The 68,433-nt window shown below is 40.2% G+C and overlaps 3 protein-coding genes and 2 long non-coding RNA genes across 15 annotated transcripts; 4 read left to right on the top strand and 1 right to left on the bottom strand.

Annotated features, from left to right (window-relative positions):
- Positions 1-7,732: 7,732 nt before the first annotated feature.
- On the top strand, positions 7,733-17,865 carry LOC103703374 (vacuolar cation/proton exchanger 1a-like). The gene is made up of 11 exons (XM_008786211.4): positions 7,733-9,274; positions 11,222-11,289; positions 11,386-11,414; positions 12,083-12,279; positions 12,397-12,615; positions 14,370-14,501; positions 14,606-14,722; positions 14,809-14,862; positions 14,962-15,078; positions 17,368-17,458; positions 17,572-17,865. The coding sequence occupies exons 1-11, from the start codon at positions 9,005-9,007 to the stop codon at positions 17,631-17,633; spliced, it is 1,356 nt and encodes a 451-aa protein (XP_008784433.1). The 5' UTR covers positions 7,733-9,004; the 3' UTR covers positions 17,634-17,865.
- Positions 17,866-26,170: 8,305 nt separating this feature from the next.
- LOC103703372 lies at positions 26,171-28,173 on the top strand. The gene is made up of 2 exons (XR_603435.2): positions 26,171-26,814; positions 27,214-28,173. It is a non-coding gene; the product is annotated as an uncharacterized LOC103703372 (long non-coding RNA).
- Positions 28,174-31,564: 3,391 nt separating this feature from the next.
- On the top strand, positions 31,565-39,784 carry LOC103703373. 11 transcript variants are annotated; one of them, XR_005512832.1, is made up of 9 exons: positions 31,565-31,878; positions 32,359-32,484; positions 35,064-35,171; positions 35,398-35,442; positions 35,610-35,741; positions 37,714-38,023; positions 38,245-38,269; positions 38,397-38,503; positions 39,354-39,784. It is a non-coding gene; the product is annotated as an uncharacterized LOC103703373 (long non-coding RNA). The 11 variants fall into 11 exon arrangements; XR_005512843.1 differs by having other exon boundaries at positions 39,332-39,784; XR_005512836.1 differs by having other exon boundaries at positions 37,609-38,023.
- Positions 39,785-40,516: 732 nt separating this feature from the next.
- On the bottom strand, positions 40,517-42,949 carry LOC103703371 (aspartyl protease family protein 2-like). Its single transcript, XM_008786210.4, has one exon. It carries the CDS (start codon positions 42,619-42,621, stop codon positions 40,906-40,908), a length of 1,716 nt encoding a protein of 571 aa, XP_008784432.2. The 5' UTR covers positions 42,622-42,949; the 3' UTR covers positions 40,517-40,905.
- A 15,854-nt stretch (positions 42,950-58,803) lies between these two features.
- LOC103703370 (60S ribosomal protein L18a-like protein) lies at positions 58,804-65,061 on the top strand. The gene is made up of 4 exons (XM_008786209.4): positions 58,804-59,103; positions 61,673-61,751; positions 61,957-62,071; positions 64,795-65,061. Exons 1-4 carry the CDS (start codon positions 58,887-58,889, stop codon positions 64,852-64,854), a joined length of 471 nt encoding a protein of 156 aa, XP_008784431.2. The 5' UTR covers positions 58,804-58,886; the 3' UTR covers positions 64,855-65,061.
- Positions 65,062-68,433: the final 3,372 nt, after the last annotated feature.

Here is a 68,433-nt window from a genome sequence, read left to right as displayed (position 1 = left end):
TACTCAAGGAGGTCTCACCCTAACCCTAAGTTTTGAACTCTATTAGAATTGAAGAGCAGCATAGGCTCGGGAATAAAACCTCTACTGGACACAAGAATAATGCATATAATGTAGAGGCCCCACCTAAGAAAATCCAGAACTGACCCTTCCGTAAGAATTTCAAAAAAAATCCTACAACCCTAGAAACCCTAACCACCACTACAATGGAAAACCTATTCAATCCCAGGAGCAGAAGAAGAAGAAAGAGGAAGGTGGTGTTCGTTTCTGTTATGTGTGTAGTTGGACCAACCATTTATCTCCCCAGTGCTTCTGTAAGAAGACTACACCTCTTCAATTCAAGAAGAAGGGTCCACACACAACCAGTGCTCAAGTCAACATGGTGACTTCCAGCGCTGACTCCTCCGAGATAGCTTTCAGGTCTGTTTCCTTCACTCCTGAAATTAACATGACTTTACAAGCACTTGATTGGTGGATTGATACCGGAGCTGGTATTCATATTTATTCGGATCACTTCTGGTTTTCTTCTTATCATGTCTCAAGTGGAGGAACTGTGATCATGGCAAACAACTCAGAGGCACGTGTGCTAGGAGTGGGACGAGTGGACTTAAAACTTACCTCTGAAAAAGTCTTGTCCCTGCACGGCGTCCAACATGTTCCAGTTGTTAGAAGAAACCTCATTAGTGGTTTCTTGTTTGTCCAGTAAGACTATCGTCTTATTTTGAGTCCAATAAAGTTATAATTTCTCATAGTGTAATGTTTATTGGAAAAAGGATTCCTAACTGAAGGATTGTTTAAGTTGAATGTAATAGCTCCTTCAATGAATGAAAATCCTTTAATTATGAATATAGAACCTCCTTCTATTTGGCATGGTAGATTAGGTCATATAAATTATAATTTAATTAAGCAACTTATGAACCTAAATTTAATACCAAAAAGTGATCTTAAGAACAATGAGAAATGTTAAATTTATGTAGAAGCCAAACTCCCCAAGAAGCCTTTTAAATCTGTTAATAGGGATTCAAATCTATTAGAGTTGATCCATAGTGATGTTTGTGATTTTGGTAGAACTTCTAGAGGAGGTAACAGATACTTTGTGACCTTCATAGATGATCTATCCAAGTTCTGTTATATCTACCTAATTAAAACCAAGGATGAGGTGCTTAGCAAATTTAAGATTTTTAAGATCGAAGCTGAGAACCAACAGGAGAAGAAAATTAAAATTCTTAGATCAGATCGGGAAAGTGAATATACGTCAAATAACATAACTCAATTTTGTGAAGATCATGGAATCATTCATTAAGTGACTGCACCCTATTCTCTCCAATCAAATCGAGTAGCAGAAAGGAAGAATAGGACTTTAATGGATATAGTTAACTCCATACTTATAAGCTCAGGAGTATCAGAGAATTTATGGGGGGAAGCTTTAGTTTTAGTCTGTTATATCCTCAATAGGATTTTCTTTAAAAATAATGATCTAACCCCATATAAAGTTTGAAAACATAGAAAACCTAATCTTAGCTATTTGAAAGTGAGGGAGTGCTTGGCAAAAGTGAAAATACCTGATTTTAAAAAAAGAAAATAAGACCTAAAACAGTGGATGCGATATTCATAGGATATGCAGCCAATAGTAATGCCAATAGATTTCTGGTGATTAATTTAGAAGAAAATGATATTAGTAACAACACCATCATAGAAGCTAAAAATGCAAAATATTTTGAAGACATCTTTCCACTTAGGATTAGAGTAGATAGTGGTATAGCTAGTAGCTCTAATAGAATAAGGACAAGTGAAATAGAATTAGAAGCAGAACCTAGGAGGAGTAGAGATTTAGGGTAGAGAAAATATTTGGAGATGACTTCTATAACTTTTTTTATAGAAGACTCTCCAACTACCTTTGAGGATGCAATGAAATCCTTGGATTCATCTTTTTGGAGAGAAACTGTGGACAATGAGATACAGTCAATTATCCAAAATCATACTTGGGAATTGACTAATCTTCCTCCTGGCTGTAAAACTATAAGGTGCAAATGGATCTTTAAGAAGAAACTTAGGCCTGATGGCTTTGTAGATAAATTTAAGGCTAGATTAGTTGCCAAAAATTTTACTCAAAGATCTGAGGTAGATTTTTTTGATGTCTATGCACCTGTAGCTAGGATTACAACTATTGAGGTCCTTATAGCATTAGCCTCTATCCATAGATTAGTAATTTATCAGATGGATGTCAAGATAGCTTTTCTAAATGGAGACTTAAATAAAGAAATGTATATAGACCAGCAGAGGGATTTGTAATTCCAGGCCAAGAAAATAAAGTTTGCAGACTAGTCATATCTCTCTATGGTCTTAAACAAGCACCCAAGCAAGGGTACTTGAAATTTGATGAAACCATAATGACATTTGGATTTGAAATTAATAGCACAGACGAATGTGTATATCATAAGAGAGTTGGATACAAATTTGTAATCTTGCGCCTCTATGTAGATGATATACTGATCTTTGGGACAGATCTTCAGATAGTTGATGAAGTAAAACAATTCTTAAGTCATAAGTTTGATATGAAAGACTTGGGACAAACTGACTTAATTTTAAATACCAAAATAATTAGAAGTGCAAATAGAAATGAGTTATCCCCAAGTTATTATGTTGACAAGATACTCAATAAATTTAATTATTCTGATTGTTTGCCTGTCTCTACTTCCTTTGATCCCTCTACACACCTTAAGAAGAACTTAGGAATTCCTATCCTTCAAAGCCTATATGCTCAAATCATAGGTTCACTACGATTCCTAGCAAACTACACCAGGTCAAACATAGCATATGCTGTAAATAGACTTAGTAGATATATTGTTAATCCAAATAGAGATTACTGGACAATATTAGAGAGGATCCTTAGGTATCTTAAGGGTACCAAGTTCTATAATTTGCACTTTAGTGGGTTTCCTGCTGTTCTAGAAGGCTATAGTGATGCCAACTGGATCAGCGATACTTTATATGTTAAATCCACCACAAGATATGTTTTCTCCTAGGAGGTGCTGCTGTGTCTTGAAAATTTGTCAAATAAATCCTGATATCTAGGAGTACCATAAAGTTTGAACTAATTGCCTTAGACACCACTAGCACTGAGGCTGAGTGGCTCAAAGATCTACTAATAGACCTTCCTGTAGATGAGTCACCTTTACCACATGTCTCCTTACATTGTGACTGTAAATATGCAATAGATAAGTGCAACCAAGAAAATATCAATGTAAAAATGAACAGGCACTTAAAAGTACGTCATAAATCATTAAGATACAAAATGAAAAATAACGTTATTGCTTTAAATTTTGTAAAATCAGAAAACAATTTGGCTGATCAGCTTAAAAAAGGTTTATCTAGAACAGTGATTCTAGAGTCATCGAGGGGGATGGGGCTTAGCCTATAAAGATAGATCACTATGGTAGGAACCCAACCTTAAAAGGTTCAATGGGTAGAAACAAACCGGAGTGTAACTAAGAGGAGCACTGTTTTATGTTTTTCTCATCCCTATAGCGCTAGTGCTCATAAAAGCAAGCGGTAGGATGAGTTTATTTGTATAACTTTTAATAAGTCCGAGACCCAAGAGGCAGGAGCTTCCTTGCTAGTTTTCTTATTAGGACTCACCTATATATGCAGTCGTGAGGCCGTGGTTATGGAAAATGGATGATTTCCTAAAAAGCACATGAAAGATACTTGCGCATGGTCATAATAACGCAACCCACTTAGAACCCAGATTGGGCTGTATTATATGTGTTGTTGATTTAATCTGAACCATGAACTGAGGTTCAAGGTTAAAACCACCTTGACTCCACAGATGTAATCAATTGTTACTAAGTAAGGCTCAAACTGAAAGGTACCTACACCTATTACATAATATAAGATATCCAGCATTTTATTTTAATTTTAAAATTACTTAAATTTTTGTGGGGATTGGTGGAAAAATTTAAATGCGGACACGACCCAAGACTTGGCCACGTGCGCATTTGAAATTGGAAACGCCCGTTGGGCGTTTTGATGGGAATAAAAGCGGGCATTTGTGAAAACATCGCGGGCGCAGACGCATCTGCTAAAAGACCAAATTGCCCCTGCTTAAAATCCCTATAAATACCCCTTGATTTCATCATATTCGGGATACGAAGAAAAAGAAAAAAATATTAAAAAAAATCTAAAAAAAAAGTTCTTTCTCCTCTTAGTTACTTGTGATTTTTATTTTTGCTTTTTTATATTTTATTTTATTTTATTTATTTTGTTCTTCGCTGGATCTGCAAGTTCGATCGGGTTCGTTTTGACTTCTTCCGAGACGTACTGAAGAAGAAGTTGTAGGATCGTCGTATCTCAGAGAAGGATTGTTGGGAGACCCGTACGTGGGGGCAAACACTTCTTTGGGACGGCGTCTATGCACTTCGACCTGCCTTCAATCAGGTTATTTTCTCTAACTTATATTTTAAATTTAATATTAGTAGATCGGTAGGATTTGCAATTTTGTGATTTAATTTTATTAAATGAATAGATTTATTTTGTGCTAGAATAGATTTCTTTTGTGTTAAAATAGAATTATTTTGATGTCGAATAATATTTCCTATATATATATATTATTCCCTATAAAGAATTTCAATTAATTGTAATTTTAGATTCATTTGTTTATTTAGGTGATATATTGCTAACAACCATGATAGCACGATCTTGGACGCCTCGTGGTAGATCCCCACTGGACCTAGGAATTGGAGCTTCTTCGGCTCCAGATCCATGCTAGGGTTAGGATTAAGGTTTCCCTGTGTGGGGAGATTGGGAAAGAATTGGGGGGAGAGAGATATAAGGAGAGAAAGGAGGAGTATTTTGGGAACAAAAAGGGAATGGTGGCAGACTTTGGATTTGAGGGATTGCCCTTAGCATTCTATATAAATTACGAGGGACTGCGGCTTTATTATGTTTGCCAGCTTGTAGTATAAGTCGTTTGATATCAATCTAATGGCTAGCAAATTTTAAGCGGTTTGTACTATCGGCCCACAAGCTTAAATAATTTTACAGATTCAGATCTGATCAAGTCGGGACAGGTCGTAGAATTGAAAATCCAAAATTACCTAAATTTTAAATAGGTCGGGTCAGAGCAAGCCTGAATTCAGTAAATCCATATCTGATCCAAAATATAAAGATCCGGCTCGACCCCATGGGTCTTCCAAAATGGGTCGGGTCGGATCGGTTGAGTCACGGGTCAACCCGACGGATTTGCAGCCTTAGTCTCGCCTGACGCCTTATGAGTTTGGTTTTCATTGTTCCATTCTTAATCCACGGTAGAGAGTAAAAACAACTACCAGAGATTGATATAGACGTTCTTAAGGACACTGTAGCGTTTGATTAGCCCTATGAAATAGTGCAACCATCATAGATGTAGCTCATGATATAAAGAATGTGGACCAAATGGATTTTGAGTGTAAAAATCTAGACAAAATGCTTATGTCGGCAACGTATATGGTAGAAGTATGGTGGCCTTAAGATGACTTTTTCTATGTTATTTTTTTTTGTTTTTTAAAGAAAGATGGAAAGGGGCGTGCGTGGGTCTAAGTGGTTGGGAATTGTTCCAACGAGGACTTTGAACCCGTAAGCTATGCTGGAGTCTGCATGTGGGGTCTTTTAGAATATTTGAGAATGCCGTGTAAAATGACTAATGAAGTGGTCAAAAACATGCAAATATTTCTCAGAAATTATCCTCCAACTTGATAAAACTTAAAGAAGAAATATTTTAGAAAAGGCCAGGGAAGAAAGAAATCTCATGGAAAGTTACACCTGTTGAAAATTATGACCACCTTTTTTTTTTACCACTTATTTCGTTTTGAAGACTATAACCTCTTCTTATTTTAATCTTTTATTTTCTCTCCGGTTAGGCTACACGGCCTACACCACGGTGGTCGAGTAGGCCCTCCCATCCCACCGCCCACCCAAAAACATTAGTTTAATAAACCTTGACAAAAGCATAATGGCAGAAATTGTCTCATTTTCTATCTTTCGTGTATAACTTGTATTCTCTCAACTACATATTAGGAAGCCTTACATTATGTAGTGTAGAGTATATCATCGACAAAAAATTAGATTGCAGCAGATTAGTTTCTTCCTTGCAAATCAGATTCTAACTTCAAACATTAGGAACATAGCTGAAAATGGGCTCGAACCAGACTTACTTCATGTCAGGCTATGAGCTAAATTTGAAAAAGTTCAGATCAGATTTGAGCTTAAATATAAAGCCCATTTATTCTTTGGGCTGAGCTCGAGTATGTTATTGGCTCAGCTCGAGTCGGAGCTCAAACAAGATCCGAAACGAAGCCCAAATTCAGGCTCGAATTCAAGTCCGGATCAATTTATTTTTTTATATTGTCATTTAGAAAGAATAATAAGAAGTGAAGAATAAATTTAAAAAAAAAAAACTGAAAATAATATATTATATATCATTTGCTTGTACTATAGAAAAGAGTCTAATTTTTAGCTAGCAATATTATAAAATATTAAATTTTAATTGAGTTTGGGCCATATTTCTTTTTGGCCCAAAAAGATAATTTGAGCTGGGCCAATCAGATTCTGGTTGGGCCCGGGCTCAGATTTAGATTATGGGAGCTCAACTTAGGCTTGAAATTCAAAAAAGATCAGGCTGGGTTTGTATAGGAGCATGGCCCGGCCTCACATGATCCACTTCCGTCCCTAATTGAGAAGTATCTCTTTTTTTTTTATAGATAATTTTAATAAAGTGGAAAAAAAAGGGAAATAACAGTTTTCTAGCGGGTGAACTACAGAAAATTGCCTTAAGATTCCGTTACCGCGAGAATGGGGTAGTTCTATATACACCCCCCCTATTGCTCAGGACACCCCCCAAAAACCAAAAAAAAAATACCCAAACTAACCTTTAGTGTAATTACCATATTGCCCTTGAAATTTTCTCATACACCCCCCTTCCTCCTCCTCCGTTTCGTTTTGAAAAGAAAAAAAAACACCCCTCAAACCCCCCTTAAACCCCTCCTCCCCCGTTCCCCCTTCTCCCTCTCGTCGCCGGCATTCTCCCGATCTCCGACCACCTCGCCGGCTTCTCCCGGAACCACCTCGCCGGCTTCTCCCGAAATTTTTTTTTTTCACGGTTCGTACTCCGTTCGGCACTGGATCGCCGAACAAAAGGCTTCTGTTCGGCTGAACAGTGCCGAACAGAAGCCTTCTGTTCGGCAACCCTCAACCGAACAGATCTGTTCGGCTGCACAGTGCCGAACAGAAGGCTTCTGTCCGGCACTGTTCAGCCGAACAGAAGCCTTTTGTTCGGCGATCCAGTGCCGAACGGAGCACGAACCGTGAAAAAAAAAAATTTCGGGAGAAGCCGGCGAGGTGGTTCCGGGAGAAGCCGGCGAGGTGGTCGGAGATCGGGAGAATGCCGGCGACGAGAGGGAGAAGGGGGAACGGGGGGTTTTGGGCGTTGGCGAGGTGTTTTGGAGGGGAAGAGCGGGGTGGGGGGGGGGGGGATTTGGGGGGTGTAGAGAGCAATTTAGGTGAGGGGGTGGGGAGAGTGGGGGGTAATTTAGAAATTTTTTATTTTTTAGGGGTGTCCTTGGCAAATGGGGGGGGTGTAGAGAGTATTTAATTTTTTTTTAATTTTTGGGGGGTGTCCTGAGCAATAGGGGGGGTGTATATAGAACCACCCGCGAGAATGGCACCTTTCATGCATTTACCATATTTTGGACGCTTTTACCCCGTAATTATCGCCCGACTTGATGACTCTCGCCCGTGGGCCCACAAATCACCGATCCGAGTTAGACCAAAGCTGGAATTCATAGGCGGCTGCTTCTCCGCCACCGTCTCCCCCAACGGTCACCACCTCCTCGAGCCTCCAAGAAGACACCGTCACCGCCAGCCGCCGCCCGCTTCACGAACGACAACAACTTGGGTGGCGCTACCTCCTTCACTGACCCCAGCATCGGATGCGACGCCCACGGCCTGTCCTCGATCGCGGACGCGGCTCATGGCTTCCACAAACTCCTTATCTGTAGAAGCACGAGCCGCTGCCACCTAATCGGCGACCCCCTCCCACTTCCTCCTCCACAGGCATTCGGGGTGGACGGCGGAGTTGCTGAAGAGGAAGGAGACCATGGAGAGATCCAGCTCGGCCTGCAGACCTAGCTAGACTTCCATTCGGGGGAGGGATGGGGTTAGAAACCCTTGGAAAATAAGTGAATAAATAAGGAACGATATCTCGCAAATACTACCAATTTTATAGTGACTAGCAGGAAATTCAAAAATAGGTTTTTATTTTTTTTCCTTTTTTCTTTATTTTTTTGTAACTGTGAATGAAGGCATACACAGGACAAATAAAACAAAGTAGCAATGGAAGAGGACACCGAAACAAGGACGGTGAAGTTTTGTTGAGGGGAGACCCCTGGAGTCTCTCTTCACCAGCCGGACTAGCTCCTCGCTGATAAGGACCCTTTTTTCTCTTTTACGTATAAAAGATTTGTCAATTGGGTCCAGTTCTGGGATGAAGTTTCCTGGAAGGTGCGCTCCCTTGTTTTTGTTTAAATTGCAGTCTAAGCGCAGCTGACGTGACCTCATTCGGCGCCCACCGCTTCAGCGGCTCCCACCAACACCATATTTTTCGCTGCACTGGACTTGCTGTAGCCGTATCGGAAATCAGCGTTCTCAGCCCGTATCGGCCCACTCTTCCTCCACGAGATCCGTGAGGTTGGTGTTTTTGGTCGCATCGCCGATCGCTGGTCCCGAAGCTCGCAGATCTCCCTTGGCCTTTCCTTTGGCAAGGGCCATGCGTAGGCTTGCGAGGACGCCACCTCACACGGACTCCATTCCAAGGCGAATTCGTGACCCCTTGGCGAGACCTGTTCCTATTGCATGATCCAACCTGTCTCCCCCCCTCCCTCCCTAAGTTTGAGAGAGCTGCGGTGGTGCTGGAAGAAGTGGGGTGTCAAGAAAAATTAATCATCGATTACTCTCGTCTTGCGGGAGTCGAGCGATGGCTTCGGTGGAAGAGGCGACGAGGAGTTTGGAGGATGGATTTCGGGGAAAGGAGGCTGTGCTTCCCCCGCGGCGGACGGGCCACGGTATGTCGTCCTCGTCGCTGCTTCGGAGGAGGTCGGATCGGTCGGTGCTGTCCAAAGTGAGAAGCGAACCTCTCAGGCGTCTGCTGGCCAACCTCCAGGAGGTCTTCCTTGGGACCAAGCTCTCCCCCCTGTTCCCCGCCGTGCCCCTCGCCGTCGCCGCCCAATGCTTCGATTTCGGCCGAGTAAGTTCCATCCTAAAACCATTCCCCTCTCTCTCTCTCTCTCTCTCTCTCTCTGAGTGTTTGTTGGTTGGTAACAAAAGCCCTACCGTCACGCCGCACGGATTGGGATGTATGATTAGATACCAAACGGAAGCGACCACAACCACACATCTAGAGCTACAGGCGTGTTAGATTTTTTTGCCTCTTCCTTCAGAAACAGACTCGGAGCAGCTCCGGTCTTGGATTGCCGTGCCGTGAGTTCAGTTTCCAGCTCGCTCCGTCCTAGTTTGTGGAGGATGATAGATTGATAGTGGTACATCCGGCCAGCTCTAACGTGACTCGATTTTATAGCAATTAAAGCCACTTAGCGGATCGAGGCAATTTGGATGCTTGAACGCATCCGTTTGGAGAACTGATTTCCGCTCTGCAATGTGTTTTTAATCCACGTCCTTGATTAAGCACAGAGGTTTCAATTCTGAGATGCTGGGTCCATAGGATAGAGATGGCTGGAAAGAGAATAGAAATAGCTGGTTTTTGTTTCATCCGTTTGATTGAAAATTTTTTCATTTTGATTCTGATTTTAGGTTAGGAGAGAATGAAAATGTTTCAATCCCTAAAATCTAATTCCTCCACTCTTTTAGTATTCAAATTTTGTTATTCTATACAATTTTCCTAGGGTACAGGTTTGATAGTACTCAAACAGGTGGTAGGTGGAACATGGATTTGTATGATGAAATGAATTAGAGGCGCCAAATTAATAAGGGAAGACTTCAAAGAAGATAATCACGGGTTAATCTTGGCAATAGCTTCCCTAAATATCATCAATAGTATTTATTATTTCACCATAAAAATATAATATTTATTACTTCTTATAGTAATTAATTGTAGCATTGATGAATTCCCAGTCAAATCATAACATTTGCTACATTGATAGTTGATGACAACTTACCTACGAGTCCCGTCAAGGCCATGTCGGTCCGGGGCATTCGCTGTCTAATCGTCCTACTGCAAGGCCTTAGACCCACAACTGCGGTATATTTATAGGGCATATTACTAGAGGCGCCGCGGGACGGCCCCATCATTCCTAACCACCAGCTACCAGAAATTTGTACAGCTTGGTACATAAGGATCTTGTTGTTGTTCTTGTTATTATTATTATTTATTTTTTATTTTTTTAGATTAGAATATAAATGCATTTAATAAAATTAAAAAATAAAATATTACGAACTGTCTGAAGCATCTTACAATTGCCGGTCATAAAATATTTTCGGAGTGAGTAGCTACATAAGCGGCCACCTAATTCACAGCCTCATTAGCTTTTTAAAAAATATGCTTAATCTGGAAAGCTCTTTCTTCATCGTAGTCTAGGTATTACGGGGCAGTAGATGGTCTCACCTCTTGGCCCTCTCTCCGGATCCAACTGACATTTAGAATTTACTTTAAACCTTTGGTCGTCGTGCAACTAATGCTCGATCAAAAGTCTCGTTGTTTGGCCTATTATAAGTAGACGTGTGTTTCAGCTTAGGACACACACAAAGGAATTTTTAACTGCTCTTCTTTTTTTTTTTTTTAAACAGTCAATTGCTAACTTCTCAAAACTCGAACAGATGCCACGGCAAACTTATTTCCTCGTCAACATAATGCAGAAAAAGAAAGTTAAATCAAAATGACAAGCCTGTGTGCGAGATCCACAGGAACATAGAATAGAAATGATCCAGAGTTTGTGGCGTCCATAGAAAATGTAAGAGCGTCGTCCGTCTGCTTGTCGTGTGGTCTCTTATTCGAATCCAAAATCACATGCCGGATAATGGGGAAAGACGTGGGTGAAAAGAAAGAAGGTTGACGTTTAGTGGGTGTCCTTTTATTCCCCTCTCTCTATTTCTCTAGCATGTAGATGCTATATTTTTGTGTATTAAATTACTAAGTTTGGTCTTCTTTTTGACATAATAATTTAAATGGAGAAAACAGGCTTGGGTCTTTGCGTTGAGTATGGTAGGCCTCGCTCCTCTTGCCGAACGGTTGAGCTTTCTAAGCGAGTAAGTTTCTCATCCCTTTCTCCCAAGACAAAGAACAATCTCCTTTACATTATTTGTTCTAATTAATATCATTTAACTTTTAATTTTGCAATCCAGGCAAATCTCGTATTATGGTGGTCCAACAGGTAATTCCCTAATAACTAGTTTATAGTTTGTCATTTCCAGAGCTATAATCTAACCTTTGGTGCAATTCATTTAGGATATAATTAAATATATAATAGATAATTTACAGATTATGTCTCGTACGGTATTCTCCTCTAGTGAATGAGCTGGATCAAATATTGCCCTAATCCAGCTTCAAAGAAATGGACCGATTTTTTTTCTGATTTTGTTAGTTGTACATACACTTGGCAAATATGAGCTGCCATTGTACCCAAAAAAAAGAAATGGAAAGAAATGAATAGATATCGTAATCTGAATCCATGGGTAGGGTTCAGGTCAAAATTCTAGATCCAACAGGATCTATCTAGCTCTGTACTCCTTGAACTCGGACCTAACTCAACATAATTTGGATCCACGTTGCTTGGTTTAAGATCTATATAATTTTAGCGGGCCAATGTAAATATCACCTATACATTACTAACATGATGTGTTTGCTAGGGTGGTGGGGGTGTAACACTGTTTCAATTTAGTCAACAAGATATAGAGAGCAAACTTGTACCATCTTAAAAGATTAAAAGATGAAAGGAGACGCACACGGTGTGATGGTTCGTAAAGAAATAGAACAAGACTCGGCAGTTGGTTTTATGACTATGCACGTACACGCAATAAGCCTCATAGTTGCACTGTGCAGTTGGTGGGCTCCTGAACGCCACCTGTGGGAACGCACCCGAGCTCATAATCGCACTGCTGGCCCTCCAAAAGGACAAGATGGAGGTCCTCAAGTGGTCCCTCCTCGGCTCCATCCTCTCCAACCTCCTCCTCGTCCTCGGCTCCTCCCTCTTCTGCGGCGGAATAGCCAACTACACCAAGGAACGCCCTTTCGACCGGGTAAGCGTAATCAGAGACCACCTTAGACTTCAAACAAGAAGACTGCAAGCAGAGGGATAGCAGTAGTAGTTAACCGAGTCTCCGGACATTCTGTCTTCGTTCGTGTGATGTTTTCAGAAGCAAAGCGACGTGAACTTGAGCCTTCTGCTGCTGGGCGCTCTGTGCTGCATCTTCGCGCTGGTTTTTCCACGCTCTGCGAGCGTTGGAGAGGGCGATGTCGGGGCGGGAGCGGCGCTGAACCTTTCCAGAGCGTGCAGCATCGTGATGCTCGTTGCCTACCTCGGATGCCTCTTCTTCCAGTTGAAGACCCATCGCCAGCTCTTTGAACCGCCGGAGGTTAGATTTTTGAACCCAGTTTCTCCTACTACTTAGTGCTGCATATGGAACGAACCGGTTCCAAATGTTGTGGAGAGATGTAATTAGATGGTCTATGCCATCTAGTTCAAAATATCTAGAATATTATAATATGACAGCACCTAACTCTGGAAGTAATAATAATTCTAGACGTGACAAAATAAGGTGCATATCCTAGTAGCGTAGGTCAAGGGACGAGTTATGACCTGTTCTTCAGCTTGCTTTGGTGTAGGTTGATTTGATCTCGATCTGCCCATTATAAAGTATGCTTGGTTCTCTCGAACTGAGAAACTAACAGGGTGTATACCTGTTTCTCTGTGTCAAGTCATCTTGTTCGTAGACTCTAAAAAAATAATATTCGGTGCAGAAGAATTTGGCCATGTTCTTCTGACTGTTCTTGATTTAGTCTAACAGAGACAAGGGATGGTTATGGCATGAATATGAGACATAAAACGCAAACAAGTAACGCAAAAGAGAAGAAAAACCAAATCAAAACTTTTACGGATCCACTTTTCATTTGCTGTTTCATTGAAGAAAACTTCGTTCGAACTCCAAACTGCAAATTGGACGAATCAATATTAAAGGAGGTAAACAAGCAAAGTACCTAGAGAAAGTTTTTTATTGGATGGAAGAATGTGATAGAAGAGAATAATTAGAATGCGGATAAAACTGAGGGGGAAAGGGTATTCCCAAGCCAATATTTATCAATTCCTGGCTCTATAAAGCATAAAGCAGGTGAATCAAGTTGATGTGCAGTTTGAATTTTATGCATTTATTCAATATGATTCTTACATATATAAAAATATTAAACAGTTGTGTGACCATAATTCATTCATCAGAATAACAGATAAGGTACGAGTTGGGGCTTTCCCTGGTGGTTATACACCCTGCTTAGCAGCTAGAGGTTTCAAATCTTGGTTGGTGTATCCACTAGTATTGGGGCCTAGGTAATTGTACTGCAGGAGGGTCTTCCTCCATTTCTCTCAATAAATAATGGATAATAGCAGTAAAAATAGCAAATATTTGAAATGAGGAATGAAGGATGAGGATGTTAAGAACAATTTATGCAGCACTTGTAACAATGAAAATGAGTAAAATTATTGAAGAATGAAGATTATGTTGATCTCGAGAGCTGGCCTTAAAACAGAGTGAACTGAACGCAGTAAGTGATAGTTGCTCATGCGGATATAGATGATTTCTTGCCTTAACCATGGAAGAACAGGTCAGCGGCTTATAAGGAAAGATTGTAAGTCTCTGTCCTAATTACCGACCTTCTCTGTGCTAGAATGATGAAAACCAGCATGTCCTATGGGTCAAGATAATCTGTAACGTTCCTATTTTAAACAGGAAGAAGTAGCTAATTAGTCACGGCTTGCCACTCTCTTCCACTAGGAAGTAGGAATGCTGCTGTATCACTACGAGCACCTGTTTCCACTTTCCCACCATCGTACCATGAGCATCACTATTATCCTAAGTGCTCTTTTTGAGAATTGTGTGGGTATACCAATAATTTCAAATAAATGATGGAATAATTACCCAGGCCAAAAACATCTAGGAAACACTTCCTAAAGTTTGAACCTAGATTTGACACCATGACCATCTTCATCAAAGCTACCCCCTGCCACCTATGTGAGTGGGATTTCTTCTCTTTTCTTCTCTTTCTTTCTTTCTTTGTTTTTTTTTTATTTCTGAAAAGCTGTGTGGTTATGATATCTAACACCTTCAATTATTAACAGGATGAAGCTGATAGCAATGATGATACTGTTTCAGATACACCAGTGATTGGTTTTGCTAGCGCTTTTGCTTGGTTAGTAGGGATGACTGCTGTGGTTGCATTTTTGTCAGATTATGTTGTTACCACCATCGAGGTATCAAATTGATCAACTATTATCTGTGTAATCTTTCTTTTTGAAGGTTGATCTAAATCCTTTAAAGTTCCTAAAGGACCAAGATTTTCCTCTTCTTTACTTAGGCAGCATCAGAGTCATGGGGCATGCCTGTGAGCTTCGTTAGTGTTATCATGCTGCCTATTGTTGGAAATGCAGCAGAACATACAGCTGCAATCATCTTTGCTTTCAAGAATAAGATTGTAAGACTAGCTCTTACTTATGGTTTATGACATTTTCAATGACGTAAAATATGCATAATCCTCTGAACTGAATGGGCATTATGCAGGATATCACTCTGGGCATCACTCTTGGTTCATCAACTCAAATATCCATGTTTGTGGTGAGACTTTAAGCAGCCATTTCCTGAAAACATAGTTTATTTTCCTCCTCTTTGCTTGTTGTTTAAAGGATTCGCAAATATTTTGTTGAACATGAATAGGTTCCATTAAGCATAATAGTAGCATGGATAAAGGGTGTCCACATGCATCTTGATTTTGGGCTCTTGGAGACTGGATCACTAGTTATGTCAATCCTTATAACTGCCTTCACCCTTCAGGTAAATCTTTAACCATTTATCCATTATTGCTAGTGATTGTTCAGTGTAATTCAGGATTTATCAATTTCAATTGTGTTTACCCAAAAAGTGGAAAAAAAGGTATCGGTCCAATGCCCGAGGCTCCCACCATTGCACGGGGTTTGGGGATGGTCAAATATACATAGCATAAGGCTTGCATGTAAAGAGGTCGTTTCCATATTTTGAACATGTGATCTCCAGGTCACAATGAAGCCATCTGATCATTGCACCAAGGTTCACCTTCCCAAAAAGTAAAAAGATGAATTTGCTAATTAAGATTAGGAAATTGACAAGATGACTTAAATGTAATTAAGTGCAATGGAGTTCTGTTAATTAAGCTACTAGATTTGCTAATGGTGCTATGGAGTGCAATGGTGCATCAAGGCTCACCTTCTCAAACAAGGAAAACTGGATTGTTAATTAAGATTACGAAATTGAAAATGTGACTTAAATGTGTTTGAAGCAAACCTAGTAGCTTAATTAACAGAACTGCATTGTACTTAAATGGTGATGAATTTGTTTAAACATAATCCACTAATTTCAGTAAAAAAGCTTATTATGAGAGTATAAGAATAAAACTAAAGAAATGAACTGACCGGATTATGCCAGGCGGACAGAACCAAATCTATGAAGATTAAGATGTTCAATGTAATTCAACTAATTGTTGGAAGGCTTTCCAACTCATGTAAAACAAGATACCAGGGCCAAGCTAGCGGTGGAGTTGGCGATAGAATAAAAAGTTTCCTGATTTCAAGGAGTGCTACCCAAAATGATAATTTCAGCAAGAAAAACTGCCAGCGAATGAGCAAACCCTAATGATAATGAACTTTATTGAGAGATAATTATATCACTTAGTATGTGACTTCACTCTCTTTGTAATAAGGAATTCTGCAGAGCTGCTTTCATTATACAAAAAACCATTGGCTTGCATTGCAAAAACAAATCATATAAATCCAACAATAGAAAAAAGTTCTGAATTATCTCGTGGGGGCTGAATTTTGTTCTTCAATGGCCAAATTTGTACTACTTGTACATGTCGTTTAGCCAACTTAACTAAAACATATCACTATTAATGACGGATTCTAGAACTTTCATTCTTATGATATCTAAAGTAACTTTTCGTAGGTTTCAGTATGTGAATACTTGAACATATTCTGAAGATGCATTAAACATGCATCTTGAGGCATTTTTCCTCTTCCATCCACCTTGTTAAGAATTACAGTTTTTAATGTTGGCCAAGAGAAAAGCTTTTCTTGTTTTGCAGTGGTGGAGCTTGTTTTTCTCAAACTTTCTTGTCCACACTGTATGATGTTCTCTCATCCTCAAGGGAAAACCATCAGTTACCTTGCCTTATATTGTTGGTGCAAATAATGCTAATTGTGTAATAAAAAAAATCATTCCCTCTTCAAGTGGGATCTCGAGTGACAGTATTCTAGCCCAAACATTATAGTGGAACAAAGAATATGAAAGCAATTACGTTTGAACCACAAAAAAGATTGGTTAATCAGCCAACCATGTGAACCAGCAATTTATGATGAATTCAACACCAAAAATGAGGTGTGCAAGCACCAAAATGTCAACTGCAAACAAAATAACATATTCATGTCTTGACACAGTGTGAACTGATTGGTTAAAGCTCAAAGACAGAACTAATGAAGAATGCTACTAAAAAAGAAGGAAGGCTATGTGCGCCTAAAGTGGAGAAAAATGATCTACCATGTTAACTACCAAGTATAAAGAACTTGCTATTGGTAAACTCAAATAAAAAGGATCTTTGAAAGCTTGAGCGCAGGCAGTTCCTCAGGCATGATAAGGGATGTTACACATAATTGGGAAAACTTGGAGGCATGAGTTAGTTGCATAAGATTATCACCATCTAGGAGATTGCTTAGCGCATCCGATGAGGGTGCCCTCTTAACACGAAGTTCCCTTAAAAAGCTATTATTCACATCCACTCCGGTTATCTGTGGATTTCATATCTCCCCAATGTGTAGCTCATGAATCACTCATGATTTAAGGGATAAGTTTCCCAAGATATAAACAATTTCAAATATTTACTTTTTTATCTAAATATATGTACTTGTGTTAAATACATCCTTAGATATCATTATATGGGAAAACATTTAATTTCATTATGAAATCACATAATCTCCTAGATGTCATTCATAATGTTGAATTTAGATATAGTAGAGATTAGGTTAATTTTCATGTTGTTGATGATGCAATATTCCTATTTAGATTTTTTTTTTTTTTTTTTTTTTTTTTTTGCAGGATGGCACTTGGCACTATATGAAGGGATTTGTTCTCTTACTTTGCTACGTTGTTATTGGTGCATCATTTTTCATCCTTAGACCCTCTTTAAGTAAGTTTTAACTAAACAACTACTTGAGAACAAGAACTTAACATCTTCTAGACGATTTATCATGGCATTCCTAACTTTATTTTTTTCCCTTTTGTTTCTGATTCCAATGACAGATCAAGCAAATGCCATCAACTGGGGTGTCGAAACAATACCAATGAAATCTGTGAAGGCTTAGGACACTAGATGGCAAACTGGTTTTTTATGTACATAGTAGACTGCTTTAATTTTGTCCTTTCAGTAATTGCCGGTAAGTTCAATAAAGAAATTCCTTTTTCCAAGCGTCATTTCTGAAGAGCATAAAAAATGGGCATTCTTTATCTCAGTCAATATCTACATCTCTGCATCCATGCCTCTGTATGTTTCGCTTGCTGAACCATTAACTTGTGAAAATCTCAAATCTTATTTCATGCATTGGTTTAAAATCTGTGCTCCTTTGATAGATAATGTTAGATTGCAGAGTGTCTTGTGGCCGTTGAGTAATAGAAAATTGACATTACAGTCCTTTGTTTTGCGAGAAGAGTCGGACTTTATGTTTTTGAGATTAAGTAAAACAAGAAGTGGAGAACTGATTAACAGAGATGTGAGTGATTTACAAACATCTATTTGATAAACCTGGAGATGTAGTTCAGCTTGGTCTAGCCTATGCTAGAATTATGCTCGACATTAACAATTAACCAGCTCTTCCCTTGGGAGAGATCCAAGGTTGAAACCCTGGTGAAGGCACCCTGTGCTAAATTAATAAAAAAGTCCATTTAAATTTAGTGACATCTGATATCAATTAATAAATTGGGTGGTGGAATCCCACCTCTCATTTACATCAAAAAAGATAACTGATATCAATTATAGATAGTGCCTTCTGGAATCAAAAATCCCCAGTTACAGTTGTTACGAATACCATAAATGATGGATCCAAACACAATCATATTCGTAGGATTGAGCAAATAGGATTTTGGTCTGCTCGTTGGCATCCCTCTTCTTATGAGGGAGGACCTGGATTTGAACTCAAGGTGGCGGCATTCCCACCATATCAAAATAGTGAAAAAAATCATAACCATTTGGAATAGAGTTGATTTGTAAACAAAAAGAATTTCTTACCAAAAGAACAACAAGAATTAAATTTGGAGATTTGCTAATGACTCAGAGAAAACTAGCAAACAATGTCAACAGGAAAATTTGATCAAATGCTAGGGAAACTCATCATTTTTTTAGGAAAAAACTGGTGAATTAGATAATCAACTCTAGGAGTTGGTCGCATAAAACAAATTTATGGTTTTTAATTAATCAACAAGTGACAAGTATGTTCCCCACACATCTTCGTTTGTCTTACAATCAGCATTTTTATATTTCAAATTTGATAATAGTTGTCTTTCTAGTTGGAAATACAACTGTTTTAGGTATCTTTGAACACCTTCAAGGGTTAACCACCCATGAGATAGTGGCTCAAGGAAGATGGCTAAGACTTTTTTTTCCTTTTTAATTATAAATATCCCTTGTAATAGTTGAAATCCTACTGATAATATATTATTATCACCAATCATAAGGTGTTTAGTTCGAGGACAATGTATTTCAAAATTTCTGGATCTGAATTATTAGCTGTATATAAGCTATGTATGAGCTGAATTGTTAGCTGTATATGAGCTGTAGAAGCTGTCTTCAACTATAAAATATGGGCTATAGCACTGTTTGTGGACATATAGAAAAGAATACATCCTTCTCTCTCTGTGTCTCTCGTTCCTCTCCTTTTACGTTTACATGGTATCAAAGCCTCCAAATCCTGGAGCAACCTTCGAGGCTCATCCACCAGGGCGTCATCGTGATTGGGTTAGTAAACTCAAGTTGGCATCTTTGCTACCATCTTGAGTTTGAGAAAGATTGTTAGTTGTATATAAGCTGTGTATGAGCTGTATTGTTAGATGTATATGGGCTGTACATAGCCATCTTCAAAGGTGGGCTATGACACTATTTGGAGACATATAGAAAAAAATATATCCTTCTCTCTCTACATCTCTCATTCCTCTCCTTCTACGTTTACATGAATAATTATATTATGGGCAGATCTCCACTCTTTTTTTTCTAAATAGATTGATCACAAAATGCACAAGCCTAGATTATACATATAACTAAGACAGGTCGAAGTTGGATATCTCAAAAATATTATCCGTATGTAATGGTTTTCTGAGAAAGATTTGTATGTAGTTGCTGTTACCAACTCCTAGACACTAACACATTGCGATGTTATGTTTTTAGATGCATCTTTTTAGATGTATTGCTTGTAAGTGCCTATCATGTGTCATCACTTTTTTCCCCATTCTTGCGTGGATAGCAGTAAATACTATGAGAGTAGTGGATGGTAGTGTGAGGACCCGTGCGGGCGTGTGTTTAGTCCCACATCGCTTATTCGCTGGGTAGATCTTGGATATTTATACAGGATCAAGGAACCTAAATACTACCTTCCGGCTAAACCACTTTGGGCGAGGTTCTGGGTTGTTACAAATGGTATCAGAGCGAATCCGACTTATAATCTATGTTGACTAGGGGACACTACAGCACGAATCCATTGGAGCTGACCACGGGTCAATCGTGGTGTTTGTGATTAGATTTGAACCCTTAGCCTGACGAGGACGTCAGGGCTTGAACGGGGGGAGTATGTGAGAACCCGTGCGGGCGTGTGTTTAGTCTCACATCGGTTATTCGCTGGGTAGATTTTGGGTATTTATACAGGATCAAAGAATCCAAATAATATCTTCCGGCTAGCTATTTTGGGTAAGGTCTTGGATTGTTACAAGTAAGTTGCATGAAGATTAGAAATCAAGAGTTATGAGGCCATCCTATTGCGACGAATAACGTTCGCGTAGCATGCAATTCGAGTGGCCGCTCCCAAAAATAGGGTGGTCGGATGGGAATGCTTTACCTCGCCGCTCCACCCTCCGCTCGGTTCCTAGCAACTTACTAGCGTTAATGTGGCGTACGCGAGATGGACCCCCCCTGGGCCTTACCCTGCATGCATGGCACCAATCCGGGCTATCGCAGTAGTCCAAGTGAATGACTTGGGAGGAGTAATAGTTTTAGTTAACATTTCATAAGGAATTGAGTGTATCTACCATCTACTTATTGTTGCTGCTAAAAGTCCTCGGGCATGAAAAATCTCCAAAAAGTTGGTATTAGGTCCTTGGGAGGGCAAATTATATCCTGCACTGCATCGTGTGCACCAACGTGGCCGCGTATCATGCTGATTATATCGTCTCATTCTTGTAGGTCAATCATTGAGAGAGGTGCATAGTGAATAAGGTTTGAGATAATTTGATTGACATAGTGCAAAGCCACACATAGCACCTAATATTGCCATTCAACGCCCACAAGATGTAAATTTGAAAATATTAGTATTCCCAACTGCCCAACCACAGATCCAACACCTAATGATGGCTTTATAAAATACAATTTAGACAATTTATTTCTCAAAATATGATAAAAAATATATTAAACACTTTTCATTTTGAAAGAGTAAAACCGCTAGCATAAGTAAGATGTCTTTTTTTTTTAAAGTAAGAATAAATTTAAAAAAAATTAAGATTAGAAATAAATTATTCTTACATCTAATAGTTTGAAAAACTTATATTTACCTCATTGAGCTTTATTTTTATTTAACACTTTAATCTATAATTTAATAAAATATTAGTTCAGTCATTAATCTTAAATGGGATTCAAATATCATATAAATAAAATTTGAAAATAACTAAAGTAATCTTAAATGGCGTAACAATCATCCAAAGACACAAGACAACTTTTGTATCCTCCTCTCCATACAAGAAAATATTTGTATCCTTTCTCTCTGTCAAAAAAATTTAATTTTTTATGTAAAATAAATAGTTCAACTGATATTATTAATTTAATTAAATATAAATGTAGATTTTGTAAATTATTAATGAGTATGTGCGTGATAGACATAAATTTTAAAAGAATTATTATAATATATTCTTGAAGTAAGTAAGGTGTCTTTTAGTTGCTCTGGCAGAATAAATTATTGTTCTCAAAGTATCATTGCCCATCACAGAAACGACAGTTTCTATTTGTATGAATTCAGTGCTTGGGGAGGGGCAGCTTTCTTCAAGAGGTTCTGCAAACCAGCTTTTCCCTTTTGACATGTTTGCCCCCTAATTTGCATATCAAAAAGGACGAGGCCATCGCCTCCTGCACGCAAATCCACTCCTATCCAAAATCAAAGGGAATATTAACGGCACCCAAGGCTTCAAACGGTCCTCGCAGAGACTGTCTATAGTATGCCGTCTTGACCCATCCGTTTGGGCGAACCCAATACATTCAAACTTTGCCGACGAATAAATGCTTCAGCAGTGACTCCGTGCTCTTTCGCTTCTGTCACGGGGCAGGGGGAAACAGCTTTATGCCTTTATCTCACTATGAGCAGCTCTTATCTGGCATGGAATTTGGATTGATAGAAGCTAGCCTAATGTGTGAATGATTCAAGCTTGAGATCTGTCTAACTTGCTCATATTTAGCTAATTCTTTTGGGGCTCGTTTGGTTCGCGGGAAAAGAATGGGGGAAAGTGTGGTCAACGGGAAAGTAAGGAGATGCCTCTTGTTTGGTTGGAGTTTTCAAAGGAGAGAGAAGGGAAAGTTGTATTCCCATGGGAATGTGATTCCCACATTTCATGGGAAAGTCTTTCCCATGAGAAACATGGGAAAGTTACTTTCCCATGAGGCGGGAATCACTCCATTTTTACTTTTTTCCAAAAAGTCTCTTCAGCATTAAAGAAGCATTAAAGAGACATTAAAAACCTAATTTTTATTAAGGGCATAATAGGAATTATATATAACTTTCCTAGGAAAGTGGATGGCCAACCAAACATAAGCACGTTGGAAATTTGTCACTTTCCTATGGTCAACCAAACATGCCAAAAGTACTTTCCTAGGCATCCTCTTCCTAGGAATTTGTTTCCCAGGAATCATATTCCTGGGAAGGAAAATGCTTCCCGCGAACCAAACGAGCCCTTGATTAAAACTCTGTGTAAAAGAATTCGTGAATGATCATGGTAACACAGTTATTTCTTTAAAAAAAAGCGTCTTGCATTTGCCATTGATAATCTCAAAAACTGATGTTGGTGGATGTTTAGCGTTGCCTCGGAATTGGCCCGACCAAGGCATTGAGGTGGCTGGATCATTGGAATGCTCGATTTATCTGTTGTGCAGATCAGGAAGGTTGACTGGGGTCGTTGCACGCCTCTATGATGGTGGCGCAGTGCTCGGATGGCGTTTGCTCCAATACCGCATATCCTTAAAGTGGTGATGGATGCTAGAGGCTTAGCTTAAATCGTTGACTGAATTATGGATATGACATGAAATAGTAAAGATAAGAAAGTTTACCCATTGAAGCGTGTTCGATGGAAGACCTTCCGATGCTTAAATCAAACACGATTTTCAAAGAACAGAGGAAGGCTTGAGAGTAGTAGAGTAGCAACATATGAGGGTCGAAAGAAAACTGACCTAGAATTAGAAGGCCTTAGGAATGCAAGATATAGGCGAGGGCTGGAGTCCGTCGCTGAACGATTCAAGTATATGCGTGGGGCATTATGGTAACATCTTGCATATCTTGTCTGTAAATCACACCCGTGCTTTTCGTCCACGCAGATTGCTCGCGATCATTCTTGTTTGGAAATAATTTGCAATCCTAAACGAGCTGAGCTATTGCCCGCAAGCGTCCTTCACCCCTTTCCGATTTTGTTTTCCACCCAAAACGCGTCTGCAGGATTAGGAGACACCCGCCTCATATGCCCAGGCTCTGGAACGAGTTTTTCCGATGTGGGACTATTGGGCCTCACACCCTTCCCACCATCGGACAAGAGTCGTCCTCGGCTCTGATACCAAATGTCACGCCCCCGCCTCTGCGAGGCACGTGAGACACCCAGTGCCCACGTGGGGGCCACATGAGGAGGGACCGCGGGGCTCCCCTGCCAGATATTGTCCGGTTCCGGAGCTTCACGCAAGCGTCCTTCATCCCTCTCCGGTTTTGTTTTCCACCCAAAACGCGTCTGCAGGATTAGGAGATATCCGCCTCATATGCCCAGGCTTTAGAACGAGTCTTTCCGATGTGGGACTATTGGGCCTCACAAATACTACTATTGTCTATTGCCGGTAGCAACGAGAGGATAACATACCGTAAAGGAGAGAGTGTATATGAACCTAGAGTCAATGATCTTTCTCAGGATTTCCATCTCTGATTACCTATTTGCCATTCACTGGTTACGAAATAATATTTTTAAAAATGTTGGGATTATCCATTGGGGTTCCTCTACCTAACAATCCTTTAAAAATCTTCTTGAAGATAAAAAATTCAATGCAGCGCTAAGGAAAATTACTATCAATCATAGCCGCTCATTTCTATGGTCATTATTCATTCAGCGTGTATCTCAATAATTATAGAAATAAACAGCTGTGATTGATGGAATAATTTCTCACAAATGTAAGGCTCTTTTTTGCATGAATCCGGGGTGTAAGCTCTGATAAAAGCTATATTTCTTTAAGTGGGTCTGCAGAGCAGCTTTTCCCTTTAAACATGTGCACCCCTTAAAATGCAGCATAAGAATGACACCGCCCTGCCACCCTTCTCCTGCCTTTAAACCCCTCCGCTCTTTTCAGGGGACGCTAATCCCCTGTCCCCAGCGGCCCTTCAGGACAGGCCATTTGCAGGGCCCCATCTTGGCCCATCCCTTGCGCTGTTCAGCTGTGCCTCCGTATGGCATTTCGCTTCTAAACTCATCCCGCATAAGGACAAAAGAAGCAGCTTTATGATCCCCAACGTGGCCGCCTGGGACTGTTGACAACCCTTTTCTTGAAGGGTACACGGTATCGTTTATTGCTTCGAGGGACACGTGACTGCTGTTTTTAAAAAAGGGCTGTGGAAATGGACAAAAATCGCGTACCGACGCTGATAACGACCGGGATGCGCCTTCCCCCTTTTGACCGTGGCTGGTGCTTGGCACGTGCGATGCCGGTCTTCAGAACGAGGACGCCAAGCGTGTGCGAAGCTTTTCACCTTAAGTCACGCCGCCCTAAATTCATGCTAGCACGTGGGAGCAACATGTGCCAGGCATAGTCCTCATAGGATACTCTCAGCTCATTCACCAACATACCTACTGCTTAAGGTGATCTTAAATCTCCAGTGACCCTTATCTCGAGATATAATCTAATTCTCTATGATTTAAGATGACAATATTTGGTATGCTAGTATTCTATGAGAATCTAAGATTATTCGCTATGTAATGCCAAAACTGTCTCTCATATATTTTATAAAATATATTTATTAGCCCTATAAATTATTAATCCTATAAAGAAATATTAACTGTTATTATAGAATTAATATTTTTATTTATACTTATAATATATTATTTTTTTAATACTAATAATTATTTTGATTAGAAAAATAAGGCAAATAAAAGTAATACATTAAATACTTTCATTATATAAATATAAAATATAATAAGGTATTTCTACTAAAATTAAAAATTACCATTGAATAATAATATATTTATAATATAATGCATATTATAAATATAATATATATATAATATCAATATAATATGATACATAAATAATATTGACATAATATATTAGCGATATAATGATATATCAATTTTTTCTACTGGATTGAGGGATATTTTTGTCCTCAATTTCTAGTCTGGAGTGATCTTGAATTTTCGACCTCAACGATAGGTATTCCATCTGTCTATGGTGCAACCAAACGCAATAATCTCATGACCTTCATTCATATCATTCTTAATTTTGGAATGATCACCTCATATTAAATTCTCTCTAGAGGCCTAGAGGCAGCGATGCTTCTAACTTAGAAAATTCGTAAAGAAAGTGTTTAAATGCTATCTAGTTTCAATCGACTCTACTTTTTTGAAACCAACTGTCAAGTTTACATGGTAGTAGAGTTTGAGGTAGTGGCAGTCATGGGTGCCAATCTCCATATCAATTGTTTATGTATTAACAGCCAGGAGTGACTCCAATCGAGAAGACGTAATCATCACACACCATTAATATAATCCTTTATCCATCTATCTTTCTCCCTGATCTTCCCTTTAGGATATTTATTATCTTATTCAAAACACAATCTTAGATAGTTGATAATTACGCATATTAATCAGCTTGGACCACATGGCACGACACACATGCCATCTAATTAAAAACAATCCAATCCGAGACGTGTGCTTTCACCGAAAGGCAGCGAAGTCGTCTTCATGGAGACATCGACTTGTACCGCCAAGTAGTTGATAGCTATCCATATCGCTCCTCTTGGACTGGCCGGGCACGTCGCAGGTCGTAACCAGACCGAACCGCGCAGTGAAAACGTTTTACGGGATGCATAGAAGTACAGAGAACTCGATTCTAAAAAATCCAACATGACCTTGCCACGCTCTTAAATGAAAGCCAAACCGAGCGTTTGGTGGAGACAAGAACTGAACGTGACACCAAGTAGCTAGGGAGTAGCACAAATATATATATATATATATATATATTATCAGATGAGCAATTTGTCACCTCCTTCCGTCCCATCTAAGTAAGTGAATAGTAATTAGTAGGTAGAAAAGGAGCGGTCATGGCTGTTTAGTACAGAACAGCGGACCCTAGTAGGGGACCCCTTTCCTCTTCTCTGCTTCTCGTGCGCTATAAATACGAACCTTTGCAGCATCAATTCGTCCCCCAAGTAAATTGCATATGATACATCAGTTCCCCCTCCTCTTTAACTTTTACATACAGATGCATTTTGTATGTCCTCTCTTCTTCTCTTAGTTTCACCGTGCTGTGATCTAGCTTCTTTGTCCCTTGTGTAATTCTTTTTGCAGGCTTTAGTTGATAATTTCATGAGTGCTTCCATGACTCTGTGTGTTTTTACTCAGAAAGAGAGAGAGAGAGAGAGAGAGAGAGAGAGAGAGAGAGAGAGAGAGAGAGAGAGAAGTCTGTACGTAGGTGTTTGAGAGAGAAAAGGGCAAAGAAAGGAGTGGTTGTGGGTGAGAGAGAAACATGGTAGTGGTAAGATGGTTTTGCTCAAGACCGCGCAACGCTTCCATATGACACCGCATCGCTGTCCTCACCTATCCATGAATCCATCGTTGGCCTTGAAGAAGAAAGCTGGAAGGAGGGACATGATCCGCGAGCAAGAGAGAAGGAGCGATAGGTCAGGTCGTCGATGCGCTGGTTATGGCCAAGCTGCGCGATCTTAAGCAAGATCTTGCCATGTGACGTCTCGCCACCTTTCTCTTTTTGCACGGATGTGCATATAGAAGGGGCATAGAGACACACCCTCGAACACACAGAGACTCAGAGATAGAGATCAAGGGGTAAGAGTTCGAATACTTTCGGATCTAGTTCATACCCTCAGCTATTTGTCTTTTGCAATGGTCAGGTAGCTTAAAACACTTGCACTCATGTAGATGGAGTCCTCTCTCTCTCCCTCTCTCCCCTCCCCTCCTTCAGAAAATCAACAGATATTATATGGAGATATGTAGACTTCTATGTTATGCTCAAATTTTGAAAGCTGTTTCTTGGTTTCTTGATGAACAAAAACTTTTGACATGTTCACATGATGTATTGCTCATCAAACATTATGTTGGTGTTTCACAAAGATCGCTAGCTATGATGTTCTTATGCCTGAAAATAGACTGCTTCTGCTCTTCAGTTTTTTTTTTTTTTTTTGTAATTTTACAGACTTCTGATCTCCATCTCTCTCTCTCTCTCAGGGTGAAACGAAGTAGAGCACCACCAAATGATCTCAATACTCGAAAATCTCTTCCATTAGAGCTCACCAGGGAAAGACGGAAAGCTGAAAAGAGATACTAGTATATAGAAAAATAATTTTGGAAATTGGAAGTCTTCTATAATGCGAATGCTAACCAACTTTTTTGTTGTTCCATTATGCATTTATTATCTGTTTTCAGAAGTTTCTTTCTTTTTAGCTGGAGAGACTGACAACAGAGTAGAGATGTGATTAGAAAGAGAGAAGCGGATGGAATATGAGACGGGGCGAGAAGACTGGGAGCGGAAAAGCCGTCCTAATAAACGACGCAGTCCGTTCGAGGCTTTCCTATCCCGTTCCATCGGCAGGGGCGCGCGCGGAGGAGAGAGAGGCCCGTCCCTCGAGAGATCGAACTCCCGAGAATGGCGACGTAACGGCTAGGATTTCAGGTTCGGCCGTGCCCGACTCGTATCTACTCTCCCTTCCACGTTGCGCATGTGCGATTCGGCGCATATTCGATCGATCAACGCCGTGCGCTGCACGTTGCCATGTCCGTCCCTTCATGCTCCTCCTCCTCAAACCCTCCTTCCTCTCTCTCTCTCTCTCTCTCTCTCTCTCTCTCTCTCTCCCTCTCCCTCCTCCAATACGATATTATTGGGTTGGAAATTAGTGAGGCTGGAGTTTGGGCGCCCCCCTGCTTCATGCTAACGAGGGAGGGTCGTCATTTCTGGCCATTTCTTTATCTGAGGTTGAGGGCTCCTTAAAGCTCTAGTATATTTGAGAATGTTTATGACAGAAAAAAAGTTGGGGAAAGAAAAGTAAGAGAAAGGTATGTGCAGTTGAAGTGATTTTTCTTTTCTTTTCTTTTCCGTGAAATGTAGTTGAAGTGAAAACTCTGGGTGGTTCTTGATGCTATTTGAATAGACTTATATCTAATGCTCATCGCTATTGTGGTATTGGTGGTTGGAAGGGACCAAACTCCATGTTTGATGACTTAAGTGTTATATATATATATATATATATATATATATATATATATGTAACTCTCTCTCTCTTCTCTCTCTCTCTCTGATCTGCCCTACCCCTGAGGCATGGGATACTGTATGGTACGGTCGTCATTTAAAACCTTTATATTAATGCAAATCTTCCAATTATTTGTTTTTTATGTTTATTTATAATAATGTAAATTAAGGAAATATTATTTGAATTAAGTGTTTGTGGGGAGATTAGCTATTACAAATTCTGTTATGTTGTATACACAATTTTACCTGTGGTTACGATATGCTAAGTGGGATGCATGAATATACATCCATTATCATACCCATTTACAAAAACTAATAGAAAACTTAAATGTCTTCCTTCATTCACCTCTTTAAAGGGCACCACATGTTCGTTTTATGTCACTAGTTCTCTAAAATGCCGTCACCGTTCCTGGCTACTTCTATGACTTTTTGAAGTTTTAACCAACTAAAATATGAACTAACCTTATATAATCTCTATTATGTTTGGTGTATTTAATGCCATTTTTCCCCAGTCTCTGCAAAAAGATGACCATGTTGAACGTTTTGAAGCAATATATCCTGCAAAGTGAAACTAGTAGAACTCTTCTAGTGAAGAGAATTCCTGTGGCAATTTGTTGTAACTAACAAACATAAAAACTTAGCAATATTCTATGAGGTGCTTGGAAATTGCACCTGCATTCTTTCCATCCAAGTTAATCCATGTAAAAAAAATATAAAATATAGAAATAAATCTACCTCATCCTATTAACTTAAACTTTTGAGATAAGTGGTGATTTTAACATGATATTAGAGCATAGGTTCTGAGTTCAAACCCTGTCCCGCACTCTTTAACTTTATTATTAAAAATTTCACATATTGTGCTCATCCATTAAAGGAAAGTCCGGCCCATATGTGAGGAGGAGTGTAAGAAAATATAAAATATAGAAATAAACCTACCTTATCCTATAAACTTAAGCTTTTGGGATAAGCGGTGATTTTAACAATCCAGGTTGAAGTGTCCAAGCATTGTCTTTTCCTACCTCGTTCTTCCTACCAAAGTTGCCTTTAGATGTTCTCAAAAGAGTTGTGATATATGGGAAGTCAATACAATTTTTTTTTATCAAGTTAATTAGGATATATCTGGCCCCAGTCTCAACCATAAGATCTGAACTAAGGATGAGAAATTCAAAAGCCACTCAGAGTTGTTTGGTCATAAGATTTCAATAGCTTTTAAAGTCAAAGATTCTCATTTATCGTTATGAGCATGCATTTCATGGAGTGAGGGAATGATGTCATGGCAAAAACGAGACAGAGAGAGAAAAATAGAGGAAGTAGTGAAGGAATAGAGCTTGCTCTTGTCTTGAACCTATGCCAAACTTGATAAGGTGTGGTAGGAGCCCATCCACATGTTTGATAAAATTTGCTACAATAATTGTGAATGCGAATTACTGTACCAATACCTGGCCATCGCCCTATCTTGATATGCGCGCAAACAAGTAGTGAGAGTATATGCTTGTTTCAGCATCAACATGAAGATTGTGCAACTCATACTTGATTGAGAGAATCAGATGAGAAGCATGGACTCGCTGCGAAGCAGTTGTGCACAAAGCTGTACTCATGCTATCTTCTGAATGGATACGAAATCTTGGGTGTGTCATACCTGAATTGAGAAGGGGCAGCAAGGACAGCAAATCTAGGCCTACAAAGAAATATCCATGCACTTGCATCAAGATTCAAGAATTTCCCTACGTAATTTGCTGATAATTACAAGATAGTTCTATGAGCTTGCAAGATAGGGAGTTGCAGGAACCCACATGATCAATATAATGTCCAAAACCAGTGATAGCCATGCAAATAGATGATAGTTGATTTCGAGTTGTATGATACTATATCTCCAACTGTTTTGACTGTTATCTGCTTTTGATTCTAGACTCCCCAGATCAGGTCGTCAATTACTATGCCAAATCTTAATCTTAAGTGACACATGAAATTGATATGATTTTTTGAGAAAAACTTCTAATTCATATGATGGAGAGTATAAGAAGGACAGTAACAGGATTCTCAATTCTGCTGTTTGAAAGGTCATATCATGGGTGCACATTGATAAGAGTGACATATGGTTCCAGCTTACCAGAGGCATAGTTCAAAAAATCCCCAATAAGAGGAAAGTAAAAAATTGTTAGTTCAAAGAATATTAATCATGAATAAAGTACATAAAATCCATTCTCCACAAAAATAACTTACAAATGGAAGATCATTTTTACATTGTGGTTCTCTGAAGAGAGCCTGCAGACTGTGAGATAAATTAAAACCAAGCATAAAAGTTGCTTACAATATAGGCAGTTTTCTCAAAGAAAAAAGAAAAAATAAAAAGAGGTTTCGCAGAGGTTGCCAACTGTTGATCTAGTGAAAATAGTCCCAAAATATAAAAGCTTCTTTCCCATCCAACTATTCAGTTTGGGATTAGAGTTATTGCCAAGCTAGATAACTCTTACAGCCTAGGTAGAACTAGCAATGGTGCTCCTCTGTGTCCTATTTTTTAAAGGTCTTGAATTTTGTTGAGCAAGCCACTGTTTGCACTGAAATTATTCTTGGTGAAAATTAATGATGCAAGCTCCACCAATCACTTCCAAAAAGTTCCAAATATTATTTGTTTCACTTATTTGTGATATCACCTCAAAAGATTCAAATGCAGGAGTTCTTGCAAGGCTATTGTCCAATTTCAACACATACACCAGGCCTGTATCCTTGTATATGGGCCTGAGAAAATATATCAGATGACCAAATTTGCCAGCCTCTAAAATCTGGATCCGACTTAAACTACACCTTTTGGGTATAGCCTGATGTGATCAACCTGAGTTGAAGAGCTGGTTCAAGGAACCCATTTCCTCTCCCAGCCGAGAATGACGACGAATGCATGATGAACTTACCTACCGCTTAAAAGAGCTAGAGGCCAAAATCCATGCCAAAATAGATAAGCAAGTTGTGAGGACCCGTGCGGGCGTGTGATTAGTCCCATAGCGGTTATTAGCTGAGTAGATATTAGGTTCTTATAAAGGATCAAGGAACCAAATAATGCTTTTTGGCTAGCTTTTTTGAATGAGGTCATAGAATAAGATTTCGTAGTTTTATCCAATCTGATCTATCAACTTATCCCATCTAACTCTAACAATCATACTCCTCTCGGAGGCAAGTATGGGGCAGGGATAGATAATAGCCTACCCGGCTCGGATTTGTTGCTATCCCTAACGGCAATAATTAAAAATTGGGCCCGGGCGAGGCCCGGCCCATTTACAGCATTACGTCACCGGAGAGAGAAACTGCAGGGACGCAGCACCGGCCATCTACTTGCCCGCGACGGAGCCACGTACGGAAAAAATAGAACAGATAAAAACTTTGCCAAAATATGCTACTGCTTCGTGTCCATCGTCACCTCCTCCTCCTCCTCCTCCTCCTCCCTTCTCCTTCCTCCTCCTCCTTTCCGTCGAGATTCCTGTCCTTCTCCAAGCTCCCCTTCCCAGGGTCCAAGCTCCGATCGGGGGTAATGGCGGCGGCTGTGGTGGAGTAGTCACCGAATTGAAGCTCCTTTTCCGCCAGCCGTTCTAGAAGGAGCCCTCAATCTGTACCTACCTGCTCGACGACGTCGCTATCCCGATAAACCCGCTCCGGTAACACCGGACCCCTCCTTTTGTAGCCGTTTGATTATTTTCGTTGGATTGTTCGCGTGGATATTTTTCCAAGAAAACAAAATCCTTCTACGGACTGCATGTTTTTCTTGATTTCAAGATTTTTTCCCCTTTCGGTCAAGAAATTATGGTTCTATAGATTGAAAGCTTATTTATCTCTAGTTGGCACTGAAGTGATCCCATTAGATCTTGCTCTAAAGAATACAATGATTTTAATCTAGGGGTCTCATATTTTTATCTTGTTTGTCGTTCACTTTGTTAACAAATCAGAGAGAATGCCACTCTTTTATGTTTTTAATTTAATTTTTCCTGATACTTATTGGGGGTAGGCTAATCCTCAGATTGAAATAGTTTTAACTGCATGTACGGAACAATCTGAAGTGCTTTACTTATTTGTAGTAAGTTGCATGTTTTCTTAGAACCAATGCCACTGGATGTCCACTCTCCATCCTTGGTGACCAGGTTGCTGACTGTTAAACATGAAAGGACAACTCCAAACTGCACCAGCACTACGTTTTGTCCATTATGATGATGAAATGCCGGACTATTTTAGTAAAAAGATTTGAGAGAAAGCAATTCATGAGAGAGGTAAACTTAAACCTAGATTATTTTGACATCCTATGATAAACAACAATTGAATCTATCCTCCTCTTTACTACTTTTGAGTGACTTTAATTTTGAATACAGTGATAGATTGTTGCTGTGCTGGATTCAGTTGTGCATGAAGTAGGAAAACTACTCTATGAGCAGACCTTGATCTTTCTTTTCCCCTCTTCAATGATTTACTATTTTTTGGACCTTAGATCAACCAACCTGAATGAAGATTTATTTCTTACTGCATAACAGGGATTCAATGGATCAAACTCGATCTGTAATTTGGATAATAAGTTGTAAAACTTGGTGGACTTGTTTAAAGTGATGAAAATTGTTGGATCTCTTAGTCAAAATAAGACAGTCTAGTTAAATTGTTTATTGTTTTAGCTTTCCACATATATGTCTAGCGGAAAATATATCAACCATTTAGGTATTAATAGAATGTAAAACACAAGTAGTCTCAATTGCAACTCTGTTTCCATTTCAACAATCAACTCTTAAATTTTCGCCAAGTAAACTTTCAAAAGCACAGGCTGGACAACAAGATAAAGTAAAGCCAGATATACAGTTGATAAGGGTGTGAGACACCAGAGGATAGTTGCTGGCTTTCCACAAGCATGACCATGTAGTTTTCATGGTCAGATATTCTCTATCTGTTATAAGTAGCTTGGGCCGTACAAGATACTACAACAAACTTGGTTATCAATTGAGACAGCGCTTGTAACTCGTACCTGAGAGGATGAATGACACCTTGTATGGCCGTTATGGAGATAAAACCTATAGATGGATGGACTTACCATAGCAATGGACAGATACTTGAGTCACTATCTCTCTCTCCCTCTCTCTTCCACGCACATGCCTGGCCAGAAAAATGGATGAGACCTATCATGACCACCACTAAGATGGTTTTATCTAATATTTAATGTCAATCCTGGCAGCAAAAAGTGTTGGAATTAATTGTGGCATGAGAGTAAAGGAATGTCAGACCATCCATACTCAGAAACTGGAATTGGTGAGGTTCTGTTGCCACACAATGATGCTCCCTGAGATATGATTTTAGTCCATCAAAGAAGCATATATGGATGGTTTCCATTTTTCCAGCGTCAATTGATAAATAATTTCAGTGTTATCCAGCATGAAACTGCCTTTCTGACACCACTAAATCTATGATCTACCAATAGTAAATCTCTTTCATATGGCCTCTTTCTTACTGGAATCACCTTTCACATGCACTTAGTAAGCGGATGTGATTTAAGTGGCTGAGAGGAATAGATACAAGGTTGGCTTCACATACAAATATTCGTCTTATGTTCCTTTTGCTTTGCTCCTACTATTTGGGAACCGGTGAGGAACTTGTGATGAGGACATGGCCAGAAATGGATAGGAGTGTTTGTAGGCATATAACATAGAAGAAGCTTAGCTCCATAATAAATTATATGAAGGTTATGTATGTACTGATGGTTTATTCTTCTCTCTTTTAGCTATCTTATTAAATTATATTGAAGAAGTAAAGGTTAATTTCTAGTTTCTATCAATTTAGCTACTTGAGTATTACTGAAGTAGATGAGAATTGAATGGACTCAAAACATAAATTTCTTTCTGTATTGGTGCCACTCTTTGCTTGCATTTCTGTTTTGGAATGTCTATGTATTTTGTAGGCTTAAGTTGTAGAAATTAAAGTTCAGGATTCATGTAGGTTGGTGGTTAGTATTGGTGCCCAAGTTGATTGAGATCAAGATATTGACAAACAGGTCTAAGATGCAGATCATAACCACCTAGATACAGATCATTCCAAGATATTAATATATCTATTGTTTGCCAGTTTATTTTAGTGATTTCTAGGTCCTATAGTTATCTGGTTGACTTTTTTTAAAAAAAATTAAAATCAATAGTAGAACACACATCTAAATGATGAATCTTAGTTGATTGATCCAGTGGATAGAATAGTTGATAGAGATCTATCCCTTGTTGTATCCGGTGCAACCATTAGAGCATTGAGAGGACCTTTTCCTAGTACCGGAGGATCGGGAAGGACGCACCTCTATTGTACGAGTTATCATGCCCATGGTAAACGCTTGGTAGCCAAGTATGGAGCGGATAACTGCTGAAAGCATTTAAGTAGTAAACCCACCCCAAGATGAGTGGTCTCCTATTCCAACTTTTCCAGAGCCTCCGATAGCACAGCCGAGACAGTGACGAGTTTTCTGCTCCTACAGGGATGGAGCGACAAAAGTATTGAGAATTTAAGATGAGGTGATGGCGAGACCAGCCATTTATCATTATAGTAGGTGTCAAGTGGAAGTGCGGCCTTGGGTTGAAGCTCATTTATTCTATTAAAACTAATGTCCATGCTGATCAAATCACAGGAACGAGGTTGATAAAGTTTAGCGTCATCTTTTGCGTCAGTCCAAAGTGGCTGGCTTAATAACTTGAGTAATAACGGAAATAAAGATAATTCAAGTTGGCCAGAGCCTTATCATGTTTTTTATTCTTAACATGTGAGATTTCTCTTCCTTTTTTTTTCTCTGGATAATATTGCCATTTTGTATCTCAATTTAAATTGTTCCCTTCAGGATATGGTGCCGGATGTAAGGTTCATAATTTCCAAACCTAGCAATTCAAAAGCATGTCTTTTAATAGAAGCTGGGGTTAAAAGATGTTTTGGCAATCTGTTGCTGGAGGTAGGGCTTCATTCTCATTTAGCAAGCACAAGGCATAAACTAATTGAAACCTTTGATGACTTTCAATTCTTCATTTTTATGTTCGTAAAACACTCTTTTCTTCTATCTAATAGTTACAATTAGCATAAAGTAAATTTGGATGCATGTATACGCTCTGATAATTTGATAATCTGACTGCATAAATTACTATTTGCTGATCCTAGTTTGTTATTCCTAAAATGCTCAGGCTTCGTTGATGGTTTATCAATGATGCATTTTGTTCAGTTCATCTGTAAGTTAAATGTTATTCTGGTGTTTCTGACTTGAAAATGATATTTTGACCTGGAATTTGTGCATTAACTAGGTAGCATTCAACCCACAATAATGAATTATGATAGAAAATACATGAATTTAACCGCTTTGGATTGCAATGACAGTGTGTAAAGCACATGTATGCAGGTTTGAGCTACCTCAGGTCGTACTTTGGGCTGTGTTGCATACGTAACAGGAGATAGGCCTAGTCACCTCATCCTAGGATGGCATTCTCTGGTGATGTTGCTTATATGTGGCTGTGGAAGTACAGATTTTCAGGTATTTACTATATTTCATGACTTGGAAAAATGTTAGCGGTACTTTATAATTACATACTTTTGAGAGGAGGGAGAGAGAGAGAGAGAGAGAGAGCATGATAATTAGGAAGAAAATGTTCTATGATGCCTTTGAAATTTGGAATTTCATGAGATTATCATAGACTCTTAAATTTGGAGAGGAGTTTATGTGGTATTGTTCTAGGGCTTCTCACATGGATGTCTTGTTATCTCTTGTATCTTATCTTTTGCATTTCTACATCATTCTCTACACATGTGAAAAGGTAAACCCTTAAATTTGAGCATCATTTCTTGTATTCCTTATCATTTTACAACTGAACATGGCCAAGTACAAGTCAGACATACTATGTTCATAAATATGCAGTGTACCTCCAGAATTTGTTGAATGAAGATGTTACTAGGAGTGGACGATCAGAATAAGAGCCAAGCGTAGAGTTGGCACAAGTAGAGAGGGCACTACCATTAGATTACCCATACAGATGTTGTGACATGTTAAGGACTTTTTGATTCTTCATCTACCACTATTACTTAAAAATCTGCAATTATTATTATTGGTTCCTTGTGTTGGCTTAGAATATGATGGGACAGGGAAGATTGCACAAATAAACAGTAGGCCTTGAAGTCTAGGTACATGCTCTGAAAATGTCTGCTACAAGGAACACAACTTTCAAAAAAGAAGTAATAACAATTCGTGCACCATCAAGGTAAAAATAAGATGAGATGCCTCCTTGTTTGGTGGAAACTTAATTGCCATGATCCAGTCTCCTTCAATTGAAAGTAGAGTTGGGTTTCAAATCATATGGTTATATGTAACTATAAAAATCATTTAGTTTCTTTCAGATTATTGTCATGGTTGGGCCTTCACATTTTTTCAATCTAATGGTTGTAAACAGGAAAATGGTTTGGTTTTCGTAAAGCTTCTCAAGAGGGTTTTATTTTCTTATAGAGAAATTCTAGCACTTAAATAAAATTAGATGTCTTATGAAGAATTCTTAGTTAATATCTTGTACAGTATGTGCAACATACATCCACGGTCAGTAATTCCTATAATCTTCTTCTCCCTTCTCATCCACTTTCTCACTACGTCATGTGCCACATTCATCCACATAAAGGAAGGTGACAACATGTGATGAGTGCAAAGATAATAGAAATAATCAAATGTGGATGGACATGTGGAGTGTGGTAAAAATGTATAGTTCTGCATATGAGTGTACTTGAGGAAAACTAGAGTTGGAACAATAGAAGATAAAGTAATTAAAAATCACTTGAAATGATTTAAATACTTTCATCCATTATCAATTTACAGCCCTATGTTGCTTGAGTTTGTGTATGTCAGATCCCATGGAGACAGGGAAGATGAATCAAGATAATTTGTGTTTCTGCTTTTGCAAAATCGTAATCCTTTATTCTAGTGAATGTTGGAGACTCAATAAGCTGACCAAGGAAATCATATAAAGTTTGTTCATCATGCAGTCATTATGACTATTAAGTTGTTTAATTGTATTGATAAAATGTTGCTAAAGCCTTATGTTTTGTTTCTAGTGACTAATTTCATCATAATGCCATGAATGATTGTAACCAGATATGATGCATGTCCTTGTTATCTTGAATATGATTATGAAAGCTTTAAACTATGATATTATTATATGTTGGTACTTGGATTATTACTCCCTAAAGAGACATTGATAAATTGGATGGCCAGCCTAGCAGGATTTTATGCTTGTGCGGCTTGCGAGCATTGTACTCCTGACTCTCATATTTAAACATTGCGTGCTATTGGATATGCATTCTCCTACAAAGCATAAGATATTTTGTGAAAGACAATTTAGTATCATTGCTTCCTACATTAGGTACATCTTATGTTCTCGATGTGGCAGAAGGGAACTAGTAGAAGGTACTTCTTTTGATAATTAGCAGAAACAGATAGACAATTTTTATTTTTATTTTTTTCCCAGGAAGTTCGCATCAGCTCTACCAATCAGTTCATTCACAGGCAAGTAAAAAAAAGCTGCATTTTTCTGATCGTGCTTCTGACATTCACGAGCAGTATATTAATGTAACTGCTGCTTGTCTCTTTGTATTCATATATTTACATTGCCGATGATGCTTTGGTGTATCCTGCTCATGACTACAAAACTTCACTGCAAGCAACACTAAACCTTCTAGCTACAAGTTCTTCTTCCCTATGGCTTAGACCAAATTCTCATTCAGGTTACTACAGTTGGAGAGGAGATGCTCTAGAATCCTTGTCTGACAAAAGATGAGGTAAATTCTCAATTAGATTCTCTCTTTTATTTATTTTTATTTAATGGTAGTGTACAAACAACTGCTTGATAAATCTGCTAAGGAAGTTACTTTATGAAACTCCTGTCAGACCCACTCTAGCTGTTTTTTTCCTGAAAAGCTCTTCTATCTCTTAGGGTTATGGTTTTTTTTTTTTTGACTGAGCTTCTTCTAATCATTCTTTCCGTGGAATCTTATTATAGGAAACATTCAGGAGTATTATGAAAAGTAAGTATTTGCAGTAATTCTGCATTCAATAAATACTTATGGTACAATGATTCTGGATTATCATATCATATATGGTTGGTAATATGTAATTTTTTTGAGTGTTTGATTTTCTTTTCCTCTTTGCCAGATCTGAACTTGCCAGATCCAAAAATGATCAATGTGGCAATGCCTGTAAATATGGTCTGTGGACTGCAAGATCAAGCAATAAAGCCCTAAAATACCATGTGAAAGAAGGTGTAGCAGAGATTTTCTACTCTTTTTCTTTTGGTTAATCATGTATAGATCTACATCATTACACTTGAATACCATGTGAAAGAAGGTTAAAGCCCTAAAATACCATGTGAAAGAAGGTGTAGCAGAGGTTTTCCACTCTTTTTCTTTTGGTTAATCGTGTACAGATCTACATCATTACACTTGAATACCTGATCATTCCACATAGCTTCAGACACATGAATCTCCTGGTCATAAATTTAAATTTATCAGTTATTCTGGTATGTGGCTTGCTGTTTCCATTGTTGAAGAAGAAAATGTACCGCATGGAACAAATAAATAGTTTTAGTTACATGCATGGAAACAAGCCAAGATAGTGGCACATATTTAATTTTGCATTTATGGATCAATTAATTAGCACATATGATAAGGCATGTTGTCATCGCCATCTTGCATAAAATATTGACCACAATATTGTGCTATTTTAATCCAAATACCTTTTCTTTTCAAGTTTTACACGACGGGTTGTTGTATGATCGTAAACGGCCTAATTTGGATGAACATTACTAATCTCTATAATAAACTTTATTTTTAATCTGATTATCTTGCTAACCAATACAAATCCTAGACAGTGGAAATATCAAATATACTAGAATTCTGCTGGAAAATCGCAACCTCACCTACCAGTTCAGTGCTCATTTACTTGTTTGTTACGTAAAGTGCATATTTATGAGGTTCTACAAATACTGGATTTTGATATTTAAGGATATTTCTTTCACTTCTGGAATTCATCTTTGTAAGTAGATGTCCTCTACTAGCGAACCATGTTATTTTTGTTTTTATTACTAACAGGATTCAATGTCAAGGTGCTCAGGACCATGCAAGACTTTGCAGCCGCATGAAGAAAAGCGCACATCTATACAAGCCAAACAAGAATCTTGCTGTGTGGAACAATGTAAATTCCCATTGTCCTTCAAATGTTTGGTGGCTAGGCTATGGCTAACCTATGATTGTAAACATGTCTCTCAAAAGCAGTTGAGATCTAGGACCAGACTGCTAAGAACCTTTATTCTCCATGATGGAAGATACGAAGCTCATCAAGAAATATCGACAGCTGGAATGTGGAGGCTTTGGACTTTTTTTTTGTCTCCAAATAAATTATAGTAGTCTAGAAGCATTAGAACTTCTGTTACAATTTTGTGCGCTTTGTTTGACAAATTAGAACTACTGAAGCAATTATTGAAAGGGAATCAATTACTATGATAATATGAATCGATACAATCGAAATACAATCTTGCTGTTGTATTCTTTAAAGCAAGACACTGAACGAAGTGATTTACAGGTGTAATGATTGAGGAGCAAGTGTATTTGTTTTTTGAGAGTAGAGGAACAAGCTCATTGGCTAGTTGGAGGACACGGCAGAAATGGGCTTAATGTAAGGGTCAGCAGTCGGCAGTCGACAGTCAGCAGAACAGGATGGAAGAGGACGACGACTCGATCATAGATCAGAGTAGAAGGAAGCATAAAAGGTCAGTAGCATTTGGTATTAGTGGAGATGGGCAGGAAGGGTCATTGATGATCGTGGCAAGAAGAGATATAAACCCAATCTAACGTGGGAACACAATTTCTTGTATGAGGGGGTGGCATTGATTCATGGTAAAGGATATCAGGAAGTTCAGCATTTGTTTACAAGGGTGAACCACCAAGGCTTTCGTATTAACTGCAAACCATCCAAGATGAAACCAAAACTGTCAATGACTCATACGGCCATAAATGATTTCCTTGTGCTGCAAATAAGATTTACGACACCGGGAATATTTTTCTGTCTATCATTGTCAACATCATTCAACAATACCTGCGGCTGCTGGGAGAACAGTTTAATCCATTGGAAGATGGTTTACTATGCAGCGTATGCAATAAATGACATATAATGAGCTCCAAATGCTGGTATCTTACCATATCAAAGACCAAAGAATTACTTTAGCAAAAAAAAAAAAAGACCAAAGAATTAGAAGATTATTAGTCATGAGTATCAAATAATACCAGAAGGATCAGCTTAGGAATCACAAACGACAAGATGAACAGATGAAATTCTGAATAACTAGCTCATTTCAAATGGTTGTGAATTTATCAGCAATTTTAGACACAGCCAATAAAGCCAGATATAGAAGAAACTCGGAGAAAGAGAATACAAGTCTTGAATTTTCTCTCTTACATTTATCAGAAAAAAAGACAAGAAAAAGAATACGATTGTAATGTATTGCGCTACCTTTGCTTTGGGAGGTAAAAAGATTTCCCATCACCTCCCTCAAAATCCCAAAATTCTCAGTCCAATCATCCTTTCATATCTATCTATCTGCAGACCTTTAGAAAGCGAATGTGGGGATTGTTCAATCGTTTATCTGCAATCTAATAATGCAGAGAAGCTACACTTGAGCACACTTCATCGGCGCAAACCCCAGCCGGAACTTCTTCAAATCATACATGATGTGGAAATTCTGCTGCTGATAATTCCCCAGGATCGAGAGCGACGAGTTCTGCGTCCCGAGGATGGCGAGGCAGACGATCTCCTCCGGCTCCACCCGGAAGAAGTAATTCTCCACCGGGAAGTTCCACACCGCCCCGTCCGCGAACCGGATTGCGAACTCCGGCAGCTCCACTTTCTCGACGCCCGACACATTGTAGCAAGGACTCAGTATGGGGAAGTCCTCCATCAATGGATACTTGTTCACCTTCTTGACGAAGGCCTCCTTGATCGCTTGGTAGGCCGGGTTCGCGAAGTAGCTCAGCGTCGTGCCGGAGTCCACGATGGTTCCGCCCGCCCCCTCCGGCGACAATTCCCACGTCTCTGGAGGGATATCCAGCACCTCCCGGCCGACGACTATCTCCTTTACGTGGACGTAGTAGAAGGTGTCGGCCGGGTCGTCCTTCTTACCGGTGGTGTTGACGAAGGAGGTATAGTTGAGATCGGGGTGGCCGAGGAGGTTGCGGTCCTCGCCGAAGATGAGCTTGCTGGAGACGCTGAGGTCGCTGTTGCGGTCGACGAGGCAGTAGGAGAAGGTGTGGCCGTAGAGGGAGCGGAGCTGGGAGGAGAAGGAGAGGGGCCCGCGGCCGAGGCCCAGGAGGCCGGCGGCGCCGTGGAAGAGACCCCGGTTCGAGTGGCCGCACCCGAAAATGACGCCGTCCACGCGGCGGAACTCGGTGCCGGCGCCGTCCGCGGTGGTGAGGTTGACGGTAAACGTCTCCAGGGCGAGGTCGCCGGTGGTGTTGGAGTGGTCGCCGTACCAGTAGAAGTAGGAGCAGGCTTGGTCGCCGGAACGGCGGGGCCACGGCGGCGAGACGAGGCCGCAGCGGGGATCGCCGCAGCTGACGTTGCGGTAGGTGGAGGAGGCGGTGGGGTCATAGACGGGACCGTGCTGCTCGAAGCAGTCGTGGCACGGCAGGCATTGGATCCAGTTCAGGTCGCTGCCCGTGTCGAGGATCAGGGAGAAGTGCCGCGGCGGCGTGCCGACGAATACGTCTATGAAGTACTCGCCGGAGCCGAGGGTGATGCCGGATTCCAGGGTGGCCATCAGCCGCCCCGCGAGCTCCGGCGGCGCCGAAGCCGCCACCTTTTCCTCCGACTCGGAGGTGATCGAGCGGCGATCGGTCTTGCCGGCGGTCGTCCTAAGGCGAGACACGGTTTTACGGTTCTTCTTCTTCTCTACAGCCCTCCTCGTGAGAAGCGTCTGGATTCTTGAAAGATCTCTGCGGGTGGAGTTGATCAGATATTCTTTTCCAGTCCACTCGGCGGCACCGGGGACCTTCCCAGGCCGGTGCTTGAGGTGGAGCTTCAAGGTCGACGAGGCCGGCGCGGCGTCGTCGCCTTCATCGTCGCCGTAGATGGTGTCATCGGGGCGGTATTGGACCTTCGCTTCAGCATGGCCGGCGGCATCGAGGGGGTGATCGCAGCTTGATTTATCGGAGGAGGTGACGGCGTTGAAGCTGAGGTAGCTCGGCAATTCGATGCCGGGGAGGGGAGAACCATGGGACGTCACCGAGCTGCTCCAGTTGAAGAGAGAAGCTGAGGTGGGATACGGGTGGAGAAGGGAGTACAAGAGGAGAGCCAAGAAGAGGGGAACCGTACTATAAGGAGAAGTCATTTCTACAGCCTGCCCATGAAACTAACAGCCGAGGCCGAGATCCTTATAGAGAAGGGAAAAGATTGGAAGAGAAGAAGGCAAGAGAAAGGAAGTAGCGGTTTTCTCGACAGGGGAGGATCAGTGAATAGATTAAGAAAGAGAACGAAGGACGGAGGCGTTTTATATTAGCTTATTTCCCATCAAAACTTCGTTCTACCTCTACGGACTAGACTATAGAAGAAGCTGGGCTTTGAAATCAAATGAAACGTTATACGTACTCAAAAGGCAAAAAAAAACAGATTGAACGGGTTTGGAATTGCGATGCAATATGTGGGAAAAAGAAAAACCTCCTACGCAAAAAAAAACGCGGTTTCTCCAGATGGAAGCAGTGGAACGGGCTTATATTTTCTCCGTCCTTTCGAATTTCCTAAGCAACGCCGAGGGACGTGTTTACCAGGTCTTGGTTACTCATGGCCACACGGCATAGTTTCATGGTTTCTTTTTAGGTCGTTTTTTAAGCCTGCTGAGTCCACCATTTACTTGTAGAGACCAGCACTTGGGTTGGAAAGGGATTTAATATCCACTTATTAAGTTAAGATTCTAAGAAGTAGTAAACTAATATAAAACATAACTTAAGTGGGAGGTAGAAATATCCTGGCTATTCCAGGGGAGTCGAATTCCGGTGCTAGTCTGTGGGTCTTTTAACATATCCTAAACCTTCCTCCAAGACAAACTAGTCGTTGAGGAGTTGTTGAGAATTAAACTCTTTTCCTACTTATACCACGGTCTAAAGGGTTCGGCAGGAACAGTAACCAGGCTTGACTCCAATTACGTATGCAGGGCATCATGGTGACCGACTGACCGGTCAAGATAAAAGAGTTGAGAACAAGAACAAGTGTGGCCTTTGGCTTTAGTCAAATGTTGAGCCGACCGCAGCCGGTGCATTGAACTTTCCATGGGCCCCCGTGACGCATTTAATGGTTACCAAACAAATCCATCAACCCCAGCCGTGCATCTGATGGTCCTTTCCTTCAAATCATCCAATAAAAATAAGATGATCGTGAACTTATTTAGATCTCTAGATTTCGTATGAGAATTTATTTTAATGCCGTATGACTGTCCAAATTTTGGTTGCGCAAATGAATCAAAACTTTGTCTGTTTAAGCTCGTATGTTGATTGTGTCTCCAAAAATGAGTACTGGTTCCTTGCAGTAACTCATTTATTGTTCGTAAAAAAAGGGTGTGTGTGTTATCAACCTTAGTTGTGAACAAGGTGAATTACGAGGATTACGTTAGTTTAAGCAACTATACTATGATGACTTGTGTTATGACAAGCTTGACTGTGATTAAACATCGAGCAAATCATAATATCTAAATGTCTTTACAATATCAACTACCTTGATGTTACTCTTGCCCAAGGTACACTTCATTACGAAGTTCTGATGGGATCCAATACTCTAATCTTAGTATAGTTGTAATTTGTTCAAGAGAATTTGGAGACATCGTGTGACATGCAACAGGTAGAAACTAGCTAGAACCAGCAACAAAGAAGATGGAATCCTAACACTGAGGCTACGAGCATGGGGTCTCTCAATCATGAGCCACAAAGGTTTGTAACAGACTGTGCAATGGAGATGTGTGCATTTAATCTCAATGATGCTATTTAGATCAGACAAATCCATCATTTTTCTCTTCCCCCCTTGTTAAGACGCCTCTACCACTTTTGTCTCTTGGTGAAAAAGGGTTTGAAATTTGAAAAAAAGATGACTAATCTTGATAATCTTGACAGCTATTAGCAATGAACTCATTGCATTTTGAATAAAAGTGGCGCATGAACAAAATGTGCTTGAATTGCTGCAAATATATATATATATAGTATAAGACCTCTTTTCTTAAAATGCTCAACTTGATGACCTCTACCAAGTTAGGGTGTCCAGTAATTTTAGTAGTTGTATATTCTTCAAAATGTTGAAATAAAAATGAACTATTGATTTGTTCAAGAACTTAATGAACAGTAAGTCTCCAGTTCAAAGCTTTGTTTCCATTGCTGGTGGGGCGTATGCACAAGTTTAATTTTGAAAGTAATACTGCTAAATTTCTAAGGGCTTTATGTATTTTGATTTGCAGATATTGACTTGTGCAATATGTCTTCCACTTTTTATTGTCCTCTACCATGGTGTCTTCTAGCAAATTTTATTGAATAGTATAAGCTAGCCACCTCATAATACTCAACATCTACCTTTGGAATCTAATAGTTTGTCAAGATAGCATGAAAGAAAAATAATGACTATGTTCCATATATAGTTCCATGACATTTCTTAACAAAAAATCTGGGTATATAAAAAATTTGGCCATGTCCCTTTTTTTAGCAAATAACTACTGGTTCAGGGATTTAACCTATAATCATTTGGTCCAGCTACTAAAAGTTGAGAACCTAACCATGCCTCTAATTAGAAGCTAAATACAGTAATATAAATTATAGATAATGATAGATATAATCAATTAATTAACTTAGGGGAATCTTGTCAAAAATCGTACATATATACATAAATCAAGCAAAAAAATACTGGTAATAAGTTGAATGTGTCGGTATTATGGAACATTAAGTCAAGACCCAATACAATCTCATGAAAGCTTAAGAGCACAGCAAGTTAACCAAAGAGTTTGGCAAAGAAAAGGAATGCTGAGTAGACTTAATGAGCAAAAAAAATAATCGCGACTCTCGTCTTAAGTGTCACCGAAAGTGAGAGAGTAAAGTGGAATAAAGACTATAAAGTAGGAGGGAAGGTTAAGGAGACGTCTCACGGATGCACGATGCAAACCGGCAAGTAGGTCCATCTTCTACACGTTACCCAATCCAAATCTTGAGGTTAAGAAAAGCATCAAAGTCATTACTGGAACTCATTAGAAGAAGCCCTATCCAATATGCGTGCTGTCATGCACGTATATTGTCATTTCCTTCAAACATACAATACAGTGGCATGTCACTTGAACGGCCCTTCATTTTGCTTTCTTGATTAATAAACAATGCACTTCGTTAAACATCCACGTAAAATACGAACAACTAAACTACATACATTTCATGCTCCAAGGTGGTGGTATAGTTTCTCTAGTTCGGCATTGCAGATATGGCCAATCCATGCAAAGGTGGTTTGAAGTGGGGATGGCGTTTTAGGATTCCAAACCACGCGCTGGGAAAGCATCCCATGCATGACATACGTTTCATGTAAGCATGAGATCATAACTTATTCTAATAGATTTCGTTGGGTATAGGAAATCTTCATTTTGTCCGACCTTCAACATTAACTAGTTCTATGGTACTTTCATTGTTTCCGGTCCGAAGTATTAATTGCTGAGTCAATTGCTTGTTTTGGACGGCCACGCCATATGCACATAGAAGTAAGAGTACAATGAGGGGATGCCTTCGATATGGTCCAAGAGTGGGGAGCGCGTGGCACAAAGTAGGACTTCATGGCATGAGGATATGCCCAACTTAAAGCCTCGCATGCAGTGATTTGCATCCTGCCATCACCATAAAAGTACCCCGGGTCAGGGCAAACCCTCATGTTATGCTGATGTGTATTTGGACTAGGAGGTCACGGTTTGTTGCTTGATCCTTCATATTTTTCCTAGCCTTAAGAGGCGAATTTTGCTTTGAACTAAATCTAGCTCCTTTTGTATTCATAAAACTGACTATGTTTTTGTTGAGTAATAATCGAGGAACTGAAAAACTTTCCCGGGATTTTTATTAATTAATGAATGGAATGTACATGGAGAAAGTTTTTTAGAAGTTATAAAATGAAGGTAAAGAGGACCATTTTTTGTGTTCATATTATCTGTTTTAAGCTAGATGTACAGCGGATGTTTATTTTGTTATATAAAGAAATCTCTTCGATTAAGATTTCATCTTGAGAAAGATCCAAAAACTTAAGTTGTTAGGAGGGGGATTATGACAACAATTTTTTCTACCTAGCCTCATAATGTTCTCGTTGTAACTGGCTTCTACTCGGCTTTGATACAATTTGTTACATACTCGTAGCTCAAAAGCTTTAGTTATTAGGAAAAAAAATAGGCCTAGGCAAATAAATCCATATGATACATCTTTTATTAGTCAGCATGGGAACTATGCCACAAGGCGCGCCTATCCCAACCACCACATAACACCCTAGACAAATTTTCGTGATCCAAAGCTTCATGTAATCAAATAATAATCATTAACAACAACTTGGACAAAACATTAATCATGCCCGGCTCATCTTGTTAAAATTACGCCAAAGTTAAAGAGTTTATAATTTGAGAATCATTTGTTTTTTAAGAAAATATTGTGCATCATATGAGCATGAAAATAACTATTAAATTATATAATTAGTTATGAACAAAAAAAATAGAAGCATGTTTATCAGACTAAAAGAACTTCAAATAAATAAATTTTTTTGTACGATGAATTTTATAGCTGGAACTCCTGGATTAGTACGCCACATAATTTTCTTGTTGAAAGATGGGTCCAAATTCCCCGCTTTGATTACATATTTGACCAATAAATTATAATTTGCATAGTTAAAAATCAATTGCAACTATCCTCGTGAGATGCACCTTTACATGGCAGTAGGGTTGGCAATCAGCTCGGATCGAGTTGAATGCAGATCGGATCAAAAAATTGTCAATTTAAATTCAGCCTATTTATTAAACAAATCGAAATTTTAGATTTGAATCTAATCTGCTTATTAAACAGATAATCTGACCCGATCATATAGTCTATTTATTAAACAAGTCAAGTCAAGTTAAATAGATTTTTAATAGATTAAATAAATATAAATAAATTAAACAAGTTAAGCAGGTTGAGTTAAACAAGTCAAAAACAGGTAACTAGGTTTTAAGCACATTGAGCAAAGTAAATTTTAAATAGATTAAATGATTCGGATTATAATCTGATACAATTATCAAATAATTAAATAAAAAAATTAATTCTAAACCTAACATATTTAATAAATAGGTCTAATCAAATTAAATTATTTATGATCTAAATCTAGTTATGTCAAACCTAAATATACTTAAAATGAATTGTTTACGGATTGGATCGCCGTATCTACTTTGGGCGCCATTCGAAAGAGGAATACACCCTCAAAATTTCTCATGTCTGGCGTGAAGCCAAAAGGCAGCCAAGCTGCCCGTTTAAGAAGTCAAGATAGTCAGAGAGCATCTCACTGCTGACGAATGCTAATTAAAGTAGGTTACTAACTTTTCTTAAAATCTTTTTACATCTTTTGCCACAGAGGAGACTTCCACGCACCGCGTAAATGGATTTAAATCTTTTTGCTTTACAAAAAGCTAAAAGGTCAAAAAAATCCATCTTACTTTCAGTTTTCACGACTTTATAATAATAGGAAAGGCTTTCGCACTCATCTGCACCACCTAACATTTTCCCACACGTCACGCATTTCTCTGATGGGAATGGCCATTGGCTGGTTAGGCCGGCACTTAGAAAGTTACATCAATCTCCTTTTGTTCTATAGTTCCATAAAATACCTTTTTTTTTGTATAAAAAATCAACAAGTCTTCTACATTTCATTATCTAGCTGAGGTTCTATAGCATAATTTATTTTTCTATCTTATTTTTTTTTTTTTTATAAGTCGAATAGATCATAGAGTTTTAATATAAATATAGTGGCAGCCGTATCCATGATGTCTCTGCTTTGCTTTAAGTCATGTGAATCTAATTTTTTTTTACAAACCCTTCTTTCGAGGGGGTGGAAGGTGCTGAATTTGACCCATGCAAGGGAAGTTTAACCATGTCTGCCATTAACCATCCCCAAATTCAAGGATCTCAATGCTATGGAACTTTTGAGTTTGGTGCCTGAGCAGCCTGACCCCAACTTCAGGAAAAAAAAAAAACTCTTTTCTGTCTCTATCACCCCTTAATTTATAGATTTATTTCATTGGTTTGTTTCGGAGTTTGGAACATTGGAGTTTGGAGCATGAGAAGAAAAGGTTTCGTTGCCAACAATTATACCAAACTTGCATGGTTTCTTGTGAATCTTTGGAGTTAATTTTTACTCGAGAAATGTGGAAGCTAGAGAAAGTGATACCGATTTTTGTTTCATTATTTATTAAAACTGGACATTCCTTGCAAGACGGTTTGTCTCCCACATGATGTTTGTGTTGGTGGAAAAATGGACCACCCCACAAATGTAATTATAGCACCCAAATCCATCAGCGAGCTCGAGCTCATCCTAAGTGATTGAGCTCTTCCGCTCTCGAGCTCGCAGGCCGAGCCGAGCACAGTTGGCCGAGCCGAGCACAGCAGGCCGAGCCGAGCACAGCTGGCCGAGCCGAGCACAGCAGGCCGAGCCGAGAGGGCCGAGCACAGAAGGCCGAGCACAGAAGGCCGAGCACAGTTGGCCGAGCCGAGCACAGCAGGCCGAGCCCATGCCTTAGCCAAATATCCAATTTCCACCTAACCCTCTAAGGGACCTGACAACTCTACCATATCCTGCCACTGCTCCAGCATTTATTACGCATGACCGCTGTAATCCTCCGGCACACTCCACAATAAATATGGATCTCCGGCTCACTCAACAATTAATGCACATGGCTCCTGTCGTCTACGGACTCCCGGCTCTCCACGGCAAATTAGCCCAGCAGAGTCTAGTCGACTATGATAAGACTCTGGTCTCGGCCATACCTCCGACACCGATGCAATAATTCGCCTGGTTGCGTGCTAGTTCGGGTTGTACGACGCCCTCACCGCCGACATCAGTGCAATGATTCGCCTGACCAAGCGCCGACCTGAACGACATGCCGAGTACTACGGCTTCGCCCCGTTACATCGCAGGTAAACCGACCCCCGCCTATAAAAGGGAGCCTTAGCCTCTCAGGAAGGGGTCGGAAAATGGATACTCTCTACAAACACTGTTTATCTCCCTTCTCCGCACTATTTGCCCCCTCACTGACTTGACCGTCGGAGGGCCGGCGCCGGAAGACCCGGCCACCGGCTCGTGTGCAGGCACCCAGACGGAGGACGCCGCCCACTGTCGGATCGTCGCCCAGCCGCGGGAATCAGCTGCTCCTTCTCTCCGACCGCCCCGGACGGAAGACGCCGCCCGCCGACGGACCGCCGTCCCGCCGTGAGCATCCACCTCCCGCTCCCTCTCCTCGACCGAAGATTGCCCCCGGGTCCAATTTCCAGCAACAGTTGGCGCTAGAGGAAGGGACCGAGTAGCAGTCATGAAGTTGAGAAGTAAGGGAGCCTCTAACGTCTCCCGGCGTCCCCCGCAAAGCCCTGGACACTCCGTCCAGAATTCCCCAACTCCGGCTGACCCAGGTCCTCAGATCCAGCTGGAACAGTTCAATGCCCTGGTACAGCAAGTCCAGGCCCTGGCCGCCGCCATTCAAGGCCTGCGACGCGAGGAGGCTTTACCCACGCTCCCCCCGCAGGCCCAGGTCCTGCCGAAATCTCTTCCCAACGGCCCGGTTCTCCCCGGCCAGAATTCACATGGCTCCTCCAGAGCCAATAATGAAGAGCGGACCTCCCCCCGGAGAGAGCTACCGGGGGAGGATTTCAACAGAAGACTCCAGCCTTCTGAGGCTGAGTCAGCCCCAGACCGCCGTGAGCCGGTGCAAACCGCGGCAACAATCCCGCGGGCAGGGGAGCTCGACCGGAAAGTTGAGCATCTAGAGCGCCAGATTGCGGCGCTCCACAGCAAAAAGGCAAGGCAGGAGGGAGACTTTGAGTTCACCACCAAGTCCCCCTTTTCCTGCCAGATCGAGGACGAGCCGGTTCCCGCGAGGTTTAAAATGCCTCAGGTGGAGCCCTACAGCGGAATCACCGACCCCCTCGACCACCTGGAGAGCTATCGGGCCCTCATGGCCCTACAAGGGTCCTCGGAGGCCATACTTTGCAAGGCCTTTCCAGCAACCCTCCGAGGGACCGCTCGGCTTTGGTTTTCTGGACTGAAGCCGAACTCGGTATCCTCTTTTGAGCAGCTCGGCAGGCAGTTCGCCACCAATTTTGCTGCCAGCCGGCGCCAGCGACGGACGTCAGACTCCCTCCTCGACATCAAACAGGAAGAGGGGGAGTCCCTCAAAGAGTACCTGGACCGCTTCACCGCCGCCACATGGGAGGTTCGCGAGCTAGACCAGTCGATCGCCATGTCAGCTCTGAAAACTGGGGTTCGCTCCTACCGATTCCTCTTCTCGATTGAGAAGAATTTCCCTGCGGACCTCACCGAAATGTTCGCTCGGGCATGGAAGTACGCCAAGGCGGAAGAGGCCGTGGCAGTTAGGCGGGGCGGGACCGAGCAGAACCCCAAGAAGAGACGCCACGAGGAGCGCTCTCAACCCAACAACAGATCCCCTTGGCAGGAGAAAGAGCCTCCTTGGTGTAAGAGCCTAACTCACTCGAGGTCTCCCTTCCAAAAGTTTTAGACATACACTCCCCTCACATCCACCCGAGCAGAGATCCTCATGGAGATTGAGGGTCAGGATTATCTCCGACCTCCATTGAGGATGCGACCGACAGAGTCGCGGAAGCACTCGAAAAAGTACTGCCACTTCCACCGAGATCGCGGCCATGATACGGAGGATTGCTACGAGCTCCGCGATGAGATCGAGGCACTTGTCCGCCAAGGTCGGTTGAGTTGTTTTGTCCGTGATCATGCCTACAGAAGAGAGCCTGAGGAACAAAATCCAGTCCCGCGTGATAAGCGGAACAACTGACCCCTCGCGGGCATCATCAATATCATCAGAAGGTGGGCGAGTAGGGACACCTGAAGCATCGAGCTTGGAAGGAAGAGCTTCCTCAAAGCATCCGTGCACTGCGAAAAGTTGTTTCTTTTTCTGATGAAGACCAAAAGGGTGTTGAGCCCTCTTTATGACGACGTCGTAGCTATTTCTTTCATCATTGCAAGGCTTTAAAAAGTATTTTAGCACATAATGGAAGCTCGGCTGACACCTTATTTTGTAATGCCCTCCAAAGAATGAGCACTCCTCTAGCTAGATTAGCAACAGATTTCATCCCAAGAAAATACTATGAAGTTAAAACCTTCTCATGGTCCGGGTCAGCTCGGGGTGGCCCGCCACAACGGGATGCCCCGATTCATCGGGATAGCCCGAAACGTCGGGGTGTGGTCTTAAGTGACCAGACGAGCTCGGCTCGTTCTCCATCGCCGGATTTCTCTCCCGACGTCCCCAAAGAACGGAGTCCGAGCAGAGAAGCGTCTTCAGTCGCCTCGGCGCAAGGACGCACACGGTACAAGGTACCCATCTATTTAATGTTTTTACATTATCTATTCTGCTCTTGGATTTCCCTCTGCCGATATCCTCAAAGAACGGACACCGAGCAGAGGAGCATTTTCAATCGCCTTGGCGAAAGAGTGCTCACGACACCAGCACATTATTATACTAAACCTGGTGAATCCCCGCCACAATTCGACGACATTCGACGACATTCGACGCCATTCGACGACATTCGACGCCATTCGACGACATTTCGACGACATTCGACGCCATTCGACGACATTCGACGCCATTCGACGCCATTCGACGACATTCGACGACATTCGACGCCATTCGACGCCATTCGACGACATTCGACGACATTCGACGACATTCGACGCCATTCGACGCCATTCGACGACATTTCGACGACATTTCGACGACATTCGACGCCATTCGACGCCATTCGACGCCATTCGACGACATTCGACGACATTCGACGCCATTCGACGCCATTCGACGCCATTCGACGACATTCGACGCCATTCGACGACATTCGACGACATTCGACGCCATTCGACGCCATTCGACGACATTCGACGACATTCGACGCCATTCGACGCCATTCGACGACATTCGACGACATTCGACGCCATTCGACGACATTCGACGACATTCGACGCCATTCGACGACATTCGACGCCATTCGACGCCATTCGACGCCATTCGACGACATTCGACGCCATTCGACGCCATTCGACGCCATTCGACGACATTCGACGACATTCGACGCCATTCGACGCCATTCGACGACATTCGACGACATTCGACGCCATTCGACGACATTCGACGCCATTCGACGCCATTCGACGCCATTCGACGCCATTCGACGACATTCGACGCCATTCGACGACATTTCGACGACATTCGACGCCACTTCGACGACATTCGACGACATGAGAGGTACATCCTACTTAGTACAAACATTTCCATAGATATTTGGTTGTATTACAGGATGGTCGACGACTGAACTACTTCCTTCGCCCGAGCCAAAAAGCAGCTCGGACTCGGAAGTCGGGGGGTAGTGTTGGTGGAAAAATGGACCACCCCACAAATGTAATTATAGCACCCAAATCCATCAGCGAGCTCGAGCTCATCCTAAGTGATTGAGCTCTTCCGCTCTCGAGCTCGCAGGCCGAGCCGAGCACAGTTGGCCGAGCCGAGCACAGTTGGCCGAGCCAAGCACAGCAGGCCGAGCCGAGCACAGTTGGCCGAGCCGAGCACTGCTGGCCGAGCCGAGCACAGCAGGCCGAGCCGAGCACAGCGGGCCGAGCATAGAGGGCCGAGCACAGAAGGCCGAGCACAGTTGGCCGAGCCGAGCACAGCAGGCCGAGCCCATGCCTTAGCCAAATATCCAATTTCCACCTAACCCTCTAAGGGACCTGACAACTCTACCATATCCTGCCACTGCTCCAGCATTTATTACGCATGACCGCTGTAATCCTCCGGCACACTCCACAATAAATATGGATCTCCGGCTCACTCAACAATTAATGCACATGGCTCCTGTCGTCTACGGACTCCCGGCTCTCCACGGCAAATTAGCCCAGCAGAGTCTAGTCGACTATGATAAGACTCTGGTCTCGGCCATACCTCCGACACCGATGCAATAATTCGCCTGGTTGCGTGCTAGTTCGGGTTGTACGACGCCCTCACCGCCGACATCAGTGCAATGATTCGCCTGACCAAGCGCCGACCTGAACGACATGCCGAGTACTACGGCTTCGCCCCGTTACATCGCAGGTAAACCGACCCCCGCCTATAAAAGGGAGCCTTAGCCTCTCAGGAAGGGGTCGGAAAATGGATACTCTCTACAAACACTGTTTATCTCCCTTCTCCGCACTATTTGCCCCCTCACTGACTTGACCGTCGGAGGGCCGGCGCCGGAAGACCCGGCCACCGGCTCGTGTGCAGGCACCCAGACGGAGGACGCCGCCCACTGTCGGATCGTCGCCCAGCCGCGGGAATCAGCTGCTCCTTCTCTCCGACCGCCCCGGACGGAAGACGCCGCCCGCCGACGGACCGCCGTCCCGCCGTGAGCATCCACCTCCCGCTCCCTCTCCTCGACCGAAGATTGCCCCCGGGTCCAATTTCCAGCAACAGTTTGAATTGAATAAAGCTTGAAATTTTCTGTTCTTTGAGAGAACAAACTGGTTATAGTTATTACTGTTGAACAGTCAAGCTTGAGGGTGATGTACAGTTGCGTTAAAAAGCTAATCACACCCACATGCAGTAAGAAAAAAATAATTGAAATCGATTGAAAGAGACAATTCATGGGAAAATTTAAGCTCAAGTTTGTTTACTTTGAAGAGCTCCATGAACTTAATTTCGTCTAGTTCAACGATCAGATATTGGTTCTAGTGTAGAAAAAAAGGAAGTGGCTGTCTTTTTTTTTTCAATTTGATCAGGGTTTTGCCTTCCCCAAGTCTGGATATAGAGTACTTGAATAATTAGAATAATCCTCTGAATTATTCTAATTCATGAGTATAAATTTGTTCAGATGCTTATTTTCCTCACAGATTTTACTTACAGATTGTTCGATATATTATTGCATCTACACCATAAATTTTCGATACTTATCTTTGGTAAACTCAAATCCACCCTATGGTATAACAAGCCACACCAAGCCTCTCACCTACCATCAATTTCTCTAATTCTCTTGTATTGGAAATGTAAGATTTTGGAATGCCTGACATATGAATCCTCTCTACCTTGAAATTTACTAATTCATGGTGTTTCTTGAGAAGAATCATGCACTAATTCATGGCGTTGATAGCAATTCTTAGGACGTGCATGGAGAAAAAAGTTATTTTAATATAAGTATCTGGCTTTATTTCCATCTGTCATCAAGTATACAAATTTTTGCTAGTTACAAATGCCTTAGCTAATCTCTAGTAAGGTGCTGGTCTTAACCACTTTTTTCTTATAAAAAAAAAAGTTGTCCGGATAATATATTTCCTTCGTTCATAAAGACTTGAGAATATTGCTTCCTTTGTATTTTTTTACATTTTCAACCCTGCATGGCAGCAATATTTGAAGCCACTAGGTTTTGACTCTTAAACCTGCCCCGGAGCAAGTCTATGAGAGAGGAATGCTATTTTCGGAACCTTTTAGTCCTCCTGGCATGCAAATGCAATTGCTATAAAATAAAGGTGCCATGGATGCTTTTACTTTGAGGTATCATACATTTACAAAAATGTTAGTAGTGCAGCGAATTGGATGACAGCTTATGCGACTAACTATACTGAAACTATATTATGGGACTCCACAATAAATCCTTTTATTTATTTTTTGAATATTTTGTTTTCTAATTTTTAGGAACATATCTATACTCAAATGGTTTAATTTATCCAATTTACTATTTTTTTTTTACCAAAGTCATTAATTAAAGTATGTGTCCGAGAGAGAGAGAGAAAGAGAGAGAGGAAGAACATGTGAAACATACATATATCCTAGTCTAACAAGTATGGGATACGTAAGTTATACAGACTAGTAATTGCAAGACGGAGAACACAAGGGCTTCAGGCTACATATGATCTATTCCCTGAGCCATGAAGTCATTCACAATCCATGTAAACGAGGAAATTAAGAACCCAAGATCTATCCTTTTATTGAGACCAAAAGAGCCCACCGCTCGTCGGTCGTAATTCCCCAACGCCAGAGCCATTAATTTTTCTAAAATCTACATCTTGTACCAAAAATTTGGCACCGTAAGTCCACATACAAACACAGTGCAGGTCCAAACCCAGATCAGCCTGTTGGCCGCCGACCAGACCAAGAGGACCCAACATCAAGATGCTGTCTTGGTCATCCGTGCTAGCTTTTCTTCCTTGCTCCTTTGGCCGAACTTTTCAAAGCTACAACCCAATCGACAGCTCTCCTGGCTTCCTTTTATCGCCTTAATTAAGACGCCGTCAACCTGGCTATGGCTCACGAGAAGCTCATGGGAGAGCACTTCAGACAAAAAAAAAAGAAGATCACTGTTTGTCTCCAAGTCCATTCCATTTAGGCCACTTTCACTTCCTTGGAGGTTTCGGTGGTTCTTCCTCGATGTTTCATAGTGTGCCCTGTTTCGTAAGTAATCCAATTGGACCGGCTTCTTGACCACGTTAACGGTTGCTACGGACCCGGTACCCAAAATTAAATGTCATGGTGACTAGCAATTGTAGACCAAATACGAGTCGCTGCTGCTTACCCAGTCGGGCTTTGTTTGTTTGTTTGTTTGTTTTTTTTTTTTTTTTTCCGAAAGTATCATGCATAATGGATACTGCCAAAAATATCAAAAAGCAATACATTACAGAGAGCACTAGGCAACTTCGGCTTTTTTTCTCATAGACGATCCTCCGAGTAGTCGGCAACAAAAGAAGCTACCTAATCCACCGTCCCATTAGCCTCTCTAAACACGTGCTTTGCCTGGATCACCATTTCATCACAAATCATGTCTTGGATATCTTTCAGAAAGGAGTGGTAATCACCAATCCTCCCAGAAGCATGCAGGATTCACCCAATAACTGTCGCAGAATCACTATCCAGGAGGACGTCTCTCCCCTGCAAGGCACCCTCTAAGAGTTGGGCTTCGTTTGTGGCTGCCGAGATTGGCGTCGGTGGTTGTTTCCGCGTTCACCGACTAGGAACCGCGTCACGACCTCAAGTGGGCGATGGCGATGTTCTCTGCTATATCTACCGTTATTAATGTCCCAAGTATGGTCGGTGATGCCAAGTCCCGGCCCGGCCCAGTTGTTTAAGACACCGACACGGGATTGGTTTGTGACTCAATTTCTCGGGCACTAGTATTGACGCAGCCCAAAATAGGCCCAATAGATCTCTCCACGTGGAATAACGTTTTGTCTTCGTTTGTAGTCCAATATATTATTTAAGCACCAATTGCAGGCAACTTAAATTCATAGAGGACATACTGCACTTGAGAGGAATAATGGGTTATATTAGAGGATTTTTTCTTGCAATATAGTGGATAAAATTGGCCATGATGACACCTTTGTGCCACCTATTGAGGCCTGATATATTTTAAATGATCTAATCATTGAGGCGAGATGAATGGTTCGAGCCACAAAATTATAATATAATAATTTCTAAATGCTAAAAATGTAGGGTTGGCATGTAGAGGCTTGGGACCATTAATAATTCGTGCTGCATTTGGATATAGCCCATGTCAAAAGAGAATATCGAGTCTAACTTATGCTAGCCCTAATATTATGCTCAAGCTGTCGATATCGTAGCCTAATAAAGACAAAAGGCTATTCCACAACTAGAATCAATTTCTTTATTCATAATTAGATCATCGAATTCTGTGGATTCATACCATATTTGTCCATAAATTCACACCATGTTCTCGAGAATTATTTTTAATAGTAACAGCTTTGACAATTAGAAGAGCCAATTTTATTTATCTTTAATTTTTTTTAGAGACTATCATTGCTCAGAAATCTGGCACAGCAAAGTAACAATGCAACTAGAACTTGCTTCTTGCTTTACATGAAATATGCATACGTATTAATTAATGTGTGAAGAGTATAACATTTATAAAAATATATCGAGACCATGAATAATGGTTAAGATGGGATTTAAATTAGGTCATTGACACCAATCCTAGTGATTTTACTAATTGAATCGCTTCATGATGTCAAAATTATGTTACACATAATAATGACGACTATTTAAATAACAACTATTATTAGTCTGATATTTTATTATACAAACATTTGTTTGAAAATGATGATTATTATTTGTATTTGTATGGTCTTATTTTTTTTTTCTTTTAATTCGATTTTCAAAACACTTCTTTCTCCTCTACTTGTGTTTATTTTTTCCAAAAAAAAATTGAATGAACTGTAACTTGGACAATAACCATTGCAACAGTTATTGCATTATACTGAATAAATTGAAATGACAACCATTGTTATTTTAATACTGAATAATTTTCTAATCCCAAATCAGAATGACGGTGAATTAGCTTGTTTTAGTCATGTTCCGTTTTAATGGAATAATGACGGCGTTACTGAAATCTTGCTCCACATCGCCTCGCGTCCTTTTCGTGTCGTTTTCAGGTCAACGTCTATGTGCAATTGAAAGCCGTGATCCAAAAGGCCCAGAATTGAAATATACGATATCCACAAGGCCACGGTTTCCACACGCAAACCGGGCCCAGCCACCTGTTTTCATTTATCCAACGGTACGGATCCACCCGAGCACTCACCAGCCGGACAGGTAACACGGAGCGAGCAGACGCGAAGAAAGGGAAAATAAAAGAAACAAAAAAGAAAATATTATGTTTATTACAATTATGTCTAATAATTAGTAAAATTTAGACTTTACATCTGATTAAACTAACGATGTTAATGAAACTGATGCGAAAAGTCCTAGTTATTTTTGAGAGAAAGACGTACACATTTTTCATAGCTATTATGGCAATTAAGAATTTTTTCTTATTATTTTTATTTTCTTGATATAATGTTTGAGTCCTATTTAAAATTAATAATTTGATTAATAATTTATTAAATTATAAATTAAAATTTTGAATAAAAATAAAATTTAGAAAGATAAATATAATTTACTAATATTCTAATATCAGGATATGGATTTTTTTATGAATATTTTTTTTAAAATTTACACTTATTTTTATATTATAATAAAATACTATTTTTATGTAAATGAGTTCTTCATTAATAAAAATTATATTTTTTTATTAAAAATAAAATAAAATTTTGAAATTACTTTTTTTTTGTCATATAATTATATTTATTTATTAAATATATTTTAATTATTTTAATTTGAAACCAGGTGGTGTATTTTATAAAAAAAATAAAAATAAAAATCTATATGCAAATATCAGTTTGAAAAAGATATTTATGTAAAATTTGATATGTAGGGGGGTATTTCTGAAAAAAAAAAAACCTTCTGTAATTAATTTACTCCAAAATAAAAGGCCTGAGGAAGAGGAGCGGGCTGGCCCCTTGTTAATTCCAGTTTCTCGTGGTAAGGAAGAAGGAAAGAAGATGAGTGAGGAACCGGGGAAGAGCAAGGGTGAGATGGGCGATCCGCACCACCACCACCATCAGCAGCAGTACGGCACGTTCCAGGGCGCTCCCAACAATCTTCAGCCGCCGGCGATGGGCTTCCCCCAGCCGGCTCCTCCTCCCGGAGTCACGGGCTCGCCTCCTCCCCCAACTTCCGGCGTGCCCTACTATTCTCAAGGCTACCAAGCCGTCCCAGGTACATCTTTCTTTGATCTGGATCATCTCTGTCTTACTCCCTTTCTAACCTAATTAGAATTAATTGCTCTAAGAGGTTCTTTACATCTCTTGGTTGATGTTTATTTCTTAGTGGAAAGTCGAAGCGGATGATGGGACCCAGGAATTCTTGAATTTTTTTTTGGGAATTCTAGAGGAATATGTACTTGATTTTCCTTTTTCTTTCCTGAAATGATTTGTATTTGACATTGGTTAGTTGCCTGGTCATTTTAGGGTTCTTACAGACGTTGACAAATGAACAGATCGTTAGATTCACTAGCCCAGTTGTGATTTCTTTGCTTTTGTGCGAATTCTTTGCAAGGGGAAAGGCCATTAGATGGGGTTGTTTTAAGCGTAATTAGGATCAGTTAGCTTAGATCCTGATCTGATGAATATGGGATCTGACTCCTTGTTTTTCTTTCATGGTAATTATAAGAACTTCATTAAATAAAAAGGGAAAAACTACGGTGGGCAAACTTCAGTATATGACTAGGATTACAATCAATTTCTAGTTGGCATTCTTCTGATCAGATATGTGTGCAATTTGATGTCTCTAATTTATTGCCACTACTTTGAGTATTAGCCACAAATTAGTCTGCACTATTACATGGTTATGTCTCATACTGCCCATGCTTCTGCAGCAGGTATATCTGCTCATGGTAAAGAATCCCCTGGACTGCACTTAAATTCCACTTAGAAGTCCACCAATTTGCAGTCTCCTTGAAGATAAATTACATCACTTATATTTTTGGCTTTAACCAATTTCTTTGCACTGATCAACAGTAATTCAGTGAAGCTGTGCTCTAATAACTACTAGGCTTGAAGCCTTTCTACTGGAAGAGAAATTCCATTGGATCAGTCCTAGTAATCTCTTGCAATCTCTAAAAATCTAACTAATTCCAGATTGTAGGCCTACTTCGTGCCAGCCACTTGACAATTACTTCTTGTAGCCATTGATGTCGCATCTGTCTGCTTATGTACAAATTCAATAATTTGCAAATTGGGAAGCCTGCCCGAGACACATTTATTGGTGAAATATGTTTGAGTCTAGATATTCAATATTCAACCACTTTTTCTCCCAGTGAGCGAATACAGTTTAAAGTAGATTATCTCTGGTGCAATACAATTTTTATTGCAAGTTTTGGGCAATACAGTTTTCAATTTTTTTTGCAAGTTTAGGGCAATACAATTTAAAGTAGATTATCTCTGGGCAAGATTTCTATATGCGTAGAATCTGTTTCTGTAAGAATAATAATCTTGTACCTAGAAATTATATTGTATCCATGTTCATTATTTAGGAATTTTATGCATGTTTTGTACAGATTCATATTATTCAAGTCTAGCTAAGCCCCTTTTTCTTACAAGAGTGATGCCTAATGGGCCTGGTGTTGGAGTTAAGACTATTATAAATCTTGATAAGGTTGATTTTTGAGGGTTTATTTTTGAGGCCTTGAATGAGCTGGCTATAATGAGCTCGAGGCCTAGAATTGCCCAAACCTAATGGGCCTTAAATGCTTATTAGTCTTATGATGGGCCAGGATAAAACTCTACCAGTTATAGCATCACTAGTATAAAAGAGAGATCTTTGTAAACCTCTTTTGGAGCTTTTCTCAAAGCAATGAGGGGAAAAGCCTACTTTCAGCTATTACTTTGAAAATTCCTTTATTTCAACTTTTCTAGTCAATTAAAATTCAATTAGAGAAGAAAATCCTCTCTCCAATCAGGCTATTATGTTTTGTTTGTTAATGATATTTCACAATTTCTTTAAACATAAATTAATGCATCAATTATTTGTTAATTTTTAAAAATGTCAAGATAAGCACTTGCAAAAGACATTTTAGTTCTCTATTAGTGATGATGCTCTTCAATACCTCTAACCAGTGTAGGATGTTGCTATGAAATAGTGGAATGCAGTCGCAGTTCTCTTTTTATATGTAATATTATATGATGAAACATAATTATCTTTAGATATGGTGCTTATGTACATGTTACCTCGTTGTTATCTGACAAATTTTCAACTTTCTTGCAACTGCATTTTTATTTTTTCCCTTAATGAATCCATGGAATATTTTAGATCCTCAAACAAAAGAATAATTATATCTTGCCATGTTAAGTTTGATGTAGAGAAGCTTTATGATTGCCTCAAATACTGTCAACAACTCAGTTGCAAGTTGCACCTATGTGTTTGTATACCTCAGTGAATGCAAGGGATATAGTTATTTTAATCCTCAAACTAAATAATTGCTATATCATGTCATTGTGAGTTTAATTAGGAGAAGTCTTATGATCCATGCTTCAGTCAGATATCTGCTAAATCTGTTTTGCATAAGCAATCGTACATCTCAAAATTTTCATTATCTAACTACATTTTTGTGATTCATATCACAAGGTTGGGCTTTTATGACAAGCATTTTAAGTTGGTTGATGGATTAAGTGATATCCATGTGTATTCGTGGCTGTATTTCTCTATGTGTAGACCATAAATCATAAACAGTCATCTGTGTGTCAATTCTGTGCACTTATTTGTCTCTATATTTATGATTCTTTTCAAGGTTATGCACCAGTTGTTGAGGGAAGACCTTTAAGAGAGCCACGTCTCCCTTGTTGTGGCTGTGGTATTGGGTGGTTCTTGTAAGTAATTATGGTTTCTTTCATTCAAATATTGTGTTTTCTTTTATCTATTTACTCGGTCAAAGCTTGTACCATGTGTTAGCGTTGCATGATTCGTGATTAGGCTGCTTTCTTTCTTTCAATTTTCTGTTGAGTATGATGAATTTATTCCCTGTGTTTTTAAGCGGTGCATGTTTAATCACAATATATTGGTTCTTACTGAAAGGTTCATAATTGGTTTCTTTCTTGCGGCTATCCCGTGGTATGTTGGAGCTTTTCTTCTACTTTGTGCTAGAATTGACTACAGAGAGAAACCAGGGCTTGTTGCCTGCACAGTTGCAGTAAGTAACAACTTTCTATCTGTTATCTGTGTAAAGTTTTTAGGGATTCATTCTAACTATTTATCTTTATCTACTTGCTAGCTTATCTTTTTTCCAAGTTCAGATATATGATAGAAGCCATCAACTTCTATTTGTGTCATTATTTCTTTAAAGGCAGACTTGAATTTCACTTTCGATCAATCTCGAACAATTATGTCTTTATAATCCATGCTTTGTCAATCTATAGTCACAGAACTTATTTCTTTACCACATGCGGCCTAAATATACAAAATCTGAGTGCTATCGCTAGTACATTCTTATCTATAAGTGACATGAGTGGGCGTGATTTGGGGGAAGCTGGAATGAGATTTAAATTAAACTTTTTTTGAGAGAATATGTTTAAATAAAACTTGACATGAAATAATTAGACATAATTTTGCTATATTACAGAAATAAATGCTGTTTGGTTACTAAAGGTGGCTAGAAGGAGACTTAAGGATGGAAAGTTTGGTTTAAAACCAGTCTGTTTTAGGCCTGCAAAGGCTTTTGTTCTATCCTCTGGTTGGACCAACATCATTGATGTTGGTGGTCATTTCTTTTGCAGTGGATTGTATCATATTTAGTTTTTTTTAGGTTGGCAACACAAGTACCACATGAAAGGTAGTAATTAGTTCAAGTATGATATGGGGGTTATAATAATAAAGTTGGTAGTTCTTGTTGCACTGGATGTTCGGGTATAATAAGTAGGCTATAAGGTGGCATCATAGCAAGGCTATTCGAACACCTTAAGCTTTCTAGCTACTCTCTTTCTCTCTCTCTCATAGTGATCTTTCCGGCATTCAGTGAACTTTATATATCATTACATTTAACTTTATTTATTCTATCTTATTCTGATGACATATATTTTCTACCTTCTGCTATGCGATTTAGGACTCCGATTTTTTTTCTTATGATTTTAACCATTTTTTGGGTGTTATATTTAACTTTATTCCTAAGTACTTGTCCCTATGATATACCTTCTAGAATATTGAAGTGATAAAGTTGTACATATGAACAGTCATTGCTTATTCTGTGCTGACATATGCAGCTTGGCTGCAGTTTCATGAACTATAGTAGAAAATGCTTGAGAAATGGACAGTTGCCATAAGCAAAGGAGGCTCGCATGATCTCAAGGATTGATGACTTGGGTCTTATAAAGCCAGGCACCTTTGAATTGAAGTCTTGTGACATGGGAAAACCTAATAAGTCTCTTTATCAATCGTTTACTTAAATATATTTAATATGTTAGATTTTAAACTAGACAGTTGTATTGATGTTCAATCTAGAATACAGCAGAGGTTCTAAGCCCACCTGAATCTGTTAAAGAAATAAGAGAATACAGCAGCCCTTCCAAGGGGAAGGGAAGGTCTTACAAATCGAGACTATAGGAGTCTGTTTATCAACTACCTTCTCCAAGCTTGTATATTCCTATTTCTGCACAGAATTTTCCACCCCCTCACAAGATAGGTGATTTTCTTCACAATTTCTTTTTTAGATGTAGCCTTCTTTGGGAACAGCCGGTTGTTCCTCTCCATCCATAAGGACAAACCGTTTGCCAACACAACCTGATTCCAACCATTCTGATCTCCTTCACCACCCTCGTTCTCCTCCAGTCTGTCCAAGAGGAAAACAGTGAAGAAGCTCTTCCCTTAATACCACATTAATTTTTCAGCTCTTTCCATATTTATCTCATGAAACAACAATTAAGGAGGAGATAAGATATAAATTCTTCTAGGTGAATCTTATTATTGATAGCCAGCTAAGAGAAGATTTTTACCTTCTCAAGAGATGCAGCTTTCTAGAGAGTTGAATAATAGGGACAGAGCAGGACTATTGTGTTTAAAACTTGTAGAGAGAGCTGATAGAAATCAGGTCTCCTGTGTTAAAGACGTAGAAGCTTCCAACTTCCATTTAGGTCGATCCTTTTCATCTTTGGGAGAAATTTAGCATTTCCATTAGTTTCTCCCACTGCTGATACTAGCTCCATGTCAAGAGTTGCCAAAACATGGGTTTCCTGGGTCATTCCCTCTTACTCCCAACAATGTGACACAGCTTGATTTATCTATATTGATTCATCATAATGAGAAGGACATAAGGAACAAAATGGTTATTATCCAATCCATGTCTCTTCCCAAGACCTAATGTTTTTACGTCACCAAGGGAAAAGGTGAGAGCCTTCCAGCAAGGAGAAGCAACTTGCATTATATCTCTTCAAATAATCAATAATGAAGAGTGTTTTCTTTTATTCATAGAACCAAATCTTCACCGACCGTTGTTGGCTCTCTTAATAAGATATCATCAAGATGAATCTTTGCAGGTGAAGCTTCTCCAGCACCATTTGTCTAGGAGGGTAGTATTCATGCCAGCGAGGTTGTTAACGCCTAGTTGCCTGGTTCCCCTTCCCCGATTTGAAGTTTGAACACTGACAGATAATAGATTTGGAGGGTTGGATAAAACAGCATTACTTATGGCTGCTTTTCCAGCAATAGATAAGAATTTACCCTTCCAACTAGAAGACTTTTTGTCAAATTTCTTTGGTTTAGAGGTGCTAAGGGAAGAGCCAAGCAAATAATTTATTTGTTTATGCAAGGGTCCTTGTTATTTTGAGTAAATTACATCTCTCGATAAATAATTTGACTATATTCTTTTGGGAAACATGGAGATTTTTGTATGCTTAATGCGATCTGTTTTCATGTCATGAGCAGGCCATTATTGCTGCAATTGCCATAATTTTTGGAGCAACAAAGGGAGCTGATGCTTGGTGATATAAACTGTGGCATTGCTTTTGTGTATGTAATTTATTCAACTTATGTGAGGTGCTAGATGTTTATATATGTTTGGAATATCGTAAGTTGTCGAGGGTATGACAACTCCTGGTTATGTATCTGTAATTGTCTGCTTGGTTCTATTAGTAGTGACCAGTATCATGTTTGAATCCTTGCATTTCCATCCTACTGTTTTACGAGACAAAAGTGGTTGTCGTCTTCTTGCTCTTCCTGCTTGCTTGCCTTTGGATGTACTATTCTACTAAATGGCTTAGAACCCTGAGAGCAGGAACTTTTTACAAGCTTGGCACATCACGGCATCACTAAGCACAGGCCATCCATATCATGGGGCTCACACTGAATGCTTCCTGGCTTCCCTTTCGATTGAAGCCAAGAGAGCATTAATCACTATAGTTCAGGGGAAAATCCAAAGAAAAACTTCCCCAGACCAAAACCGACGACGATACCAGAATTGATGCACTCCAGTGCAGAAGCCTCTGGTGACTGGAAATGCAAAGTGGACACAGTTTTTACGATCATTTTGAATCTCTCGAGAATGAAAGCCTGTCTGCTATCTAAGGTGTCTCAGAAGATCAGCAGGTCCTCCACTTTGAGAATCTTCCCGTCATTTTTAAACAATCGGCAGAAATATTAGGGAGATCCCTGTGAAAAAGGATCTTATTTAGAAAGCCAAAGAAGTCAGAACATGAAAGCATCATGCCCCACAACAAAAGGGTCAAGGCTGAGCTGTTTAGCTTTTCTTAAACCTTCCCTGTTCAATAGATATATGCCACCTCCACTGAATCCTGCTCAAATTTGTAGCTAGCTGCACGCTATAGAGATACTAAGTGCATTTTGAAACTGTTCATGACCGCAAGGTTCCATCTAACACGAAATCTTGAAGATCCATATGATTTATATAATGAGGCAGGTGGAGCAACCTCCCTTGTCTCCACACACAAAAAATCAAATATACAGAATATAATCCTCCAGCGAAGAGAAATGATAGCATCCTGAAATGATGCATATTAAGCAGGGATTGTATACACGTTACTATTTACCATCCCATGGCGCAGTCTATTACATACTTTAATTACGTTTACCATTTTTATGTACAAAAAAACCAGCGAAGAACATCCGCACGTTATATAGCCAGTCACTTTGGTATTACTCTGTGGACTGGAGATGGAGAGCTGCCCCTGGCACTTCGAGGTATTTTGTTATTTGATTTTATTGGGTGTATCCATACTCGTCAGCTATGATCCACCCGCTTTGGCAAAAAAAAAAAAAAAAAAAGAAGGACATATGCATTTAACAAACACCAGCCTAGTTCAATCACCAGTGTCCAGCATCTACTGTAGTTTTTATTAAACCACATTACCGTCTCCACCAAGACATGAATTGAAAGAGTTTAGCACCCACCTCATGACTTGGATGAGCACCACCATGATGTTTGATGAAACCTATAGCTGTAAGAAGGATGCTACTCTTTCTTGAAAGGAGATTGGCGCCCATCAAGAAAGCAAGGGCCATAGACGATACAGCCCCCCACAGGGTGACTATAAGAACCCATGTCATCAGCCGGTTTGGCCACTAACAAGAGAGAGAATAACAAGCATTGATGCTCCTCTAGGCAACCACATCAAGTATCACAAATGAAATGAAGTATCCCGGATCCCTATTGTTATTTTTCGAGTTATCCCATATGCCTTCAGGAGGATCAAGACCAGTTCGAAAGGCAGCACCGGCAATTACTGTGGATACTATCATCATAGTTTTGCGCATAGTCTTCCAACCAAGCGTCATCCTTCTTATACGAATTGCTCAAGCCAATCGGCATCGCACTCTTCCATGTCCACCTTATCTCAGGCGGCGAAGAAGGCGGAGCAATTTGCTGCGGTGAAGAACAACACTTGCCGGCCTTTCTTGCTTCCAGAACTCAATAGCAGTTCACAAACTTCCATGTCACCGATGTCACTTGGACACCGAAGCAAGAGATCAAGAGCTGTGCAGCCACATTCATTCAAAGCATTCACCTCAGCGGTGCTCTCTTGAAGCAAAAGCTTTAGCATTTGAAGTGCATCGAAAATTAGCAATGATGGATAGACAAATGACAGAGATTAAACAATAAACAAAACTGAAAGATGATAGTATAAGCAAAAGAATTTTGAGATATTAGGTGAAGGCCTGTGATTCAAAATTTAGCAAGCAAAGATTAATTCTTGGAGAATGTTTTATATAGGCTACTAAGTAAATTTTGTTGCAAGCTTCATAGGTTGCTTAGTACCTTCTTCCATGGAGCTTAAGGATCAACTACTGCACCTTCGATAGAGACTCGGAAGAAAATATGGCATACCTTCTATTGTGAAATCTCAAACTAGTTCACAGAAATACTTTGGTTCCTCGTCATATCTCCCTGGGGATAACTGAAGTTGACGTCCCAGTCCTGCTCAGCCTAATTATTCCTACTGTCGTGAATAGTAGTGGAGTAGGAAATTATTAATGAAAAACTAAAGTTGGAAGGCACTGTTTTTTTTTTTCGGAAAGGAAGTAGGAAGGTACTGTTCCAAGGATTTCAGCTCCTCTTGGAGCAATTGGAAATAACAGAGATGAAACTGAAACCAGAAAACAGCGCAGATGGGAATGAAGAGAAACATTAAAATGGGATGTTCAACTTTCAAATACTGGAGTAGGAAATCAAACTGCCAAGAATCAGGATTTGAAGCCTCCTCTTCTAAGGGCAAGGCCTTCCCTCAGGGCTCAGGGCTGTTCTGTTACGGAGTAGGCTGGAGGGCTCTGAAGCCCTATATCCTTCTTAATTGGTGGTAGCCAACCAGCTGGTCAAATTTTCTTGGCTTCCAACAGACATAATAAATGGAATTTGATCTTATTCTATCCTGACTGGGTGAGGACAGACTTAGTATTCCTGCAGAAATGACCCCTGCTTTTTCATATTCTCAGCCAATGATGAGTGACATCTTTGCTTAGATCTGCCATCAGAAAGTTGAGCATGTTGGGAAAATACTGTCCCAGAAAATTTTAAATCTATAATACTCTACTTCAACAAATAATAGGCAGAAATAGGCTTATAGAAAATAAATAGAGAAAGTGGAAAAATGGAACCCGAGATGCTGAGGCGTGGTATGTTGGTCACTTTCCTTGAAGTAGATTTCGCCGCCTTACAGTGCACTAGGCTTGGATGGCGTTCTACTCCTGAGATACAACAGCCTCTCGCACTGTTCCTTCTGCCTCAATGATTTGCACGGATCAAAGAAGCTTTCGAACCCAGAATCAGTATGCAGCAAGCCCGTTGATTGAAAGAAAAATAGCAAACAGGGAGAATAGTAGTTTTCTGCTTTCAAATTATATATGTCTCCTGTCTAATCCGAAGAGGTCTATTTATAGACTTCTTCGGGACAGACGCGATCCAAAACCGATCCAACGGTCAAAACCGGTAAGAAAGTTTGAAAAAACACTGGGAGTATGGCCAGCGGATGCGAGGTCGGTTGCGAAGAGGTGCTATCGAGGAAGCGACGTGGCTCCTCGTGCTAAGGGTGCGAAGCACGACTCATGCGCCTC

The sequence above is a fragment of the Phoenix dactylifera genome, chromosome 8 (assembly GCF_009389715.1).
Source record: "Phoenix dactylifera cultivar Barhee BC4 chromosome 8, palm_55x_up_171113_PBpolish2nd_filt_p, whole genome shotgun sequence".
NCBI lineage: Eukaryota > Viridiplantae > Streptophyta > Magnoliopsida > Arecales > Arecaceae > Phoenix > Phoenix dactylifera.
The sequence above is the reverse complement of the archived record's forward strand: the minus strand, read 5'-3'. Positions and strand labels throughout refer to the sequence as shown.

What these genes read in the sequence shown, in the direction of transcription:
- LOC103703374 (XM_008786211.4), top strand. Translation starts at nt 9,005, where the DNA reads ATGGCTTCGGTGGAAGAGGCGACGAGGAGTTTGGAGGATGGATTTCGG. An exon ending in AATGCTTCGATTTCGGCCGA is followed by an intron (nt 9,275 to 11,221) that starts GTAAGTTCCATC and finishes TGGAGAAAACAG; the next exon opens with GCTTGGGTCTTTGCGTTGAG. An exon ending in CTCAAATATCCATGTTTGTG is followed by an intron (nt 14,863 to 14,961) that starts GTGAGACTTTAA and finishes GAACATGAATAG; the next exon opens with GTTCCATTAAGCATAATAGT.
- LOC103703371 (XM_008786210.4), bottom strand. Translation starts at nt 42,621, where the DNA reads ATGACTTCTCCTTATAGTACGGTTCCCCTCTTCTTGGCTCTCCTCTTG.
- LOC103703370 (XM_008786209.4), top strand. Translation starts at nt 58,887, where the DNA reads ATGAGTGAGGAACCGGGGAAGAGCAAGGGTGAGATGGGCGATCCGCAC. An exon ending in AGGCTACCAAGCCGTCCCAG is followed by an intron (nt 59,104 to 61,672) that starts GTACATCTTTCT and finishes ATTCTTTTCAAG; the next exon opens with GTTATGCACCAGTTGTTGAG. An exon ending in TTGTTGCCTGCACAGTTGCA is followed by an intron (nt 62,072 to 64,794) that starts GTAAGTAACAAC and finishes TGTCATGAGCAG; the next exon opens with GCCATTATTGCTGCAATTGC.